At 39.1% G+C, this 71,023-nt stretch overlaps 6 protein-coding genes across 7 annotated transcripts; 4 read left to right on the top strand and 2 right to left on the bottom strand.

The window, feature by feature from the left end:
* Positions 1–26,438: 26,438 nt before the first annotated feature.
* On the top strand, positions 26,439–26,968 carry LOC109238718 (uncharacterized mitochondrial protein AtMg00810-like). Its single transcript, XM_019405194.1, has 2 exons — positions 26,439–26,608; positions 26,665–26,968. Exons 1-2 carry the CDS (start codon positions 26,439–26,441, stop codon positions 26,966–26,968), a joined length of 474 nt encoding a protein of 157 aa, XP_019260739.1.
* An 8,070-nt stretch (positions 26,969–35,038) lies between these two features.
* LOC109238733 (kinesin-like protein KIN-13B) lies at positions 35,039–41,029 on the top strand. The gene is made up of 12 exons (XM_019405207.1): positions 35,039–35,594; positions 35,722–35,940; positions 36,489–36,683; positions 36,911–37,012; positions 37,352–37,429; positions 37,521–37,602; positions 38,579–38,738; positions 38,809–39,111; positions 39,213–39,431; positions 39,520–39,871; positions 39,951–40,016; positions 40,347–41,029. The coding sequence occupies exons 1-12, from the start codon at positions 35,436–35,438 to the stop codon at positions 40,521–40,523; spliced, it is 2,112 nt and encodes a 703-aa protein (XP_019260752.1). The 5' UTR covers positions 35,039–35,435; the 3' UTR covers positions 40,524–41,029.
* A 1,097-nt stretch (positions 41,030–42,126) lies between these two features.
* Positions 42,127–44,690, top strand: LOC109238731 (putative Peroxidase 48). Its single transcript, XM_019405205.1, has 4 exons — positions 42,127–42,593; positions 43,349–43,537; positions 43,631–43,796; positions 43,903–44,690. The coding sequence occupies exons 1-4, from the start codon at positions 42,213–42,215 to the stop codon at positions 44,412–44,414; spliced, it is 1,248 nt and encodes a 415-aa protein (XP_019260750.1). The 5' UTR covers positions 42,127–42,212; the 3' UTR covers positions 44,415–44,690.
* Positions 44,691–44,726: 36 nt separating this feature from the next.
* LOC109238732 lies at positions 44,727–46,073 on the bottom strand. Its single transcript, XM_019405206.1, has 2 exons — positions 45,697–46,073; positions 44,727–45,587 (listed from the first exon to the last, which is right to left on the bottom strand). The coding sequence occupies exon 2, from the start codon at positions 45,572–45,574 to the stop codon at positions 44,903–44,905; it is 672 nt and encodes a 223-aa protein (XP_019260751.1). The 5' UTR covers positions 45,575–45,587; positions 45,697–46,073; the 3' UTR covers positions 44,727–44,902.
* A 10,882-nt stretch (positions 46,074–56,955) lies between these two features.
* On the top strand, positions 56,956–58,311 carry LOC109238730 (60S ribosomal protein L37-3-like). Its single transcript, XM_019405204.1, has 4 exons — positions 56,956–57,065; positions 57,161–57,296; positions 57,408–57,509; positions 57,920–58,311. The coding sequence occupies exons 1-4, from the start codon at positions 57,063–57,065 to the stop codon at positions 57,964–57,966; spliced, it is 288 nt and encodes a 95-aa protein (XP_019260749.1). The 5' UTR covers positions 56,956–57,062; the 3' UTR covers positions 57,967–58,311.
* A 767-nt stretch (positions 58,312–59,078) lies between these two features.
* LOC109238729 lies at positions 59,079–69,378 on the bottom strand. Of its 2 annotated transcripts, XM_019405203.1 has the most exons (15): positions 68,782–69,375; positions 64,362–64,758; positions 64,087–64,264; positions 63,808–63,947; positions 62,593–63,727; positions 62,391–62,491; positions 62,128–62,272; positions 61,605–61,673; positions 61,474–61,519; positions 61,018–61,385; positions 60,698–60,777; positions 60,480–60,615; positions 59,864–60,068; positions 59,679–59,761; positions 59,079–59,562 (listed from the first exon to the last, which is right to left on the bottom strand). In XM_019405203.1, exons 1-15 carry the CDS (start codon positions 68,888–68,890, stop codon positions 59,428–59,430), a joined length of 3,327 nt encoding a protein of 1,108 aa, XP_019260748.1. In that variant the 5' UTR covers positions 68,891–69,375; the 3' UTR covers positions 59,079–59,427. The 2 variants fall into 2 exon arrangements, 1 of the variants encoding a protein (XP_019260748.1); XR_002069808.1 differs by lacking the exons at positions 59,079–59,562; positions 59,679–59,761 and having other exon boundaries at positions 59,985–60,068; positions 60,711–60,777; positions 68,782–69,378.
* Between the last annotated feature and the right edge of the window lie 1,645 nt (positions 69,379–71,023).

The following is a 71,023-nucleotide window of genomic DNA, read 5'->3' as shown; positions in this document are numbered from 1 at the left end:
AGGATCCCAATTGGCCATTTTCAGAGCTGGGCGCTCTGGCCCAAAGGCCCAAGGCCTGCGATTTAGTTCAAATGGACTTGTGGTCCACTAGGGTCCATGATTCCTCAAGAGTTTGAGACAACTCGCATTCTATACTAACACGGATACTAACATAATAATTCCTCTCTTAATTGTAATGACAACCTTTTATTCAACTCACTTATTCAAGATATCCCAACCCCTTGTGCAAAGAATAACTCACAGTACATGGAAACATATCATCAAATACCAATTTCATCCTAGCTATTTGAATCAAATCAGGCAGACCAACTTCAGAGAGCATGACAAGCGTATGCTGATTGCAAACAAGACTCATACACTTGAAATAACAGGCATTGTGTCACCATACTCCAAACCCAAAAATTTAGTGACTACAGACCAAAAGGAGCTACAAAATTACGGATTCAAATCATATTATCATTTGCATTTTGCACACAGGCTGATGATGACCTATCTAGTATCTGAAAAAATGGACTAACATATAATTAAGCAGGCTGCTATTCAGAAGTATGGGAGAACACCTACCAACAATTCAAATGAACAAACATATTACTCGAGCTTTCAGGGAGACTTAGAAAACCAAACACCATAACGAAAGCTCAGTCACATAATACCAACAGCTACATTTAACGGCTAAACTAAGGCAGACATGATGCTCAGAACTCAGATTCAAATTACATATTAGCTTGAAGGACGGTAGCTGAAATTCTCTAAATAAAATGAAGCAAACAAATAAGCTAATCTACGACCCAAATTGTTGAAGAATATGACTCAAAAGCTCTAGATTTCCATTTTTGATTCCAAATCAAACTTACATTTAGAGTGAATGCAGAAATGTACCTGAAGATTAAGAGAAACAGGGGTTAAAGGTGAGCAGCAGCAAAAAGCAGAGATCAACAGAGATCAGTAGCAGAAATAACCAAGGACAACCAGTTTACAACCAAATTCAACCAACAGAAGGATCAAATGATACCCAATAACCAAATGCAGCCAAAACTTGAACCAAACACTTGAAAACCAACAAGTTCAATTCATTTTAAACCTCTGATTATTCAGGGACATGTTTCAGAAGTCAAAACCTTCAAGAATTTTAGAAAAATCTAATGGAACAGTAATTGTTTTGATCTTTTAGCCGTCTGAAGTTTTTTTTTGGATTTTTTAGCTCTCTTAGGTCTCTTAAGTCTACCTTCAAAGGCAAGAAAACATGCCTTTATAGGCAAGGCCAATAGGGCAGCCTTACAAATTTTCCCTTACACTTCTAGTCCCTCCTCACTTTTATTTTTTGCCAGTTAATCCCTCAGTTATTGCCTTGTTACCCAAGCTATCCTACCACAGTCCTTAAATTTAGTTAAAAGCCCTCACTAGAAGCTTCTACCTTCTGTTACTAAAGATTCTCCCAACCTAATCTACCCAAAATACCCCCAATACCCCTGTTTTTTACCTTAGCCTACCCATTGATTCAAATTGACTCATGGTCAGCCTTTGGGCTGCCTGGACCTTCGAGGCCCAAAATGTGATAAGAAACATCACAGGCCACAAAAGAGGTGAACCCAAATCATTTCAGTCATTTTAGCATCAAAAGAAAATTAATGGACCAAAGCACATAGGAACGGGCCAAAATGAAATCAAAATACTGAAGAAGAAAAAGTCAAACACCTTAAAATACTATGATTATTAATATGACTCAAATTCTAAACCTGCAGCATATATTAACTAGCATTTAACAAAAGAAAAAGAAATGAGAAGAAACAGACCAAATGCAATCGAAATGCATTCTGAGAACAGATGAGACATAACAAGGGAGGAGGACAGAAGGAGATGAGTATGAACAAAAGAGAAGGGAAAAAAATGACGAGAAACAGAGAAAATACCTAATATAATCAACATGGGACGATGACTTGAATGGATTTCCATTGTTCTCCGGTTTGAGGCGAAAATGAGTGTTAGTCATTTTGTTCTTGCGAGAACAAATGTCTAGCACTCATTTTAACCCAAAATCAACTTTGAAGCTCAAAGGGNCTTAAGGGAAGATGGAACCCACTTAGACCAAAACATTTCCTACCCTGAACCAAAAGCCTTCACAATGACTCCACAAAGGCCCTATATGATCTTGAGTTGAATGAAGCTTACATTAGTGGATACTTACATAAGGGGCAAGCATATGGTACCTAGAGCCGGACTTGTGACCTTTTCTTGAGAGAGATGAGTGAATTCCCATTAACCTCGATTTGTGTATCAATACTCTAAAAAGGTGAGGTTTGCTTAGAGAGAGTTGAGGATGTGTGAGTTTGGGTTCCGCAATGACTAAAGTAATTGAAAGAGTTCGTTGATGTGTTGAGTCAACTCTTGATGCTCTTGTGTCACAATTGATCCATGGTTTTTCAAAGGTTAAATGTTGTTAATGATGCATTCGTATTGAGGGCAATTGTTAGTCCCAAATGATGCTTGTTGAGGTTACTTTAGGATAGCTGGAAATTCTTGGATTTTACCTTAAGGGGTGGGGCTTATTTTGTTTGCTTGAGGACAAGCAAAAGCGTAAGTTTGGGGGAGTTGATAACTAGGGATTTTGACGTGTTTTATGCTCCTTCTTGCTTATGCTTTGATTATAAATTCTTACAAAATAGTCCCAAAAGGCTCATAAGTTGTGCTTGATTGTAGGTTTGATCGACAAAGTGACGAAATGTCAAAGTTCGGCTCAAAAGGAGTGAAACCTGCTCAAGTACCAAAGACAAGGCAAACTCAGGACAAACAGGCCTAGTGCGGCTGCACTACACTTTGTGCGGTCCGCACTAGGGAGATTCAGAGAGTAGATTTTAAGGCATAAAACCTAGTGCGGCCGCAGTCCATTCTGTGCGGTCCGCACTAGGGAGATTCAGAGAACTGGCAAAGCAAGCTTCAAGGTAATGCGGCAGCAGTCAATCTTGCGCGGTCCGCACTGATGGCTTCGCGGCCGCACTACCATTATGTGCGGTCGCGGTCCATTCTGCGCGGTCCGCGGAGCCTGAGTTCAGAGAGCCAAGACTTCAAGACCAAGAGCCTAGTGCGGCCGCAGTCCATTTTGTGCGGCCCGCACTGACCCCGCAGGGGCATTTTTGTCCAGTTTTTCCAGCTTAGTATAAATAGAACCTTTTTCCATTTTTAGGGCATCAGATATTTTAGCACTGCAGCGGCGCTCGTGAGAAGACCTTTCTTTGCTATTTTTGGCATCTTTACGTAGTTTTTTTCATTGAAACTTTGTATTTACTTTAGTAATTAATTAATATGTCTTTCTCTTCATCTATTTATCTGATTTTAACTTCAAGCATGAGTAGCTAAACCCATTAGCTAGGGTTGTGGCTCAACCCTAGTGTGGGTAATTGATGGGTGTTGTGATTTTTAAGGTTAGATTGATTATGGTTGTTTGTTATTTGGGTCAATTTTATGATTTAATTTATGAATTAGTGGTTGCAAACCTTGGTTTGTGCTTAGTTGACTTGGCTCTTCTTGAGAAAGAGAGCTTAAGTCTCCAAAATTGACTCAACAAGGAATTGGGATGGACTCAAGAGAATTGATAGTCCCAATTAAATGGTTAAACCTCGAGAGAGTAATTACCCGACTTGAACCCTAGTTGCTCGGGCAATATGCATACCCAATTGGTCTCGAGAGAGTCAATTGGGCAAAACCACTCTTTCTACCGAGAGGTGTAGAGTGGGTAGTATTGAGCAACGATTATAACATATTTCCCCAATCATGTCAATCGTGCCTTAGGTGCAATTACCCGTCACCTAGTGCCCTTTAAACTATTAGATACAACTTGTAGCAATTTATCTCTTAGCTTAATCTAGTTGCATTTTCAATTAGTAGTTGATAATAGTAGAATATTAAGAAAACCCCAAAAATTATGAGAAGACCAATTAAGAACACACACGCAATCCTAAGCTAGATAGATACTAGACTCCAATCCTAGCTCTCTGTGGATTCGATCCCGACCCAAAATCGGGTAAAAGCTATTGCGACCCTCTCTCGCTACTTTTTAGTGGTGCGGAGTTGGGAGCGATCAATAGCTTACCTTGTCATTGATGATGAAAACACCCCACTTGAAGCTCTCCAGAAATCGACCAAACAAGAGTTAATGGAAGAAAATGGGCCAAACTCCCGATTTAAAGAACCTCACTGCCTCCAGCATCTCCGCACCTGCGGTTACTTGACCGCTTTTGCGGTTCCGCAGGTGCGGCAACACTACCGCTCCTGCGGTTTCTCACTAGGCTGCCCTTTCCGCTTCTGTGCCTCACCTACTACAGGTGTCGTACTGCTTCTGCGGCTATATGACCGCATCTGCGGTCTCTTCACTTCTAGCCCAACACCGTATTTGCATCCCTCATAAGCGCTTCTGCGGCTCCGCACCTGCCGCCCATGCCTCGCAGATGCGGTTACCCCAGAAGGCAGCCGTTTTACTTCTTCTTCAAATTCCAAAATTGATCCGTTAACCATCCGGAATCCACCCGAGGCCCCCAGGACCCCGTCCAATCACACCATCCAGTCCCATAATATAATGCAGATCTACTCGAGGCCTCAAATCACATCAAACAATGCTAAAATCAGAAATCACACTCCATTTCAAACTTGATGAACTTTAGAACTTCGAACTCCTACATTCGATGCCGAAACCTATCAAATCACGTCCTATTGACCTCGAATTTTGCACACGAGTCATATTCGACATTACAGACCTACTCCAACTTTCGGAATTGGAATCCGACCTCGATATCAAAAAGTCCACCTCCAGTCAAACTTCTCAAAAACCTTCAAATTCCTAACTATAGCCAAATGACTCCAAAATGACCTACGGGCCTCCAAATCCACTTTCGATTGCGCTCCCAATACCAGAATGACCATACGGAGCTATTCCGAGACTCGAAATCCCAATACCATAATCACCATGCGGAGCACTTAAACCCAAACTTCTGAAATTTTTTCCAAAATGCTAACTCCCACAATAGGCGCCGAAACGCTCCCGGGTCATCCAAAACACGACTCGGACATACGCCCAAGTCCAAAATCATCATACGAACCTGTTGGAACCTTCAAACCCCGATTCCGAGGTCGTTCACTCAAAATCATCCCTTAGTCAGATTCTCTCAACTTTAAGCTTCCGAAATGAGAATTCTCTTTCCAAATCAATTTCGAACTTCCTAGAATTCAATTCCGACCTTGCGTACAAGTCCTAATACCTGAAGTGAAGCTGCTCACGGCCTCAAACTACGGAATGACGCGCTAGAGCTCAAAACGATCGATCGGGTCGTTACAATAATGACATTACTGCGAGGCTGAATTCACTATATTGGGTTTTACTATGTTTATCTTGCACGATCTGCTGACTCGTTTGTAACCTCCTATCTAGCCATAACTAGGCTCTTCCTGAATCAACTACCAACTACTCGTTGGCACATTCTCATATCAATGTTCCACGTAATCTTTCCTGGGTTATTTCCTTTGTCTTAACTTACCTTTCGCACTGGCTCTTTATTCATCAATATCATCCCGGGCAGGAACCCTTACATCCTTTCCTTGATGTCGTGTTTGCATAATGTTCTGGAATCATACCTTTCTCATTTTTATCGCATTTTTCCTTTACCATTGCATAATTACTAGAACCACTTAGTTCTGACTTAATGCCATATCACTCAATATTCCCCCCTCTAGGGGAGTACTAAGATTTAGTGCTACGATGATCTACGTATAGATGTTTTAACTGTTCATTTTTGGCATCTTTTCATATCATTGATGACCCTTACTTGCCTTGCGGTGATCTTTCTATACCAAGGATAAAGAAATTCCTTACTCGCGAGTGTGAAACTTAGTATAACTGGAACATACAGCCCCTTAAGCTTAACTTTACTCACATTGCTTGCCTTAGGAAAGTGTCCTCCTGAATGACCATTCTCTGAATTTCTCATGAATCTTCTTCTATTGTCCATTCTATTATTGCTGGAATGAAATCTGAAATTCTCATGATACCGACTATTATCAAATCACTCAGTCCCTAATTCATTTTTAGTTTTATCTTGTTCATCAGTCAATACTGATTTCTATTATTCTGGGGTCTAGCTTTTCCTTTTGGTAATCACGTTAGAGTCATGAACCTATTTTTTCAAAAAGGGGATATGACTTTATGGCCGATATTCTTTTGTTGTCTCAAGGCCTGTCACCTATCGTATTTTCATTCACTTGACTATAGACTCTGTAATACTGTCATCTTTTTGATCTACCCTTGTCATCCATGTACCGTATCTAACTCATAATGATTCACTGACTCTCTTCTTATTTCCCGCTAACATTTATGTCTATCACTTTATTCTGAAAACTTCAACAAGATATTCTTTTACTTTTAGCTCCCCTATGCTCCATCCAGTGGCTCTTCAGGTTGCTTAACGTTCTCGCTCTAGTAGGGACGCGATCCACAGTAAGGTACTATTTATCCCTTCCAGGCTTTTAGTGCCTATCTTCTGAATTTTTTTTTATCATGCTAGTATTCGCATCTAACTGTAATATTCTAGAGTGCATCATTTGGTTGTCTCACAAGGAGATCTATTAGCACCTTTGTAATATCCTTCGGAAATGTCAACTAACACAAATAATCCATTCACCATTTTGGGTTACTCTAACCCCAGCCGGATCCTGATATATGTCCTTCTCTAATACTACTTCTGTTAGCTTCCATAGGGCATAGATGAGATGGGTGTGGCCAATTGTACATACCTCTGTTATTGTTGAAGGTAACTCAAAAGGCTTATATTCATCTGCCTGAATTGTAAATACTGACAATCTTCATTCACTGGGCGTCTCGTACCCTTCTTCATCTTGCTTCTTTTACTTGTTGAAACTTGTATCTATCTTCTAAATCTCTCATCGCCTTTCACCATAGGGGTGGATAGATATTATTCCTTAAGACTCCTTATCAAGAGGCTTACATGTCTTAGTACACACATGATCTACTAAAGACCTTACATTTACTCGTCATAAGCATGATGCAAAATCGAGTTCGTCTGACTCAACTCTTCCACAGCCGCATTCAATCCCTTGTCGTTCGTCTTTCTAGATGTAGGAATCGCCGTATTATGAATAAGATAAAGTTTAGAAAATTTAGTTCTTACAACTGAGCTCTAACACATGATTTAGAGTAAGAAGAAAGAGTGACAGTCCTAAATGCCCTGTAGCCTCCTGCTTATAAGTGTGGTGCACAACACACCCATAAACAAGACTCTACTAGACACGGCTTGTAGACTCCCTGGGACAGAACTGCTCTGATACAACTTTTATCATGACCCAAACCGATGGGCGCAACGGGCACCCGGTGCCTTACTTAACCGAGTACCAACGTAACATATCTTTCTTATTACATCAACATGGGTAAATGGGCTAGAAGGACCATATGAGGTAACAAGAATAAAATATGAGGGAACACTCGACATAAAATGACCAAACCTGATATACTGACTTGTACATATGACGTACGGGCCTATAAGGCCAAAATAATCACTCGTACACTAAACATAGGCCGATAAGGCCATACAATATTTCATATACATGACATATGTCTACAAGCCTCTAAGAGTACATAAATGTCATAAGGTCAGGACAGGGCCCCGACATACATATCAATACATGTCTAAATCATACTGACCAAATAAGCAACTCCGGAGCAAATAGAGCGCACCAACATCTTTCGCTAAGCTGATAGCCTACTTGAAGGACTCTCAACTTGTCTATCGGGACCTGTGGGTAGGAAACGCAGCGTCCCCAGGCAAAAGGGACGTCAGTACAAATAATGTACTGAGTATGTAAGGAATGAAAATCAGTAAACAATAGACATGAGAGAAACATGGAGTAAAAGACTCAACATGTAAATCTGAATAACTCTATGAATCATTAATATTTATAACGCCATGCATATGCATATAAATGTCATACCATGCATAGGTATATGCGTACATAACATCATCAAGCCTCTGAGGGCATCCCATCATATCATCTTGGCGAAATCATCAACGTATACCAGCTGATCAGGTGGTGGTGCGTATATAACGCTGTAACCTTTTCCCATATCCCATATACATATAATATACATATATACGCGTATATAATGCCATCTGATCATGGGACAATGTACATGTATAAATGAATGCAATGCATGATAAGTATGTCGATAAAATCTCTCGGAACGTCATAAGACCATTATGCCTCTAATTAATATCATGAAATAGACTTTATCAAATTACGTATTTTCTAAGACCCATGAACAGATGATAGAATAATATGACACATGGAGAATTAAGAACATAAACATCTCTAGTATTTCTATGAAAAGAGTCATTTATGGAAGTTGTGCATTTGCTCGTTTCGTTTATGTCGTATAAATCATGCCAAAAGAAAGAAGTGATAGCCTTAATATACCTTAGCCGATTCTCTTGACAATCCTTCTAACACACGTCAATTGCGATAAAACACGTAACGGCGGATCGAAGTAGGGAAAAATCCATATGATATTCTTGAGAAAGATGGACCGCGTTCTCTTAAAATTACATATCCTATTGCTTTTATGCGATAGTTTCATGTGAGTTTCTTGCTGAAGCTTCACCCGTCACATAATAGTCATAAGACTTTTCATTTGTGACTTTAGAGAGGCACTGTTAATCATATCTTTCAACCAAAATGAGTTAAAGTGTGCATGGATGCCACCACCTCCTTAAACATAAGGATAGTTGGCAATTTGCTGCCACCCTCTCATAATCCCACGTGGATTATTGCCCCCCCCCCCCCCCAATAATTATCCAACTCTCACTTAAGTAATTATCCACAAAATTCAATTTACAAGTTAATCTCCCACTTAAAAAAGCCATAATTACCCAATTATCCATATTTTTTAAGAATTATCTCAAAGTACTAAAATACTACTCACTTTTAACACATTTTATAAACCTTACTATCATGGTCACGTGGTACCTTGGATGCCACAAGTCTATAAATACTTGTTATTATAGCTTAGATCGTATTTTATCCCAAAATGCCAAACTTCGACGAAATTCATTTTCTTTGATTCGCTCACCCTCTCACCTTTACGAATTTACTTATCACTTGTTTGAACTAGCATAATACTTATAACCTCAAAATAATCTCATTCCCGATCTTACGTTGATTAGCTTAACAACGAAACTTTAACGTACGAAAATGCGGGATGTAACATAGGGCTGCACCTATACACCTTCAGGATCATTCTATGCAAGAGGAGGATTTGAAAGTATGGCATGGAAAGCTTGGGAATGCTCCAGATAGAGTGGTGAAACAGAATCCAAACATGAAGTTCAAAGCTAATAGTGATGGAATAAAGGAATGCACAATATGTCCTTTGGCTAGGCAAGGTAGATTGCCTTTCCCTAAGAGTATAAACAGATCAAGTAAACCTTTTCAGTTGATTCATGTAGATGTATGTGGTCCACATAGAGTACAAGCTCATAGTGGACATAGATTTTTCCTTATTATAGTAGATGACTATAGTAAAATGACATGGATTTACTTGCTGAGACGTAAGAATGATGTGGTTGTATATTTGAGACAATTTATAGCCTTAATAAAGACTCAATTTGATGTGACTGTGAAAATTTTGAGGAGTGATAATGGATCTTATTTTTTTTAATTCTTAATCCAATGGTTTGTTTCAATCTTATGGAATGATTCACCAAAGTTCTTGTGTCCACACCCCACAGCAAAATGGGGTAGTGGAAAGAAAGCAAAAGGCACATATTGGAAGTGGCTAGAGCCATCAGATTGCAAGTTTTTTTGCCTCTCAAGCTTTGGGGGGGAATGTGTCAGGCAACTATTTATGTGATAAATAGGTTGCCTCTATCAGTGTTATTGGAAAAGTCATCCTTTGAGGTGTTGTATGGGAGAACACCATCTCTGCAATATATGAGAACCATAGGGTGTTTATGTTTTGCTAAGACAGTAGAAGAGGGAGACAAGTTTGCAGCTAGATCCATTGGAGCTGTGTTGATGGGATACTCTTCATCCCAGAAGCATTACAGGTTGTATAACATTTTAACTAACTCTTTCTTTGTCAGCAGGGATGTCAAGTTTATGGAACATATCTTCCCATTCCAGTTACTTATGGAAAGAAAGTTACAGCTCTTCACTAATGGTATGTTAGACTCTCTAGCCACTACTGATGCAATGCCACCTCACAGTGCAGATATCTTAGAACCAGCAGGATCTCCAGATGATGACACACCTTTTTCAGCAACACCACCTGTTGCACATAACCATGCAGCTGATACACAACCTTCATCACCACATTCCTTGCTCCTTGAATACACAGAGACTCAGCAATTACTTCATTTAGAACAAGGCACATCTGCTTCTGTAGAAAGTCAGCTCAGAAAATTAGCTAGGACTGCTAAAGAGCCTGTGTGGACGCAGGACTATGTCTGCAATAATTCAACAACAACATCAGCTAGCAAGTAGCTTTGCAAATATCCAATGCAAAGCTATTTAAGCCATGCAGGAGTATCACCTAAATACCAGTCTTATTTGTCCAAGATTACCAGCGTTAAGGAGCCTGTGAACTATGAGGAAGTTGTATCAGACCCCAAATGGATTGATGCTATGACTCAAAAATTCAATGCACTTAATGAAAATGGGACTTGGACCTTGGTAGGCTTACCAACAGGACAATGAGAAGATTGAAAGATACAAGGCACGGCTAATAGCCAAAGGATACAATCAAATAGAAGGGCTAGATTACCAGGAAACATTCTCTCTTGTAGTCAAGATGGTGACAGTAAGAGTGGTTCTAGCTTTGGCAGCAGCAAACAACTGGAATCTACATCAGATGGATGTTTATAATGCATTTTTACAAGGAGATCTCACTGAAGAGGTCTATATATGTTGACCTCAGGGATTTCCCAGCAAGGGAGAGAAAGTCTGCAGGCTGCATAAACCCATGTATGGTTTAAAGCAAGCTTCAAGATCATGGAACCTAAAACCAACTGAGGCACTACTCAGTTCAGGTTTTGTGCAGAGTCACTTTGATTACTCTTTGTTCACAAAGAAGCAAGGGACAAAATTAGTAATCATCTCAGTGTATGTAGATGATCTTCACATAACTGAGAATGGTTGAGGAATGATCTCTGAGGCAAAAGCCATACTGCAGGTGTGATGACCCAAAGGGTCATCTTTTGTTTTAGAATCCAAATCCGGGTTCCGAGGCCTTAAAAACCTCATTTTATTTCTTCTCGATTTGCATGCGCAGTCCGGGTGTGTTTCTAAAATGCTTTTATGTGAAATTTAAGAAAAATATTGAATTTGGCCTTTAAAATTGATTAAAGTTGATTCGGTCAACATTTTTGGTAAACGGATCCGGACCCGTAATTTGACGATCCTGTAGGGTCTGTGGTAAAATATGGGACTTGGGCGTATGCTTGGAACCGAATTCCGAGGTCCCTATCCCAAGAAAAGAATTTTTAAAGAAAATTATTTGTTGGAAAATATAAAGGTTTTTAAAAATTGAATAGTTTTGGAACTTGATGGTATCGGGCCCATATTTCGGTTCCGAAGCCCGGTGCAGGTCCATTATAATATTTAAGTCATATCTGTGAAATTTGTGAATAACGGAAGAGATTTCATGTAATTCAGACCCTTGGTTGATAAAATGGAAATTTTGAACTATCTTATGAATTCCATGAGTTTTGGTGTTAAATTCGTTGTTTAAGATGTTATTTTGGTGATTTGATCGCACGAGCAAGTCCATATGATGTTTTTAGACTTGTGTGAAAGTTTGGTTTGGAGCCCCGAGGGCTCGAGTGAGTTTGGATAGGCCACAGAGTGTTTTGGGACTTAGATAAATTTCTATTGCAGCTGGTGTTTTGTTGCAGGCTCTGATCTCGCAATTGCGAGGTCAGGCTTCGCAATTGCGAGCCTCTCATGCTTGGCAATTGAGAGTGCTCGATCGCAATTGCAAAGAAGCCTAAGCCTGCATTGTTCGCATTTGCGAATATCCCTTCGCAATTACGAAGTCAACAAGGAGGGTCAACGATCGCAATTGCGACAAATTGCTCGCAATTGGGAGATGAGCATACATGTAGCAGGTTCGCAATTGCGAAGCCTATATCGCATTTGCGAGCTTCGCAATTGCGACATCTGCAGCTGATCAAGACATCATTTGGACGGGATTTTCACTTCATTCTTCAAAATTTCAAAACCTAAACTCCAAAGGGCGATTTTCCTAGAGCAAGTTCTAACCCAAGTCATAGGTAAATGAATCTTAACTCTTTTTCTTCAATCTGTTTCATCTTTTTACATGATTTCATCTCAAAATCTAGGGTTTTTCATGGGAAATTGGGTGTTCTTGGGTAGAAATTAGGATTTTCGAATTTTGGGGATTTGGACCTCAATTGAGGTCGGATTTCAAAACCAATTGCATATTTGGGTTCATGGGTTCATGGGTAATCGGGTTTTGGTTCGAACTTCGAGTTTTGACTAAGCGGGCCCAGGGTCGGTTTTTGACTTTCTGGGGAAAACATTGGGAAATCTATACTCATGCATTAAAATTGGTTTATTTAGCGTTTATTGATGTTATTGAGTAAATTATGACTAGATTCAAGCGGATTGGAAGTGGAACCGAGAGGTAAAGTGATAATTGAGGCTTGATTTTGGTCGTGGAATCGAGTTAAGTGTTTGGTCTAACCTTAGCTTGAGGGAATAGGTGTTGTTGTCTTATTTGCTACGTGTTAGTATTGAGTTCAACGTATAGGCATGGTGACGAGTATCTATACGTTGATGTTGAGCATGCAAGTGAGTCTTATATTGTGACCGTTATGTCTCTTATCATGTACTATTCATGCTTAAAATGATGTTCCTCTATGTTGAGCAAGTTTTATGATATTGTTGAGTATTTGATCATTGTTGAGTAGTGACTCAAGTTGAGAGTTACTTTGTGAAGTTAATTGTTGAAATGAAATTGGTTATTGTCGATTCCCTTGCCGTGATGTATTGTTTCTACTGTTTGGGTGAGGATGAGAGTAAAGCACGAAGGGTGATGCCGTGCATGATATTGTGAGTGAGTGTTAATGCACGAAGGGTGATGCCGTGCCGATATTGTAAGTGTTAATGCATGAAGGGTGATACCGTGACATGATTTGAGAGTTAATGCACAAAGGGTGATGCCGTGCCATGATTATGAGAGTTAGTGCACTGAGGGTAATACCGTGCCGTTTCTGTTATTTCTTATTGTGAGGACGAGAGTAAAAGCACGAAGGGTGATACCGTGCACGTGTTACTGTTTCATTATTCCCGTTGATACAAATTTGGTGTTTATTATGCTTCTCTGTTGAACTACTGTCAAAACTTGATATTCCCCGCAGCATGTTCCCCTTCCCATCTTTATCTGTTATTCTTCTGTTATTATTGTTCTGTTCGTATATGATTTAACTGCACAGGTTTTTATGGTTATCGTGTCCTAGCCTCGTCACTACTTCGCCGAGGTTAGGCTTGACACTTACCAGTACATGGGGTCGGTTGTACTGATACTACACTCTGCACTTTTTGTGCAGATTTCGGTGCCGGACCTTGTGAGTAGATTTGAGGTTGCTGCCTTCAGTCCAAGGAGACCAAGGTAGATCTACTGGCGTTCGTAGAGCCTGAAGTTCCCTTTCCCCATATTAGTTTCTCCTGTCTCCTCTACTTCGAGAACAGTTGTACTCTTTTCAGAATTATATTAGTAGTAAATCTTAGTCGTTCGTGGATTGTGACACCAGATCATTGGGGTAGTTATGTATTAGAATTGTTGGATTGCTATATCACTTCCGTATTTCATAATTATTTTGATTTAGTTGTTATCTGTTTCCTGTTTTATTAATAGTAATGGTGGTAAAATCGTAACTGTCGGCTTGCCTAGCTTTCACGAGTAGGCACTGATAATAGGCTAGATTCATGTAGTTTGGCATCTATTTATGCCCCAACTTGACTATGCTTCACTGTTCTAGGAAGGTTAAATGACGATAAAATGGCTCTAATTGTGAATTTTATATTTTGCAGGAGCAAGTCGTGCTTATGAGGACTTAGGACAGTGTTTGGAGCTAAATTAAAGCAAGGAAAGCCCCTCGGAGTTGAGTACGTGTGAAAGAAGAAAGAAAAGAAGAGATAAATAGCTGATCCACTCTAGCGTGGGCCAAGCATGGCCACGCTAGGGCAGAAGAAACGGGACAGTGTAGAACACCATTTGCGCGGCCACTAGCGCGGTTCGAGCGCGGCCGCACTAGTAACTCCGAAACGCGGAAATTTCAGGGGTAAACTTGGAAGTTTGGGGGCAATTCCACTTAACCTATAAGAGGTCCAACTCGCCCGAAAAAGGGGATATCAAGGTTTTTATAGCTTTGTTGAAAGCAAGAAGAGGCAAGAGCCAAGGAGGATAATTCGACATCGAGTTCTACATTTCTTCCTTTTATTTCTATCATTCATGATGAATTTTTCTGTTGTTATTATGAACACAATTATGAGTAGCTAATTATTTAGTCTAAGGTTTTGATGGAATCTGTTGAGGATGAACTTCTTGTTGTGTTAATATAGTTTGCCCAGTTTAATCTCTATTTGTTCAACTACATTCTTGTTGTAGTTAATTGATAGGATCCTCAATTAGCTGTGCCTATTTAATATGTATTACTCGGGAGAGAGTGCATATTCAGGTAGTTGTTGAACAACACCACTCTCAAAGTATATGAGGAATCAATAACCGAGGGTTTAAAGGTGGAATTTGGGATAACGAAACCTTGGGTGTGATCTAAGTGAGCTGTAATAAAAGCCAGCTAGCGTAACTCGGGAGAGTGCGTCTAGTAAATTGTCGTAAGTACTCGGGAGAGATTTATGGTAGTAAGAGTGCTCATGATCGATAGAGATGATTAGGCAAATCTATACGAAACATAACAGGAAGGGATTCCATCAATAGGGGAAATCACAGCCTTAGATCCTTCTCTTATTTGTTTACAACTCAGTCATAGTTAGATTTTAGTTTACTTAATTTTATTTAGTTATAGTTAGTAGAAATATCACCAAGTGTTATTCAGAATATCTGGGAAGTTGATTACGAAGAATTCAGTGAGTCTGACAAAAGTAATTGGTAGGTTAATTCCCTGTGGGATTCGACTCTGGCTAAATACCCGGAATATATTTCCAATGACCGCTTTGTCCTTTTATAAGACATAGTTGAGCGTGATCAAATTTTGGCGCCGTTGCCGGGGAATTAACGGTGTTATCAATTACAGTTGAAAGGAATACAAAAAAAATTCTTAGTGTAGTCAGTTTTCTTCATTTTCAATCTATACATTAAAATTTTTAACGTTTGCTAACTTGGTTGTACAGGTGCATGCCTAGAAACTCATCGAGAACTGGTGAAGTGTTTGAAGCATTATCAGATCCCGAGAAAGTTTTCAAGGCCTTGAATCGGGCCAACCGGAAAAACAAACAACAACAATCAACTAAACAACCTGAACCAGACATGGCAGAACTGGTAAACAACAGAAACAACAACGGGGATAACGTGGTAGACCCAGCTGCGCAGGTAGTGGCGTCTCTTGTGCCAGAGGCTCCTCTATATGACTGGGCGCAACCCACAACAGAGAATTTGGCCACAGCGATAGTAGTCCCGCAGATACAAGCTGACTCTTTTCAAATCACAAACAACATGCTGCACTTGTTGCAAAACAAGGGACTATTTTCGGGGTCATACATTGAAGATCCTCAACAGCACTTGAAGAATTTCCTGTCAATCTGTAAAACTCAAAGGCAGCCCAACGTAACTCAGAAAGCAATAAAGCTGTTGTTTCCATTCTCAATGACAGGAGCTGCCCACACTTGGCTAAATTCACTCCCTATTAACTCCATCACGACTTGGGAGGAGTTAGTCAAGCAATTTCTGAATAAGTTTTATCCACCCAACAAGACTGCTCAGCAAATTGATGAAATTTTGAGCTTCAGACAGAAACCAATGAAAACATTGCAAGAAACTGACATGGGAACGATTCAAAGGGATGTTGGTTATATGTCCGCACCACGGTATTCCAGAGCAGATGTTGGGGCAGCGATTTTACATGGGTCTGACAGATAGCGTGAAGGCTAATGTTGATGCTTCAGCTGGTGGAGCATTCTTGAGCAAATCATGGAGAGAAAGCCAGATCCTGCTTGACAAGATGACACAGAATTTGGGGTGGACAACCAAGAATGCACCTATCACTCCAGTAGTTCACTCAGTGGCCTTAGATCCAACCAACTCTCTTGCTGAGAATATGGACACCTTAATGACACAAATGAGCATACTCACCAAAAAGGTGGAAGAGTCAGGGCAGAAGCAGCAAGTGCACATTGTAGATACAACCAATGGGGGCTTATGCACATCTTGCATTAGTCAGCCAATTGGTAGCCAGTGGAATGCGGAAAGTGATCATCATCACTACCCTGAGAACATGAATTATGTGTCTAATTATGGGGGCCAGAGATAGGGTGGTCAGAATTGGGGCAAACAGAATCAGCCATACAGGCCAGTCCAGCCGCAACACAACAATGGAAATATGGGGGCCATGCGACCTCACGATAATGTGACGCCCTACCAAAGGCCACAGGGGTACAACAACCAAAATCAGCAGCAGGGTTATCATCCTCCTCAGCAGCAACATGGTGAGAGACAAGAAGATGGGTTTGCTAGACTCGAGGCAATGATGCAACAGGTTATTGGGTCAAATGCAAAAATAAGTGAAAGAGTAGATGCACACGAGTCAGCCATAAAGAATATTGAAGTGCAAATGGGTCAGATCTCGATGTCTTTGAATAATCGTCCTCATGGGACATTGCCTGCAGACACTCAGCTAAATCCAAAGGATCAAGGCCCAAAGAAGTTGATGGCAGTGAGTCTACGTAATCGCAGAGACCTAGACTTGGAGCAAGAGAGGGATCGAGAAAGCAGACAGACTGAGACACTTGTACCAGTGCCCATTGAGCTAGATGATTAAGCAAAACTGACAGAGATTACAGTACAGCCTGCCCAGGAAGAAACCAACACACAGATTGAGGCAGAGAAAGAAGCTGAGATAGCCCAGGAATCGGTAGTTGAGGTGGTGTCTGACAAAGAGAAAACCCAAATCACTGGGAAGAAGAGACCTCCAGCACCATTTCCACAGAGGCTGGCCAAATATCAGAAAGATGCACAATACAAAAAATTCTTGGAGATGTTAAAACAAATTCAGGTAAATATTCCATTGATTGATGCTTTGAAAGAGATTCCTGGTTATGCAAAAATGATGAAGGATTTGATGTCCCGAAAATTCAACTTCCAAGACTTGGCCACAGTGACTCTAACTTAGACCTGCAGTGCTGTGGTGACTAGACCAGTTGCTCAAAAGTTGTCTGATCCAGGGAGTTTCACAATTCCCTGCACCATTGGTAACTTTGCCTTTTCCAAGGCACTCTGTTATTTGGGGGCTAGAATAAATCTTATGCCCCTGGCGATTTATAAGAGGTTGCGAATTGGAAGAGCTAGACCCACGTCTATGTTGTTGCAGCTGGCTGACAGAACTGTGAAAAGACCCTCAGGTATTTTGGATGACGTGTTGATACGGGTAGGGAAATTTGTGTTCCCTGCAGATTTTGTGATTTTGGATTGTAGAGTGGATGAAGAAATTCCCACAATTTTGGGAAGGCCGTTCTTGGCCACAGGGCGAGCCCTCATTGATTGTGAAACTAGGGAGCTCAAGATGAGGTTGAACGATGAGGAGATAACATTCAACGTGCAGAAATCTATGAGGCGACCAAGTGAATTCGCCAATTGTTCTCTTATTGATGCCGTGGATGTAATCGTGGAAGAGGATGATGAGACATTGACTATTAAGGATCCTCTTGCTGCATGTCTTATGAATTTAGATGAGGTGAATGGGGAAGAATTGGCAGAATGGGTGCCAGCTCATGAGGGCAAAGGCTTTTGGGAGAGTTCACTTGAATTTGAGCCCCTGCACTTAGAAAAAAGAGAAACTCCTCCAGCCAAGCCATCCATAGAAGAACCAGCAAAGCTGGAGTTGAAGCCACTGTCCGCCTATCTCAGGTATGTGTTCCTAGGACCTAACTCCACATTACCTGTTATTATCTCATCTAGTTTGTTAGATGTGCAGGCACAACAGCTTTTGCAGGTACTCACAGAGTGCAAGATTGCCATTGGGTGGACCATGGCAGACATTAAGGGGATCAGCCCGGCATATTGTAAATTCTGCTGGAAGAGGGGCACAAACCTTCCAGGGAGCACCAACGAAGGCTGAACCCCAACATGAAGGAAGTGGTGAAGAAGGAGATCATTAAGTGGTTAGATGCGGGAATCATTTTCCCCATCTCTGACAGCAACTGGGTTAGCCCGGTGCAATGTGTTCCTAAGAAGGGTGGTATGACGGTGGTAAAAAATGATAACAATGAGCTGATCTCTACAAGAACCTTCATAGGCTGGAGAATTTGTATGGACTATAGGAAATTGAATCTGGCCACCCGGAAAGACCACTTCCCACATCCCTTCATTGATCAGGTGCTTGACAGACTAGCAGGGAGGTCCCACTTCTGTTTACTGGATGGGTACTCAGGGTACAACCAAATCTCCATTGCACCAGAGGACAGAGAGAAGACCCCGTTCACATGTCCATATGGGATTTATGCCTTCCGGAGAATGCTTTTTGGCTTATGCAATGCACCCACCACATTCCAAAGGTGCATGACCGACATGGTTGAAGACATAATGGAGGTGTTCATGGATGATTTCTCAGTGGTAGGAAACTCATTCGATGAGTGCCTTACAAACCTGACCCGAGTGTTGAAAAGGTGTATCGAGACTAACCTTGTACTTAATTGGGAAAAGTGCCATTTCATGGTACAAGAGGGTATAGTCTTGGGACACCTGGTATCAAGCAAGGGAATCGAGGTGGATCATGCTAAAGTTGATGTGATAGCAAAGCTGCCACCTCCCACATCAGTCAAGGCAATCAGGAGCTTCCTCGGGCATGCCGGTTTCTACCAGAGATTCATCAAAGACTTCTCAAAAATTGCCAACCCTCTGTGTAAGTTGTTAGAAAAAGATCACCCTTTCGTGTTTTCTGATGATTGCAGGGTAGCATTCGAAGAGTTGAAAAAGGGGCTAGTCACAGCACCCATCATTGTTTCCCCCGACTGGGAGCAACCATTCGAACTCATGTGTGACGCTAGTGACTATGCAGTGGGGGCAGTGCTAGGACAGCAGAAAGACAAGATAATGCACCCAATTTACTATGCCAGTAGAACGTTGAGTGGAGCCCAGCTGAACTACACTGTGACTGAAAAAGAGATGATGGCTGTGGTGTTCGCATTCGACAAGTTCAGATCCTACCTGATTGGCTCTAAGGTAATTGTATATACTGATCATGCTGCTCTCAGGTACTTGATTGAAAAGAAGGAGTCCAAACCGCACCTGATTCGTTGGGTGCTACTACTGCAAGAGTTCGACCTGGAGATTCGTGACCGTAAGGGCACGGAAAACCGGGTCGCTGGTCATCTATCGCGACTTGAAGGAGCTGAAAACTCAATTGAGGCAGAGGATATCCTGGAAACCTTTCCAGGCGAGCAGATACTCGCCACAAGCCTTGAGGAAGTACCATGGTATGCAGACATTGCAAATTACCTGGCAAGCAGTATAGTTGACCTTTACTCTGTGCAAAAGAAAAAGTTTTACCGTGACTGCCGCATGTATTACTGGGATGAACCTTATCTGTTTAGAATTTGTGTTGACAATATGATCTGGAGGTGTGTCCCCGAGATAGAATAATCTTCTGTCTTGCAGGCATGTCACGCATTGGCATATGGCGGACATTTTGGAGGAGTCAGGACGGCAACAAAAGTTCTAGAAGCCGGGTTCTACTGGCCAACCGTGTTTAAGGATGCACATCAATGGGTGAAGGGTTGTGATGAATGTCAGCGAACCGGGAACATCTCCCGTCGCCATGAGATGCCCATGAACCCAATCAAGAGGTTGAAGTGTTCGACGTATGGGGGATAGACTTCATGGGCCCCTTCGTCAGCTCCTTTGGAAATAAGTACATACTTGTTGCTGTAAATTACGTGTCCAAATGGGTGGAAGCTGCAACACTCCCCACCAATGATGCAAGGGTGGTTGTGGGGTTTTTGAAGAAGAATATATTTACCCATTTCAGGATCCCAAGAGCTATTATCAGTGACGGAGGCACTCACTTCTGCAATCGAGCCTTCGAGAAATTGCTAGCAAAGTACGATGTGCGCTACAAGGTGGCAACCCCTTATCATTCTCAGACCAGTGGACAGGTCGAAGTGTCGAATAGAGAAATAAAGAGTGTGCTGACCAAGACTGTGAACGCCACAATAACTGATTGGGCGAAAAATCTAGATGATGCACTCTGGGCCTACAGAACCACTTTCAAAACACCAATTGGTATGTCACCATACAAGTTGGTGTTCGAGAAGGCCTGTCACTTGCCAGTGGAACTAGAACATAGAGCTTGGTGGGCATTGAAACATCTAAATCCGGACATTGAGGCTGCGGGAACAAATAGAGTCACAGAATTGCATGAGCTAGACGAGTTTCGATTTCTTGCTTTCGAGAGAACGAGGTTATACAAGGAGAGAATGAAAAGGTTGCACGACAAGAACATTGTTGAGCGAAATTTCAATCCCGGAGACATGGTGTTGCTTTATAACTCAAGATTAAGGCTATTTCCGGGTAAACTCAGGTCACGATGGTCTGGACCATTTCGGGTGGTCGAAGTGCTCCCCTCAGGTGCCATAGAGATTGCCTCAGAGAAAGATTCCCACACATTTAGAGTCAATGGGCAAAGATTGAAACCATATGTGGGCATGAACGAAACCAAGGAAGTGTCAGTGATCTATCTGACTGAACCTCAGAGGTCGAGCGAGCCTTAAATGCGCTCATCTGCATTATGCTGCGATGCTAAATCAGGCGCTACATGGGAGGCAACCCATTGACTTGTTGTAACTGTCGTGCCACAATATTAACTAAGGCGATGATTGGGAGGCAACCAATGAGTAGTGACTTTGGAGTAGTTAGAATTGTTCTTTTTGATTTTAGTAAGTACTAACCAGTGCAGGTGAGCTTGGGCGAGTGATAAGTCCATCAGACGCTGAAGGAAAAGGTAAAAAAGTTGAAAAATCTCAAGGCCCAGGAGCGCGCCCGCGCTTAGACCGCGCTAAGGCCGCGCATATGGCCAAGTATTCTACCTCAGCTTTCCGCCCAGGAGCACGGCCGCGCTAGTGACCGCGCAAATGGCAAATCATTCTGTTTCAGGCCGCGCTCAGACCGTGCTAGTGACCGCGCATATGGCTAAGTCTTCCGTTTTGCTAGCGCGGCCGCGCTCGGACAGCGCTTGGACCGCGCTAGTACTGCCCGCCTGCTACTTTGTATAAGTTAAGTTTTTTTTTATTTTCTTATTTTGTATTTTAATTGTCGTATTTTGTTTATCCCAACCCTATCACACCTTAAACCCACCTTCTCCCCCACGACTAAGTCCCCTCCCTCTTCCACTCAAACACGCCCCTTTCCTATTCCTAAATAATCCTATCCCTAGTCCCCCCAAAGTTCAATGACAATTCCATCCCCACCACTCTTCTTCTTCACTTCTCACAATCTACTCCCACTTCAGGTAAGGTTTTCTTTTTGCCAATTTTGTTGGGTTTTCTTTTAAATTCTTAATTATGTAGTAGTTTTTCTTCTCTTTCCTTAGAAGAAATTTGTAGTGTATACACAGTGCTTGTGGGTGGTGGTATTTGTGGAGTTGTATCTCTTACCTTAATTGGGTGAATTTGGGGCAATTGTGGTGGTTATTGGGTTACAACATGATTAATTGGGAGCTCCAGTGAATGATGCCCACAACGTGTTTGTTAAAATGCCACAGTGAGTGTCAATGGTGATTGTGACCAATTGTGCGGGTAAAGTCTGAGTAACCGCAGTTGAGTCACATCTTTTGTGTTGTGCTAATGCTATTCTTCTTTCAAGTACTATGGCACCTTCCAGGAAACATCGAACAACAGGTGCTTCATCCAGCGGCCAAGCTGGATCTTCCAGGGCGCGCGCTTTAGCTCCTGCTCGTCCTTTTGATAGTAACAGGTTCGTCTCCACCGCTGCTCAGGACCGTTTTGCTGATAAGGCTTCTTAGAAACCAATACCGGAGAGGGGCATGGATATAGGGTCGCTCCACCATGGCTGTCCCAACTTGTACAATGAGCTGGTCAGGCGTGGGCTACAAATCTTCTTTGAAGAACCAGATGATGGGAATGTGATGGGAATGTGCGAGTTCTATGCTAACGTTTTAGAACATATGAATGGTGTAGTAACAGTGCGCAAGAAGGCTGTGGATGCCTCTGTTGAGGCTATTCGGAGAATATACCAGTTGTCCGCACCTGTGGCGAAAATGGAGGATTTTTATGAAGCAGTGGCAGAAAATACACTCATTGGGAGCTATTCTTTGAAACAATTTGTGTACCTGCAAGGAAATTGTGTGGATGAAATATGGGGAGAAGTTCCATTCAGCGGCACTCACCTTTGAAGGGAAGGGCTAGCTGTATGTCATAAACAACTGCCTGCTTCCGTCCTCCAACACCACGGAAGTGAATGCCCCTCGAGCTGCATTAATTTGGTGCTTTATAAATGGTCATAACTTTGACGTAGCCAAGCTTATTCACGAGGAGATGTTTACACGTTGTCCGGTGAAGAGGTATGGCTTCTTCTTCCCTTTCTTGGTCACTAGGCTTTGCCGGGCAGCCCAGGTGCCGGAAAATTTGAGTGTGGATGGAATAGTGCCGAGAGACGCAAAGTTTCAAGCTGATAAGGTGACTACTGGAAAGGATCCTGTGGCACCTGGTGGTGATGATAGTGATGACTCAGATGCATCTGAGGAGGGAGAGGATGAGCAGGAGGAAGCGGGAGCCGTGCCACCCACCCAAGTGTCGGTTGCAGAAGCTGCAGGACCATCTAGGGTTGGTCGGGTTACCCGATTAGCAGCCTTAGAGCAGGAGATGGCAGGAATGCGTACCACTGTCGCAGACTTGGGGATGCGAGTTGATGCTTTGGCCACCCAGAACGCAAAATCGAAAAAGAAAATCATGGGCTGGTTGCGTGGTTTGGGTCGGGCATGTCACCTTGACCCTGGCACCATCTCCTATCAGGATTGATCTATCAGGTAAGTTCCCTTACCTCACAATTCTTTATTTTGTATGCCATGAGGACATGTCTTCCTTTTAAGTGTGGGGTAGGGGATACTTCGGTGTATGTGTATATATGTAAGAACTTGATTGTTTTATGTTTTCTTTTATTTTGTGGCTTTGAGTAGCAGCCGAATTAGGTAAGTCGACTTGTCCCGACGATGGATCTCATTCGGCGGGGTTCTTAAGGGTCTAAGTCGACGTAAAAAAAAACTAAAAGAAAAAACCAGAAATATGTTGGACTCTTCCTGATGACTGATCTTCTAGACATTTTTCTTGAGGGAAGTAAGTCTAAAGAAAATACCAAAAAGATTTTCTATTTTAGGTAGTGTAGTAACTCCCCTTTGGATTTTCTTTGGGCCGCGGTTCTTTTCCAAGGGTTTTGCTTGAACCGGGTGTAGTTAGTTTTTGTTTATTTTGTTTCTAGTTTTTCTTTGGTACTTATGGGCTATGAGTTGAGATAGGAAGAGAATCCCTTAGCGTTGTTACACCTGAACACAGTAGACACTAGAGTGTGACGCTTAGTATCAATTGTTGACTCTTGTTAGAGTGCCTTAAATTGTATGTTTGTAACTGACTTGAGTACTCAAACGAGAGTGTTTTGGTAAGCCAATCTGGAGTGAGTCATGTGCCATGTGTGTGTGAGTCGTATTGTATTCTATGCTCTGCATTTGATGCCTAGAACTTGCCCTGTGTGTTTGCAAAGCGAAATAATAGCTTTATTCAGTCTTAGAAGTGATATAGGCATTTCTTTGTTAAGCTAGATATATAAAGTAGACCCACCTAAATGCGATACATCGTAGTTAACCACGTTGAGCCTATAAGCTTGTTTCTTTGGCAACCACATTACAAACCTTACCCAATTGTTTGAACGGCCCATCTGTTTGAACCCCTTTACCTCCCATAAGCACTTGAATGGTTATGAAATATGCAAAAGTTAAAGTGTGGGGTGGTGGTTTGGTTTTTTGAGTGGAACCAATGAAATAGAGAAAAAAAGTGCAGTGTTTTGAGAAATGAAGAATAAGCGCCAATTAAAAAAAGAGAGAGAAAAGAAAATAAGTAAATGTGGTCCTTGATAAGTGGTAACTTGATACAATTTTACCTAAAGGAGTTTGGGGTATTATAAATAGAAGTGTGGTGGAATGTCTGGTCTGACATAAGTATGGTTCTGAATGCGAAAGTGATTGTATTAAAAGTGCTTAGGGAGGTTAGTCACTATATCCATATATATCCTACCCGTCTTGTAGCCTACATTACAATCAAATGAAGTCCTAATTGACCTGAGACTGAATGAGGTCGATTAGTAGAGTAGTACACTACGGGCAAGCCTATGGTGCATCTTTGTGGCATATGAATGTTCTCTATGAAAGTGAGTGAATTTTCTATATCTGAGTTCCTAATTGTTCTTAATGTTATTACTTGTGGAACTACTCTCTTGTGGAATGTGAGGGCATTTGATTCACGAAGGAAAGGTAAGTCTTGACCTATGTATAGATTAATTTGAGTAAGTATGAATATTGCACGGCACGTGAGAGTCGACTCTTTAGGCAAAGATGTTACATTACTAGATGCAACTTTGGTGATATGTTCTTGGTGTGATACGTTAGGGAAAAGCTTAGTGAAGGAACCTTTGTAGAGTATGGTGGATTGCTCGGGGACTAGCAATGATTTAAGTGTGGGGTGTTGATAATAGGCTAGATTCATGTAGTTTGGAGACTATTTATGCCCCAACTTGACTATGCTTCACTGTTCTAGGAAGGTTAAATGACGATAAAATGGCTCTAATTGTGAATTTTATGTTTTACAGGAGCAAGTCGTGCTTATGAGGACTTAGGACAGTGTTTGGAGCTAAATTAAAGCAAGGAAAGCCCCTCGGAGTTGAGTACGTATGAAAGAAGAAAGAAAAGAAGAGATAAATACCTGATCCACTCTAGCGTGGGTCAAGCGCGGCCTTAGTGCGGCCACGCTAGAGCAGAAGAAACGGGACAGTGTAGAAGGCCATTTGCGCGGCCACTAGCGTGGTTCGAGCGCGGCCGCGCTAGTCACTCCGAAACGCGGAAATTTCAGGGGTAAACTTGGAAGTTTGGGGGCAATTCCACTTAACCTATAAGAGGTCCGGCTCGCCCAAAAAGGGGATATCAAGGTTTTTATAGTTTTGTTGAAGGCAAGAAGAGGCAAGAGGCAAGGGGGATAATTCGACATCGAGTGTTGACCTTTCTTCCTTTTGTTTTTATCATTCATGATGAATTTTGCTGTTGTTATTATGAACAAAATTATGAGTAGCTAATTATTTAGTCTAAGGTTTTGATGGAACCTGTTGAGGGATGAACTTCTTGTTGTGTTAATATAGTTTGCCCAGTTTAATCTCTATTTGTTCAACTACGTTCTTGTTGTAGTTAATTGATATGATCCTCAATTAGCTGTGCCTATTTAATATGTATTACTCCGGAGAGAGTGCATATTCAGGTAGTTGTTGAACAACACCACTCCCAAAGTATATGAGGAATCAATAATCGAGGGTTTAAAAGTGGGATTAGGGATAACGAAACCTTGGGTGTGATCTAAGTGAGCTGTAATAAAAGCCAGCTAGCGTAACTCGAGAGAGTGCGTCTAGAAAATTGTCGTAATTACTCGGGAGAGATTTGCGGTAGTAAGAGTGCTCATGATCGATAGAGATGATTAGGCAAATCTATACGAAACATAACAGGAAGGGATTCCATCAATAGGGGAAATCACAACCTTAGATCCTTCTCTTATTTGTTTACAACTCAGTCATAGTTAGCTTTTAGTTTACTTAATTTTATTCAGTTATAGTTAGTAGAAATATCACTAAGTGTTATTCATAATATCTGGGAAGTTGATTACGGAGAATTCAGTGAGTCTGACAAAAGTAATTGGTAGGTTAATTCCCTGTAGGATTCGACTCTGGGCTAAATACTCGAAATATATTTGCAACGACCGCTTTGTCCTTTTTATAAGGCATAGTTGGGCGTGATTAGGCGCCATCACGATTTCCGGAGGTGTGAAAATCCGGGTCATGACAGCAGGGTAATTTCAAAATCAAAGACTTGGGGGAATTGAAGTTCTTCCTTGGGATTGAGATAGCAAAGTCCAAAGAAGGAATACTGATGAATCAAAGGAAGCTTGCAATGGAGTTAATTGCTGAACTTCGATTATCATGTTCAAAACCAGTGACCACACCAATGGAATGCAAACAGAGATTCACCACTGTGGAGTACGATCAACATATGAACTGGAAAGAAGATGAGAAGCTGGAAGACTCGGGACCATATAAGAGGTTAGTTGGGAAGGTACTATATCTCACCATGACTAGACCAGATATATGCTATGCAGTTCAAGTACTAAGTCAGTTCATGCATGGTCCAAAGAATCTCACATGGAAGCTGCAGTCAGGGTTGTTAGATATATTAAAAATGCTCCAAGACTGGGGTTTCTAATGAGCTCTAAACAGTCCACAAAGCTCACAGCCTTTTGTGATGCTGATTGGGCATCATGCCTAGTTTCCAGAAGGTCAGTAAAAGGATATGTGATGAAATTGGGAGATTCATTAGTGTCATGGAAATCCAAGAAGCAATGCACAATCTCGAGGAGCTCAACAGAGGCAGAATACAGGATCATGGCAGCAGGAGTTGCATAAATGTTATGGTTGACAGGACTTTGTAAAGAGTTGGGTGCAGAAGTTGAATTGCTAGTGGAGCTCCACTGTGACAGCAAAGCAGCAATTCAAATTGCTGCAAATCCCATATTTCATGAGCGTACAAAGCACATAGAGATAGACCTACACTTCATCGGAGAAAGGATTCAACAAGGGATAATTAGAACCAAGTATGTGATGTCTAAGGATCAAGAAGCAGATCTGTTCAGAAAGGCACTGGGGAGATCAGAACATGAGTACTTGATGAGCAAGCTAATAGTGCTCAATCGATTTGCACCACCTAGCTTAAGGGGGAGTATTGAAGAAAGAAGCAGCAACCCGTGACTATCACGTGAGCCAGTGGGTTAGTTAGGAAGTTAGTTATAACTAATTATGGGATTGGTTGTTAGTGAATTAGCAAAAGCAGTAAGATTGATTAGTCAGCTGTTAGTCATAGTGTATATATACTATATAGATGTCATTGTATTCAGTTAGATCAGAGAGAATAATTTTTAGCTCATTTTGCTCTCCAATGGAGCCTTTGTTCTAGAACCTTCTGGTTCATTTCTCTTCTCTCTTTTCAATCGAGCTAATATCCGATCTTCATCAGTATTCAACTCAGAAAATGACATGGACTTCGTTGTGATTAGCATATTACCATATGATCTTTTCTGAGGCGAGTCTTATAATTTTGACTCGTCAATTCAGTAGCCTAAAATTCGTATTTAAAAGTATTCGGATGAATTTTTAGTGGGCGTTTGGACATGAGAATTGTAAAATTCCAAAAAAGCGAAAAAAAAATTCAAGTTAAAATGATATTTGAACATTAGAGTTGTGTTTGGATATGAATATAATTTTAGGTTGTTTTTGAAGTTTTGTGAGTGATCTAAGTGAAAATTTTGAAAAACAACTTTTCAGAGTTTTTCAAATCTTTGAAAAATTTCAAAATTCATCTTCAAGTAAAAATTGGAAATTTTATGGCCAAACACTAATTTTGAAAAAAAAGTAAAAAAATTTCGGAAAAAAGTGAATATTTTTTATGTACAAACGGACTCTTAATTTTATATACGGTAGAAATCGGGGCTACTCGATTCGCCCTTTGGTCGAGATAGGAATGTCGCGTCAAAGAGCTGGGGCGTAGAGTCTGGAATTGAAGCCTCTTTTTGGACCGAGGTCGACATCAATCGAGGCCAGAAAGAGATAGACTCCGAGTAACAGCGGTATAGCTTGATAACTTAAAAGGCGAGATATCCGCGATTAGTCGAGGGCCGTGGCGTGAATCAAGGAACGGATCAATCTACGACGGTTAATCAGATGTTAATACGGTTTCCTACTATAATTAGGAGTGTACCTTATTTAGAACCCCTCTATTATACAAAGAGGGATCCCATTCATTTGTAATCATCATTATTCACTGAGAAGAATATATACATTCATTACTTTCTTGCTATTTTTGCTTACTGCTCATCAGAGTTGCTTTATCATTTGCTATTTATTATCACACCTCGAGGCTATCACAAGTCGAGGTCGAAATTTGGCTAAGCGTACTGGTTTGATCTAATTTACTCTCTAATTTATCTATTTAATTCCTTGTTTATCAATTGGTATTGGATTGAATCACATATCCTTAAAGTCACAATATAAGTTTAATTGTTACTCGAATTTGAGGGTAAACAGTTTGGCGGCCATCGTGGGGCTAAGAATAATAGTGATTATTCAATACTGATTTCGATAACACACACTACTTTACGCTTGTTCTTGTCAAGTATTTTTGTTTTCAGGATAAAATATGTCAAACTCACAAACAACACCCACATGTGGTAATAATGACCTCGGATTCCACGGAGAAAATGACAATGTAATCGCTCCAGGGGTCGAGGTGACACAGGCTGATCTCGAGGGCAACCCAGTCGACGTAGCTCACACATTCCTCTAAATGCGAACCTTTGCGCGGACCCCGAAGGGAGTATACGTAAAGAAGGCTGATCTGGTGGTCGAGGTTCACAGGGCGGAGGAGATGGAGGAATCAGTCTCCAAATGATATTCGAGATGCTACAGGCTCAACATGCCGCCATTGCGCAGCTACAAAATCAGCATCGAACACCGAGCGGGGTTGAACTAGAGGCCGCCCGCCGGACCGAGCCAGTGCTAGAAAGGTCGAATACCAATGAATCGGGGACTAACCCTACAATAATGAAGATGCTCGAGGAGCTCACCAGACGAATTGAATCGGGAGAGAAGAAGATTGAGGAAAATGACAAAAGGGTAGAAGCGCACAACTCCCGAGTTGATCAAATTTCGGGGGCACCACCGATATTGGAAGAACTAGATCCTAAAAAGTTCGTGCAAAGGCCCTTCCCCCTGGTGCGGCTCCGAAGCCAATCCCCAAGAAGTTCCGTATGCCCGAGATTCCCAAGTATAACGGGACGATCGATCCGAATGAACACGTCACCTCGTATATATGCGTCATCAAAGGAAATGACTTGGAGATGACGAAATTGAATCCGTACTACTGAAGAAGTTCGAGGAGAATCTATCGAAGGGTGCCTTAATATGGTATCATAACTTACCCCCTAATTTTATTGATTTGTTTGCTATGCTTTCAGATTCTTTTGTAAAGTCATACGCCGAAGCCATTAAAATTATAACGAGGAAGTCGGACCTTTTCAAGGCAAGGCAGAAAGATAACGAGATGCTCAGGGAATTCGTATCTCGGTTCCAAGCGGAGAGAATGGATTTTCCTCCGGTCACCGATGACTGGCTGTTCAAGCTTTCACTCAAGGTCTCAACACTCGGAGTTCCATAGCTTCACAATAGTTGAAGCAAAGTTTAATCGAGTACCCGGTTGTCACTTGGGCTGACATACATAATCGATATCAGTCGAAGATCAGGGTCGAGGATGACCAACTGGGACTCCTTCGGGGCCCGTTTATCCTAGCAGGCACATGGATAGGATCAAAAGGGACATCGATCGAGAGCCAAGGTCGAATAGAGATCGTATCAACCGTACAACGGAGACCATAGAGGCAGTGAGTCTGAGCAAGCTTTGCACGAAATGAGAGGAGAAATGGTCGAGGTCAAAATTCACGGGTGCTTGATGCCGTCACGTTAAATATCCAAAATTCGAATAAAGGTACGACCCCATCCTTTCTATTTTTTTCGACTAACACTTGCAGACTATCGGCAAGGATCGACACGAGGCGTTGCACTCTTTTTTCCTTTAACCGGTTTTTGTCCCAAGTGGGTTTTTCCGGCAAGGTTTTTAATGAGGCAACCATTGTTCGTGCTAACCTAGAGCAATTCAGCAGTATCTGAGGTTCCATATAATAAGCCTCGAGTACTGGGGGGCATTACCCCCGAATGTCTACTTTATTGCAAGGAAATTACTTCATGACAGCGGGGTCTCGATAGGAAAATGTTGTGAGGGTCAAACGGCCGGATGAACCGTGTCCATATAGGTTACTCGAGCCCTAACATCAAACATGCGCGCATGTATAATCATCTATTGAGAGAAGTATTTTTCCTTTCCGATATCTCATGCCTTTAGAGAAATTTCCTATTTCATACTCTTGATCTGTTGTGTAAACAGGCTTAAGGGCCGATCATGATGGAAGTTCAAACAACTAACCCCATGCTTGAGGACTGCCGTCCGAAAAACCAACAAAATCTAACTACTAAAATTTCGAGACCATAAGACCTTAAAGGCAACCCTCAATTTTACAGGCCACGACCACCCCACTCGGGGACTGACACTCCAGACAAGCTCGAAGTAAAGCAGAAATAAACCCAAAGGGCAAGTTCCGAACTAAAGAGGCTACGGCCAAATTAACGTGAATCGGAGATGTCCGAAATCCGTAACAAATACAAAGGCCTAAGGGTTATTTCTACTTCGAGTTCGAGCAAGTCCTCACTCGACTATAAAGCTCAAAGGCTATCTTAACCCAAGTTCGAGCAAACTCTCACTCACGGACTATCTATAAAGCCTAAGGGCTAACTCTATTTTTGAGTTCGAGCAAAACGTCACTCGACTATAAAGCCTAAGGGCTAACTCTATTTTGAGTTCGAGCAAAACCTCACTCGACTATAAAGCCTAAGGGCTAACTCTATTTCGAGTTCGAGCAAATCCTCACTCGACTATAAATCCCAAGGGCTATCTTAACCCAAGTTCGATCAAACTCTCACTTGGGGACTATCTATAAAGCCTAAGGGCTAACTCTATTTCGAGTTCGAGCAAATCCTCTCTCGACTATAAAGCCCAACGGCTATCTTAACCCAAATTCGAGCAAACTCTCACTCGGGGACTATATATCTATAAAGCCTAAGGGTAACTCTATTTCGAGTTTGAGCAAAACCTCACTCAACTATAAAGCCTAAGGTCTAACTATATTTAGAGTTCGAGCAAAACCTCACTCGACTATAAAACCTAAGGGCTAACTCTATTTCGAGTTCGAGCAAATCCTCACTCGACTATAAAGCCCAAGGGCTATCTTAACCCAAGTTCGAGAAAACTCTCATTCGGGGACTATATATCTATAAAGCCTAAGGGTAACTCTATTTCGAGTTTGAGAAAAACCTCACTCGACTATAAAGCCTAAGGGCTAACTCTATTTAGAGTTCGAGCAAAACCTCACTCGACTATAAAACCTAAGGGCTAAATCTATTTCGAGTTCGAGTAAATCCTCACTCGACTATAAAGCCCAAGGGCTATCTTAACCCAAGTTCGAGCAAACTCTCACTCGAGGACTATCTATAAAGCCTAAGGCTTAACTCTATTTCGAGTTCGAGCAAATCTTCACTCGACTATAAAGCCTAAGGGCTATCTTAACCCAATTTCGAGCAAACTCTCACTTGGGGACTATCTATAAAGCCTGAGGCCTAACTCTATTTCGAGTTCGAGCAAAACCTCTCTCGACTATAAAGCCTAAGGGCTAGCTATATTTAGAGTTCGAGCAAATCCTCACTCGACTATAAAGACTAAGGGATAACTCTACTTCAAGTTCGAGCAAATCCTCACTCGATCATAAAGCCTAAGGGCTATTTTCATTTCGAGTTCGAGCAAGTACTCACTCAACTACTAAGCCCAAGGGCTATCCGAGGACTATCTTTCGAGCTAGAGCTGTCAAAACCGGCTAGCCCAGCCCAACCCAGCCCAAGACTCGCGGGCTTTTAAATTTGGTGGGCTAGGGCGGGCGGCCCTTCAATTTTTTTAGAAAAAAATATTTCTCCAAATCTTTAGATATTTTTTCGTGATATAATCTCTTGATCATATGAATGACTTCTGTTTATTTAGAATGTACAAGAATCTTGATATTAGACAAGGAATCTCGTAATTGAAATGCAAATTCTCTATATATCTAGCTCTTCTTTTTTTAACGTTACATGAATATTTTTTAGTACTTTTCTTTCACTTTCCTTAAGTTCAGGAATTGCTTCAATAAGTTTATATGTTAAGGTTTTTTAATTTAGGTTTAATATTATTTGTCGATTTCATCATTATAGTCCATGAAATTTTTAAAATTCATGATATTTGCTAGTATTGTCAATTTTTTTTGGGTATTAAAACTTGACCTTTTTCTATACTGAAGAGCAATTTAATAGTTAATAATATATTAAAGTAACCAAACTGATCATTGGCCACTTAAAATAATATTTTCTTTTGAAAAAAATATTATTGGCCACTTAAAACTTTCCTAGTTCGTTGTTAATTAAGCAAAAGAAAACATTTCTTGTCATACTACATGCTCAAAAATATAAATTCTAGTTGATATGGAAGGGTAAATGAGCAATCTAAGGTTGAAAAATGGGGATTATAGTTAATATTTTTTTTTAGTTTTTACTTTTTTTAAATATTTAAATTTGAATATAATTAACTTTTGGCCAATGGGCCGGCCCAGGCCCAGCCTCGGGTTAACTTGGGCTGGGCTTATAAGCCTCAGTTTTAAATGGGCTAAAAAAAATCCCAACCCAGCCCTACCCAAGTAGTGGGCTGGGTTAGGATGGCCTCACGAGCCAAGCCCATTTTGAGGGCTATATTTCGAGCCCAAGGGCCACCTTATCTCGAGTTCGAGCATGTACTCACTCAACCATCAAGCCCAAGGGCTACCTTACCTCAAGATCGAGCAAATCGACTATTGAGCCTAAGAGCTACTTAAACTCATGTTCAAACGGTCATTCGAGGTCCATTGATCAAAAACGTTCGAGGGCAGAACTTATTGACGGTCATTACCATCCCAAACTCTGGACCTTCAAAAGTAATTTTATGCTAAGACGCTTTGACCCGCACAAAAGGGTAACAGATTCAGAAGCCATGGAAGGAAAAAAGCTTTATATATTCATCAAGGAAAAGATTCAAAAACCTTTTTATAAGGGCTATAGGTCCCGATCAAGAATTCTTTACAGGGGGCCGATCAGCCTCAAATAAAAGCAAAAAATTACGAAAAGCACGAAGCCTAAGCAACACGATCCTCATTGGTAGAAGTGTCTACACCATCAGAATCTTCTCCACCACCAGACTTGCTAGAGTTCTCGGAGTCTTCCTAGGGAAAGGCCAGCTTCCGAGCTTTTGTTTCCTCTGTCGCTTACGTCACAGTGATGATGTCATGGCAAATCGGGGTAAAGATTGAAGACTCAATTTGTTTCTTGTCGTTATACTCCAAAAAATGAGGGGACTATCTATATACGGTAGAAATTGGGCCTACCCGTTTTCGCTCTTTGGTCGAGATAGGAATGCCGCGCCAAAGAGCTTGGACGTTTGAGTCCGGAATCGAAGCTTCTTTTTGGACCGAGGTCGACATCAATCGCGGCCAGAAAGAGACAGACTCCGAGTGACACCGGTATAGCTTGATAACGGAAAAGGCGAGATATCCGCGATTGGTCGAGGATCGTGGCGTGAATCTCGGAACGGATCAATCTACGTCGGTTAATCAGATGTTAATATGGTTTTCTACTATAATTAGGAGTGTACCTTATTTAGGACCCCTCTGTTATATAAAGAGGGATCCCATTCATTTGTAATCATCGTTATTCACTCAGAAAAATATATACATTCATTACTTTCTTGCTATTTTTGCTTACTGTTCATCAGAGTTGCTTTATCATTTGCTATTCTTATTATCACAACTCGAGGCTATCACAAGTCGAGGTCGAAATTTGGCGAAGCGTACTGGTTTGATCTAATTTACTCTCTCATTTATCTATTTAATTCCTTATTTATCAATTGGCATTGGATTGAATCACATATCCTTAAAACCATAATATAAGTTTAATAGTTATTAGAATTTGAGGGTAAACAAATTTCGTGGATAAAATTTAGCTCACTAAATTAACGATGACAATCTTAAATAGGTGTCTAAAATACCCTTCTTGTAAGTAGTAGTATAGCATGAAAACGCCACTAATCCATCTTCTATTAAAAGTGCAGCTAACCGGTCCATTCACTCAAAAGTTGGACACAGTCACCGGCCAAGCCTTTCTTGCATTTAATTAATGGTATTCGCATTTCGCACGTCCATTTATTTAAAATGCACCGTCGATCGTTTACATGTGTCGGAATCTAATCACCACCCCGAACATGCACGAAATTTTGAATACAAGTCAAAGGCGGGTCGAGAGTTGGTCAAATATTAACCCATAATTAATTAAATCCATATAAAACAAATAATATAAACAAAACTCTCTGACCAATTAATGCATAAAACGACGGAACCCCACCATGTGAGCAGGTTGTGGGTGTTGCTATGATGCTATCCTCAAAATTCAAAAAAAACAGTGGGCCCCACTAAGCGGCTCATGCACCGGCACCAACCAACCCAAACCCGAGACGCTCTCGCACGTGCCTCTCCCTCTTCACACGTGCCAACTTCACTCTTCAAAATTCAAAATCTTCTTTTGAGCGTCTCTAGACTCTAATTAATCGTGTCCCTTTTGGTTGGTAAATGTGACACTTTTCTTTTAATTATTTTAAAAAAACATTATACAACAATTTAATTTTAATTTTTATAAAAACGTTATGGTATATATTTCATCACAAGTTTAAAAAAAAAAAAAAATTTTATATTCAATCAAATATGTTTACATGAAAATGGGAGGAAATATTTAACATCCTGCTCTTCCCCCTGCCCTTTGTCCCAGTGAAAAATTGAAAATGTATTCAGATTTACTTGTACTTTTGTGAAAAGATTTGAACAGTGAAATGAATCCGAACCGTTGAACTTTCATTTCATCTTCTAACTTTAAACCCTCTCTTTAATCAGCCCTCTTATTTGTCTGATACCACTCAGACACACATTCTATTCTTAAATCCGAAACTAATCCGTTTATCACATCATTGATTTCTATAAAAAAAAGAAGAGAAAAGATCGAGGCTTTCTGCTGATTGATATTTTCTGGAGGTGTGAAGAAAAAGAGAGCGGCTTTGTGATTGAGTTACGATTTCTGTTCGATAATCGGTAAATAGAGAGTGAAAACAAAAATGAATGCAGTAGGACGGCAAAGATCTGGAACGTCAACGGCGCACCACCAGCGCCAATACTCCGATAACTTCCTGGAAAACTCATCCAATGGTAGATGGCTTCAATCAGCTGGTCTTCAACATCTTCAAACTTCAAATAACTCTATTCCTCCTCCACAGGTTTCCGATACTTCCGACATTTTTTATTTTTCCTATTTTTTTCTGTTTTTCAAGCTCACTGTTGCCCTAGGCTCATAGATCTGATAATCCATTGTTTTTCTTCATTTGATTTTGTTATCGGTTATAGGATTATGGATACTATGGTGGAGCTCAAGGCTCGAGAATGTACAGAGGTGCACAGAGGACTTACAGCGGAGGAAGCGATCTCTTTGCGGAGCCTTTAACGCCGCCGGGTAATCCTCGACAGTCAAGCCAGCGAAGGAACGGCGATGAAGAAATATCTCCCAATGAGTTCAGTCCTGGACTCTTAGATCTACACTCATTGGATACTGAGCTTCTACCTGAGGTTTGGCTTACAGATTCTGCATTCGTATTTTAAGGGGATTGGATGAACTAATTTTTCTAATAATGCTATTGGATATCGCCATTGTTATGTCACTGCAAGATGTGCAATTATTTTGCTGCTTTAGTAAGTTTCATATGATATGCGTTTGATTTGAGCTTCTCATTTTACAGTGTCACAAAATTCTTGTTCACTTTTATTAAGTTTTACATGATTAGAGGTTCTTATTTTACAACGCCAGCGATGTTGTTGCCATTTTTGCCTGTTGATTTTTGGTTACTACAGTGGCAATTGAGCGTTAGAAACTCCAAGTTGACACACTTTGGCTCTTTGAGCTACATTTTATTTCATTTTGGTCAAACCCTAAACCACATATATATGGATTTCAGCAGTTTGATGTATGTCAAAAACGTATGTCATTTTGGTCCTTGTTCCTGCCATTAGATCAGTTGCATAATGTCAGACTAGTTTTGATTGAAATTTGTAGTTTTAACTTTGTATTTCCTTTAGTTTGGATTTCAAGTTCTCATATGTTGACTTCCCATATATAGATGCCTGTTGCTGGCTTGTATGATGCCCCTTCCATGCATCATTTTGCTCGAGCAAAAAGCTTTGATGACTCGGAGCAATTCCTTGCAAACAACAAGCAAACTGGTCGAGTTCGGGGCTTACCAGAGAGTAATGTTTCTAAGAGTTTTGCTGTTGATAAAGAGAAGGCCAGCAATGTTGCAAAGATCAAAGTGGTGGTATGTTTTACTCAACTCCGTTACTTCTGGTTCTGGAGTCTAAACATTTTATTCTCAGTTTAGAGAGTGCAGAATACTTATTTTCTTAATGAATACAGCATATACACAATCCTTATTATGTAGTTTCATTATCTTTTCTTTGGCACAGGAGTCAACCTTGTACTACACATGAAAGAAGTCGTTAGTGCTTGTTCTTGTTGTTGTTTCTAATGATTATCTACTTCCAGGTGCGTAAGCGACCACTAAACAAAAAGGAATTGGCAAAGACTGAGGAAGACATTGTTGAAACACGTTTCAACTCTCTAGTAGTCCATGAAACTAAACTCAAGGTTTGTGGAAATGCAAATGATTTATCCTGTACTAGCAGTTAAAAATGTCTATCCCTTCACCTACAGTCTGGTGACAAGAACGAATACTTTCGTAACCAGCAATCTGAAAATCACTATTATCAAACCGTTAGCCATGGTTGCCGGATGGAATTCATTTTTCTTGAATGCCAAAAACTTATGCAGTAAGATTAAGAATGTTGAGATCTGATTGTTTGCCATGATGATTGTTCCCTTTGTGTTTTGTAAATCTCCCTCCTATGTCATGTTGCTTCACTTTGCCCAAATTTTCCCTAAAACCCTTTTATGAATTAAGAGTTCTTACATCTGACTCATGTACAGGTTGATTTGACTCAGTATGTTGAGAAGCATGAGTTTGTCTTTGATGCTGTGCTAAATGAGGAGGTTTCAAATGATGAGGTGATTATATTATACAGGATTCTATATCAGACCCAAACTCTTAAGTGCATTCAGATCCTTGTTAACTTTGGTCTGCCACATGTCTCCTTAGGTATACCATGAAACAGTAGAGCCCATTGTCCCGATAATTTTCCAACGCACAAAAGCTACTTGCTTTGCATATGGGCAAACAGGTAAGCAACCTGCACTTGATCCGTAGTTTTCATCATCTTTCACCGTTATTACTCTTGGCACAAGTATTGTTGATATCATCTAGTTCCTTTTCCTGTTGATTGTCCTAACTGTGAAAAATAGTTGTTTGAATGAATTTGGATCTTGTAACAATTTGCTCAATTATCAGTGGTTTCCAATCTCTAGATGCGCTTTTCATGCGGGGTGAGTTTCTTATGAACACTTTCGATAATGTTGACCCTCTGTACTGATTGATGCTAGTGATAATATTTTACACCTGTAATCATTTGTGGCTTTTCTTTGTTATTTTGATGATCAAACTCCTTTATCAATTAGTTGAAAATCACATGATTAAATGTGAGTTTAACATGGACACTTTCGTTTAGGTATAACATAAATGTGAGTTTAACATGATTAGAGGCTTCAAACCTCACAGCCCTGCAGAATGTGCAAAATCTAACTTAGAAATGAGAAAGGGCCATCCTACATGCAATGGTAGATGCTAATTCTCCAGGGATCTAGGTCATAGCTAGTCTTCTAGTGTGTTTCATTCATACAAATTCAGACTTTTCTTCAGAACCATAAGAAAATATTAATCATCTGATGATGCAATTGCTGATAATAATAGCCTAAAGTTTTCAAATGTCTGCTTGCATTAGCTTCAAAATTTGTCTTCCAGTCATTTGACATGAATTTCAGTATGGTTAGTGGCTGGCTGTTTTGGGTCATGTAAGCTATATCAGTTCACTATCTCAAGTGCAAGGTATAAGAAACAACCGATGCCTAGTCAATTTTTATTTTGTCATGTGCAGATTTTGCAGCCTCTTCTAGAGGTCTTTGAGTGTGCTTCCAAGTTTTTTTTTTCATAATAAATCTGGTGTCAACTTTCTGCATTTATCGTACAAAGAAGCTTGGTTTTCTTGCCATTTTCTAAACACGAACTTCTCCTAAATTTCTTTTCATCTTTGGCTTATTTAGGAAGTGGCAAGACATATACCATGAAACCACTACCTCTGAGGGCATCTAGGGATCTTTTGAGGCTCATTCATCATACTTACCGGAACCAGGGCTTTCAATTGTTTTTCAGCTTTTTTGAGATATATGGTGGAAAGCTCTTTGATCTCCTTAATGATCGGAAGTAAGTGAATCTTCCAACATTTAAGTGTTGTAGCTTTGGACTGAGGATAACTGAAACAAATTCTGTGCAGGAAACTTTGCATGAGAGAGGATGGTAAACAGCAAGTTTGTATAGTTGGATTGCAAGAATACAGAGTCTCAGATGTGGAGATGATTAAGGAGCTCATTGACAGAGGAAATGCAACTAGAAGTACTGGCACCACTGGTGCCAATGAGGAATCTTCCAGGTCACATGCTATTCTCCAGCTTTCTGTTAAGAGGTCAGCTGATGGCAGTGAATCGAAACCTCCTCGTGTTATTGGAAAGCTCTCCTTCATAGACCTTGCAGGAAGTGAACGTGGTGCAGACACTACTGATAATGATAAGCAAACCAGGTGTGTATCTACTAAATTCCTGCCTCTTTTTTGTCGTTTAAGAAAATTTTGCTGTTAAATTCTTTTCGTTCTACCCTATTAACTTGTCCTCTGTTATGCAGAATCGAAGGAGCAGAGATTAATAAAAGTTTGCTGGCACTGAAGGAATGCATTAGAGCGCTGGACAATGATCAAAACCACATTCCTTTTAGAGGCAGTAAATTAACTGAAGTGCTGAGGGACTCTTTTGTTGGAAATAGTCGTACTGTTATGATATCTTGCATTTCCCCTAATGCAGGATCTTGTGAGCATACTTTAAATACATTAAGATATGCCGACAGGTAATTATTTGTTGAATTAGATATTTCTCCCAGCTACTACTTTCTGCATTCATATAGTCTTACCTTTGCAATTTGCTTTAAATTTCAGGGTGAAGAGTCTCTCAAAAGGGAACAACTCAAAGAAGGACGTCTCATCCTCAACACTGAATCTGAAGGAGTCAACAAATTTATCTTTTTCTGCAGTTGTACCTTCTACATCAACATTTGAAGATGATACAGGTGATTCATGGCCTGAACAAACTGATAAAGATGAATATGATGAAGATTTCTATGAACAAGAGAAGTCTATGTGGAAGAAGAATGAGAAGCTCGACAGTTACAGCATCTCCAATTCAGAAGATAAAATGAAGAGAACAAATGTTCAGACAAAGTGGAAGGAGCCACCTAGAACAGAGGCAAAGTATTCAAACTCGGACGATGATCTGAATGCTCTCTTAAAGGTGGATCTATTTTGTGGAAATTTGAGAACTTTCACTTAGCCTGAATGGGCCTCTGATTGCTTGATGTTTAATTTTTCAGGAAGAGGAAGATCTTGTGAATGCCCATCGGAAACAAGTGGAGGAAACAATGGACATTGTTAAAGAGGTATGTGATGAACGTAAATTTGGTGGCTTCTTGCATACGTGTTGAAGGGGTGTTTTTTGGTAATATCAATAGCTTTAGGTCTTCACTATGGGAGTTGAAGTGGATGTATATTCTGATGGTTTCATGGTGATGATACTGATTAAACCTGAAGTCCGTAGTTGGAAAAGTGTTTCTATAATTACTTTATGTCAATCTTGGAGTCCCATAAGGGTGCTGGCAAGTACCTTTTTCCGTGGTTGTGTGTTTGCTTGTCACCTTGTAGACGAGATAATTTTGCTTGGTAGCTGGTTATTCGTGGGGATTGAGAATTCTGTGGTTTCACAATTTCAGGAGATGAATCTATTAGTTGAGGCAGATCTACCAGGGAACCAGCTGGATGATTATATTTCTCGATTAAATGCAATCCTTTCCCAAAAGGCTGCTGGCATCCTGCAGTTGCAGAACCAGTTAGCTCATTTTCAAAAACGTCTTAAGGAGCACAATGTTCTTGTATCTTCTGGCCACTGAAAGCTCTAATTCAGTATGCATAGAAAGTTCAGATGCTATGCATATTTGCTTTGGACTGAGGTGCTGTTGTGGATCCATTAATGTGTTCAGTAATATGCACCCTTAGGTGTTAATGTGGAAAGCAGGTGGCTTGCAGAAGTTTGGAGTAGCAACATTCACATGATGATTTTCTTCAGAAGAGTTTTTGTAGCCTTCTGTTAATCTTGTCATTGTTTATTCATTTTCCATTTGAAAAGAAATATGCAATAGATGCTTTTGCAAGGCTATAAGGCTTTGTGTTGTAAGATTATTGATTGTTGATTGATCTGCTGAGCCGAAGAGGCATTTGCTATGTTTTGGGGGCTGAATTTGTTTAATCTGGTCCCGCCTACAAAGCCTATCATAGACGATTGGTGAAGGCTCTGGCCAACTCTGGTGTAATTGATTGCAAGGAGTTATACAACAGCTAATATTAGTTCATTTTGGCTGAGTTCCATAAGCCAGATGGGCACTTGGAATCTACTCAATTACTTGAGAATTGTGACTTTTGTATGTTGCTATTTAACGTGGAGCTTCCGAACTTAAGCCAAATCGCCGGTATTCCAATTATTCAACATTGTCATAAGTCCCAACTAGACCACTTAGACTTACAGTCTAATGGAACTATTTGGTCTCGTACACGATAGATGTGAGTTCAAATTTCACTGTTTCTCACTTAACTCTTTTGCTGATCTCATAATGTAACAGAAAATGTTAAAAACGTCATGCTTATATAAACCCTTTTCCCACCACCTATGGATTTGGGTTTCAGAATAACAAATAAATGAGGAAGATAATTATCAATTCCATTGTCGAGTTCAATAAGAGGACGAGAAAATGATAATGAAAATCAGTTAGATCATTAAGCTAGCGTTTGGCCATAGACTACCAAATTTGTTTTGAAAAATCTAATTTGGGTGAAGTTTGGTTTGAAGATGAAATTGTGTTTGGACATACGTTTTCAAAATATATTTCCCAATTTTATTTTGGAAAAACATGTATATAATTCCCAAGTTTTGGGATTTTGGCCCAAAATCAGCAATTGGAGTGATTTTGGGATTTGGGATTTTAAGTTTATGGCCAAACATGAGTTTTGAAAATAAATCCCAAATTTATTTTGGCAAAACTCATGGCCAAAAGGGTCCTAAGTAAATATAAGCTCCTATTCCCGAAAAGTCCCCCAACCCACCCACCCACCTACCTACACACACGAAAAAAATTAGAGTTATGGTTAATGAATTTATTACTGTAATTTAGACAGTGAGAATGGAACTTTTTGATATATTTACATACTTAGAGACTGTAGAAACCAGTACTTTCAATCACAATTTCATTGTTAAAGTATTCTGGCAAATTGTAATGAAAATCTGATTGGCTCCCTAAATAACACTCCTACTTGGTACTAATTTCATTCTTTTCGAGACCGAAGGTATTAGCCACCTCCTCAGGTGAAGTACCGTGATGGCAGAAATGTAAATAGAGGAAAGATAAAGGGCATTCTTATTAAGGCAGTGAGAGTTAGTTACGGTACGCAGCTGCTCAGCTTCACTGACAAGTAACAAACTACATTTCTATTACCAATTATTCCCGCTCTTCGTTTCATGCTCAAAACCGCCTCCTCCTTCTTCTTCTCAAAGCTATCAAAAAATCCTCTGCAAGTTTCATTTTGCCATGGATTTTACACGGAAATTGAGCTTTCTAGTGTTTCTCTTGTGTATTCTCATCTCTTTGCAGAACCAAGATGACATTGATACCAATAACAAGTTTTCTTCTCATGATGACAAGTATTGCTCCTTATCTGATGATGAATCTCAGTATATCTTCGATATTAACTCGTTTCCGCCTCTTCCTATGTTTGCTACTACTTCTCCTGTGGAGAGGAAGCTCCAGCAACAAACAGGGGTTCGGGAATCCCTGAAATACGATTACTACCATCAAACTTGTCCTCAAGCTGAGCGAATCATCCGATCAAGTGTTCGAGATCTTTTCAAAAAGCGACCACAGATTGCTCCTGCTTTATTGAGACTTGCTTTCCACGACTGCTTTGTTGAGGTCATTTTCCTTCAGTTTCCTAGAACTATTTGTATAATACTATCTTGTTCTGCTTGTGTTGGTATACATCAGTGCATTTTTTCGTTTTTGATTAATTATGCTATTTCAACTTAACGGCGTTTGAAGTATTTTGATTGTTGAGGTCAATTTCCTAAACTACTTCTCTTCTATAATCTCTTGTTTCTGCTTTTTTTATTACGTCAGTGCATTTTTTCATTTTTTGTTATGCAATTTAATTTAACTTAAAGTTAGGGTTAATGGTCAATGGCGAAGCGTGAGTTTGAAGTATTTTTAATTAGTTCCTGTAATTCTGTTTGATTTTTATCGAGGAAGTTTATTAAATTGAGCTTTGATAATTCTCTTATTATGATTTGGAATGCTTTCCGAGTTCCGATCAATGATAAAACAGAGGCGTTATGAGAGGTTTCTACCTTCTTTTTTTTGTGTGATGTGACTCAATTCTTTGGTTTTGTGGTTAACGTGACATACTAATTCTGCGCAACTAATTTTTAAGTTCTCAGCGTGAACTCTTCTTCTCGCATGCTTATTTGTTACTGATTGTGCTTACAAATGAGCTCTTTATCGTGAGAAATCAATTTGTTTTCTCTTTTCCAACTCAAATAGTATAGTGAATTCTCAAGGGTGAAGCATGAACTTGGAGGATGTTATCTTGGGAAAAATTCTTATTGTGCTTGTGAAGTCAAACTCGGTTGTGGTGACTCGTTGTTTTCTAATCAATCAATGTGAAATAACAGGGGTGTGATGCGTCAGTTTTACTGGACCCTGCTGAAGGATTTCATAGCGAGAAAGAATCTCCTCCCAACGAATCATTGAAGGGCTTCGACGTAATAGATATCATTAAATCAGAGCTTGAAGAAACTTGTCCAGGAGTTGTTTCTTGCGCTGATACTGTTGTTTTGGCTGCTAGAGAAAGTGTTATTTTGGTAATCGCTCTATCTTTCTTTTTTTTCCTTTTTTTTTTTTGTGAGTGTGTGTGTAACACAACTCACAAATGAAGAAACTTCCATTAATTTCAGACTGGTGGCCCTTTCTACCCGCTGAAAACAGGAAGGAGAGACAGTGTGGCTTCCTTCGGAGAAATTGCAACTTTTGAGCTTCCTAGTCCTCAGGATGATCTTTCCAAGATGATTGAGTCATTCTCTTCCAAAGGTTTCGACGAAAGGGAGGCAGTAAGCCTCTTAGGTATTGTTTTTTTACTACTAGTAGGAATCTTAAGTTCTGTGTACTTACACACAGATGAAATCTGGTGTTTATTTAGGTAGTGTTTGATTAGAGTTATTTGCAACAGGTGCTCACAGCACTGGAGTGATCCACTGCAAATTCTTCATCAACAGGCTCTACAACTTCAGCGGGACTAATAGCTCCGACCCTACTATGAACTCGGAGTTTGTCAGTCTCTTGAGGTCCAAATGCAACACAAATCAAGCCTCTTTGATGTCGCCCGCATCAAAAGCACAATCGCCATCCCAACTAGTTTCATCATCGCCTTCACCATCATCTATTATCGATGAATTAGCATCTGCACTGGTTGAGGAACCAGCAATGAAGATGGACTATGAAGGACCAGGAGCAAATTTTGGTACACTATATTACCGCAGTCTTCTACAAGGCAGGGGAATACTCTATGTGGATCAGCAGCTGACCGCAGGGGAAGAAACTAAAACTTGGGTCCAAGCTTATGCCTCAGATGTGTCTTTGTTCCACAAAGATTTCGGGCTGGTAATGATGAAGCTTTCCAACTTGGGAGTCCTCACTGCACCAATGGGACAGGTGCGCAAAGATTGCCGGAAAGTTTCCTGAAAAAGATCAATGGTTTGATCACTTGTTTAGCCTATTGCAATTTTGGTTTTTGGTCCCTCTATCATTGAACTGCCTCTTCTCAGTTCCACTTACTCGTTTCTTGAAATTTCTGTCATATCATAGTGCATAGTAGTTGTAAGTGTACTGGTTTTGTTTGTACGAATTGGACGGGCTTACAAGACACAAATCTGTCAGTATTAGCTTGGTCACTTCTCTTAATGGCATATTCGAGATCTCATTATGGTCAATCAGTAGGTCAGATTGTCTCTTAAGAAAGCACATTCCAGTAAAAATGTCTATTGACCAGAGTTATACTTTGAATACTGTATCATATTACACCAACAAAATAGTAAAGAAACACACATTCCTGGATCTTTTAATTGATATGAAGTGAATAACAATTAGCAAACAGGAAGACAAGTAAACGATAGGAAATTGCATCACCACTCACAATCTCAGAGGCACACACAAAGGTATACTTGTTTGTTTTAGAGCTTGAGAGGACCAAGTCTTCGCATTGAATTGTTGAGACTGCCTGATGGTTTTGGAATTGAGAACTCGGTGTACATGTCCAAGAAAAATCTGTCAACAATGTCAACGTAAACTGGGCTGTTTAGCAAAGAGTAGTAGTGGAGCACTTCTTCTATATCTAGCTCATGATCCACGTCTTCCCTATCCATCATTTCTAATTCCTCCATCTTCTGCAGCATCCTAAGACTCCCTTTACTTGTGCTTCGTGTCAAGATCTCTCTCCCTTTCTTCTCCTCTTCCTTTCTCTTTTCTCTTTCTATGTCTTTCATACCAAACCGCACTGCAATTTTCCTCTGGCTTTCGCTACGTTCTCCTTCAGTAATCCCTTGAGATTTCTTTGTACTTTTGCCCGCATTCTTTCTATCAAGAATGTCATTATGATCAAGCCTATGCCTTTGTTGATAGTAGTTCCGGTATAAATCATCCAACTGTGGAATGCTAGACTTTGAGATTCGTTTGCTACCGGAGAAAAATGGATTGAAGTGACGAGCAGCTTTAGGTAGCTTGTGGTGACCTCCAAAGAGAAAAGACTTCAGATTACGGGGAGTTTTGTGGAGGAAATTCTTGGTCTTCTGAATGGTTTTCTTAAGCAGCATTTGTGGCTCTATCTTATTGTACAACTCTTCCATCTGATTTTTCTATCTGCGCAGCAAGAGATACTGCAACTTGTTTGGCTTCTTTGAAGAAGTTAAACTATAACGTAGTTTGTATTTGTAACACGTACAATGAAATATATAGGGGACAGACAGACCTGATTTGTTCCTTGTTAGCTGAAGACAAAAGGCTAAATGGCTATGAAACACATAGAGACATTCCTCACTTTTTTCGTTTGACTTCCATGGCCCATGCTTTAGTTGTTTTTTTAGATATGTTTTTCTGTTTCTATTATCTTGATTATTCTGACCCTATCCTCTGCACAGAAAATTTGCAAGGAGGAGGGGAGGTAGAATGAGGAGAAAAGCTGAAAGCTTATTTTCAAGGAGGTAGAATGAGAAGGTTTTCTGGAATTAGAATTGCTTGTTCTATCCACCCATAAGAGGGAAGGAATTTAAGCTTAGGCTGAATTCCTAGGGACAGAAGTTAGGTTCAGTTTCATTAAAAACTTGAACTGCATTCTGAGGAATAATTAAATAGCGGAATTAGGGAATGAAATGAACATTATTCGACTGTCTGCTCCGAAAAGACTCATTATAAATAAAAGGTTGAACAGTGAGTTGGGTGAATGTGCTTGATGTGATTAATACATGAGTATAACTAAACACTACACCTAAACTTTTTGTGACGTTTCCGACCAGTGGGACCTCAAGTAATAATGAGGGAGGCCAAAATTAACCTCTAATGTAGCAGATTTGGTACTCTTTATAGGGAAGAGCTGTTTTGGACCCCAATCTTTAAAAGATTGGTGCACTGTTGGTTGAAGAGGATAAGGGGCAAACAGCTGAGATGATTGAAATGGGCGAGGAGATGATGCTCAATCTCAATGGTTCAGTCCCTTTCCTACAGTTAACACTTCAACATGCTACCACTAGTATTGTCGATTTCAGTAATAAATTCCTATAATCTGCTCTTACTTTATACATTAAACAGAAACATCTCAATAAGCAGTTTTAATGGGCGTTTGGACATAAGAATCATAAAATTTCAAAAAAAAAAGTGAAAAAAAAGTTTCAAATGAAAATGCTATTTGAAAATTAGAGTTTGTTTGGACATGAGTATAATTTTGGGTTGTTTTTTAAGTTTTGTGAGTGATCTAAATTTTGAAAAACAGCTTTTTGGAGTTTTTCAAATTTTTGAAAAATTCCAAAATGCAAGTGAAAATTAAAATTTTTACGAACAAACACTGATTTCGAAGAAAAGAAATTTTTTTCTTATGTCCAAACGGGCTCTTAGATCAGACCAAAGCCTAGCAGATGCAAACTCACGATATGTAGCTAGGCTTAATGACATCTCTATCCGTACTACACCTAACAAGATGAATCACAAAGTCGACGGCATGTACTATAGCGCAACTGACTAAAAAAGGCAATAAACAGCAGGAGATATTAATGCATAGATACTAGGGGCAATTTTTTTCAGAAATTTTAGAAGACCATTAATAGAAGTTTAGGTCGTTTTTGTTGGGCACATGCCCATGTTGTCCAGCCAAAGGTCCAATGGCCTAATCCTATTCTCTTTTGGTTTCCATTCTTATTCGTAATTGGATTCGATTTTTGTTCCTATTTAGAGTTGGTTTTGGCTTTAAGGGAAAGCACCACTCATGATCTATAAATAGGACAACCTTGAAGAATTATTCTATGCTCATTGATACAAGTCTTTGAAAGACTTAAGAACATAAGAGTGGTTTTTGAGGGAGCTTTCATCAAGAGAGAAGAAAAAAGAAAAGTATTTATTTTGCTGTAGATTTTTATTCCGACCAGCCAAATTCAGATCACGTTTTCCGATTTGTTAACCATTGGATCGGGCTGAAATTTTAACTGAGTGTTCATAACATCTTAATCTTGGATTTGAACGGTGGAGATCGGATTTGGAGGCTCTTAGCATCTGATTTCGAGCCTCAAACAGCAGCTTCATTTTTGTGAATTCTCCTCTTTCTTCAATTGATTTGTTGTTGCTCTTGTTACTATTGTTGCTCCGTGTTTGGAACTTGTTGTGTAGCCAATTTGAAGAACTTTTGTAACCCTCTTATTGTTATAGTGGAGCTTTTTGGATCTTTGTGATCTCGTGGTTTTTACCTTCGATCTGAAGGGTTTTCCACGTTAAAATTTGGTGTTCTTTACTTTCTTTATTTCCGGGTTTGCCTCTTTCTCGACATAACAGTGGTATCAGAGCCTTGGTTATTTATCCGGGTTGTTACGGAATGGAGGCGAAATGAGCAAGATGGTATGTTTAAATGGGAGAAATTATAATGTTTGGAGAAGCAAGATGAAAGACTTGTTGTTCGTGAAGAAGATGCATCTACCCGTTTTTCCAACTCATAAACCCAGAGTATATCCGATGAAGACTGGGATTTCGAGCACCAACAAGTATGTGGATATATACGACAATGGGTTGAAGACAATGTTCGCGATCATATTGTGAACGAGATACATGCGAGATCATTGTGGGAAAAGCTAGAGACTCTTTATGCTTCAAAAATCGGGAACAACAAAATGTTCCTGCTAAAGCAATTGATGACCTTCAATACAAGAAATTCAGCCCTATCCTTGATCACATAAATGATTTTCAGGGCGTCCTTGATCAACTGTCTGAAATGGGAGTTAATTTGATGATGAGATACAAGGACTTTGGCTTCATAATACTTTACCAGACTCTTGGTAAACTCTTCGTGTTTCTTTGACAAATTCAGCTCCCGGAGGTAAGGTGACCATGGAATATGCCAAGAGTGGTGTATTGAACGAGGAAGTAAGGAGAAAATCTCAGGGTTCGTCCTCACAAGCAGATATCTTGGTTATAGAAGACAGGGGAAGAGATAGAACAAGAGGCTCAAGAAATAGAGGTAAAAGTTGAAGTAAGTCAAGGTCCAAATACCATAATATTACATGCAACCAATGTGGCAAGAAAGGACATATCAAAAGATTTTGCTGCAAGCTGTTGCAAGACATTAGAGAAGGAAAGAAAGTTGAAAATAATGAGAACAATGTTGCTGCTAGTTCGAGATGACCTTCTTTTTGCTTATGATGAAAACTTCATCAATTTGGTATCCCATGAGACGAGATAGATAGTAGATTCTGGAGCTACCTCACATGTCACACCAAGAAAAGATTTTTTCTCATCTTATACTCCTGTTGATTCTGGAATGTTAAAGATGGGCAATGCCAGTGAAGTTAAGGTGTTTGGTGTTGGCGCAGTTTGTTTGAAAACTAATAATGATTCAACGTTAGTTCTTTAAGATGTCAAGCATGCTCCAGACTTTCCTTTCAATTTGATCTCCGCGGGAAGATTAAACAATGAAGATTACAATAATGCCCTCTTTAACGGCCAATGGAAGCTCACTAAGGGCTCGTTAGTAGTGGCTCGATGAGTCAAGTCTGGTCATTTATATGTGACACGTGGCTCTACTCTTAATGACTCAATAAATCTGGTGGAAAGTGATACTTTATCGGAATTGTGGCACAGAAGATTGAGCCATATGAGCGAGAGGGAGATTACTTGTTTGGCTAAGAAAAGTTTGCTTTGTGGAGTGAAACAAGCAAAGCTAAAAAGGTGTATCCATTGTTTAGTTGGCAAACAGAAAAGGGTTTCCTTTCATAGCCATCCTCCCTCAAGAAAGCCCGATTTATTGGAGCTAGTACACTTTGATTTATGTGGTCCTTTTAAAGTAAAGTCAAAAGGTGGTGCACTTTACTTTGTGACCTTCATTGATGATCATTCTCGTAAGCTCTGGGTGTATCCTTTAAAATCTAAAGATCAAGCACTTGGTGTGTTTAAGGAATTTCAGGCCTTAGCTGAGAGACAAATGGGGAAGAAATTAAAATGTACTCGCACTGACAATGGTGGTGAATATTGTGGTCCCTTTGATAACTATTGCAAGGAACAAGGAATTCGTCATCAGAAAACTCCGCCCAAGACGCCTAAATTGAATGGTTTGGCAGAGAGGATGAATAGAACTCTAGTTGAGAGAGTCAGATGCTTATTTCAGAGGCTAAACTTCCAAATACATTTTGGGCGGAAGCACTTAACACTGTTGCCTATGTTATCAATTTGTCTCCTGCTGTTGCTTTGGATGGTGATGTCCCAGACAGAGTTTGGTTTGCCAAAGATGTTTCTTATGATCACCTGAGAGTTTTTGGGTGTAAAGCTTGTGTGCATGTTCCTAAAGATGAGAGATCGAAACTGGATGTCAAAACCAAGCAGTGCATCTTTATCGGTTATGGTCAAGATGAGTTTGGATATCGTTTTTATGATCCAGGTGACAATAAACTTATTAGAAGTCGTGATGCAATATTCTTTGAAGACCAAAATATTGAAGATATTGACAAAGCTGAGAAGATAGATTCTCAGAGTAATAGAGCTTAGTTGATATTGATCTAGTTTCAATTGCTAAGGCACCTATTGCACATGAAGAAACTCAAGACAATGATGGAGATAGTGATCAAGATCAAAATGATATCATGGAGTAGATGTTATGGATGCTTCAGTTGATGAAGTTGTGGTTGATCAGCAACCAATTCCTGCACAGGTAACTACTTCGAATGCTCCTGAAACCTCTCTTAGAAGATCTACAAGGGAGAAGCAAAAATCCATGCGCTATCCTCCTGATGAGTATGTACTTTTGACTGACATGGGAGAACCTGAGAATTATGATGAAGCCATGCAAGATACTCACAAAGACCAGTTGATCGAAGCCATGGAAGATGAGATGAAGTCACTCCATGAGAATGGCACATATGAGTTTAGTGAAATTGCCGAAAGGTAAGAGAGCTTTATCTAACAAATGGATATTCAGTATAAAGCAAGATAACCATATCTCTGCGCCTAGATACAAGGCGAGGTTAGTTGTTAAAGATTTTGGCCAGAAGAAGGGAGTGGACTTTGATGAAATTTTCTCCCCTGTTGTGAAGATGTCTTCTATTCGTGTGGTTCTAGGCTTAGCTGCAAGTCTAGATTTAGAGGTTGAGCGGATGGATGTCAAGACTGCTTTTCTTCATGGTGATTAAGATGAGGAGATTTATATGGAGCAACCTAAGGGTTTTGTAACTAAGGGAAAACAAAATTATGTCTGCAAATTGAAAAAGAGCCTGTATGGATTGAAACAAGCTCCAAGGCAATGGTATTTGCAGTTTGAATCTGTCATAGAAGAACAAGGGTACAAGAAAACTTCTTCAGACCACTGTGTATTCTTCCAGAAGTTCTCCGATGATGATTTTATTATTTTATTGCTTTATGTGGATGACATGCTTATTGTTGGCAAGAATAAAGGCAGAATAGTTAAAGACCCCCTTGAACTTGTCGTTTTTTGGCGAGTTTACACCTTAACTATTCGACGTCCTAAGTACCCCTTCAACTTGGTGTTTTGAAAGTTATTAACTCCTTAGCTTGTTGGACCTTAGCATTGTCCATCCACGCGCAGTCCATATGAAATTTTCATCTGATGTGGCTGTAAACAGTGGCAAAATAAATTATTTTTTATTTAATTAAAAATTTAAAACCATGATAAAAGATGAGGGCTTTTACACCATTTCAATGGCAATACATCTGAAATCCGACGGAGAATTCGGTGGAAGAATCAAATGTCATTTCAATTGCACTCAATCTAGTGGAAGAATCGGTGAAAAATCGAATATAACACAAATAAGTTTTAAATATAACTCCGGCGGAAGTATCCGGCAAAGACTCCGCTGGAAGAATCTATCAGTTTTAAGTATAACTCCGGTGGAAGAAACTGGCAAACCCAACCAAAATGGGTCTCAATCACTGTCCAAATGTGTCCCACATGCCAGGGTTAATACCATTACCGCGGGTAATGTTCTCCAAAAGTACACCCAATATTTGAGGTATTTACAAGGCCTCTTAAGCGTAATCTATATTGCAAGTTTAGGGAGAAATTTGTTATTTTGCTAAAGCAAGAAGAAGAAGATGTTATACCACAAAACGAATATGAGAATATGATGAGAATAAGGAAGATGAATGGAATTAGGAATGATAGTGATATAGGGATTGGAATTATAAATAAAAAAGTCATTTCATCATTTTTATAGTTGGAGATAGAATAAAAGTTAAGAAAAATGTTAATTTTAGACTGATGTGGAAATTAAATGGCACCTTCACGCGCCCAAACTCATTTGAAGTTACTTTCTTTTCCATGTAGCGTGTTAAGGAGTTAATAACTTTCAAAAAACCAAGTTGAAGGGGTTATTTAGGACCTCGAATAGTTAAGGTACACTCGCCAAAAAGCGTCAAGTTCAGGGGGTCTTTTAACTATTCTGCCAAGAATAAATCCAGAATTGCAGTCCTTAAGAAGCAGTTGAGCAAATCGTTTGCGATGAAGGACTTGGGGCCAGCAAAGAAAATCTTGGGCATTCAAATCCACTGACATAGAGATAGAAATGAGTTATTTCTGTCCCAAAAGCAATACATTGAGAAGGTACTCAAGAGGTTCAATATGACAGATACAAAGTGGTTAGTACTCCTCTTGCTAAACACTTCAAATTGAGTATTAGTTAGAGTCCATCTACCAATGAAGAGAAAAAGGAGATGGCTCGTATCCCTTACTTTTCTGCCGTTGGTAGCTTGATGTATGCTATGGCTTACACTAGACCAGATATTGCACATGCCGTTGGTACTGTTAGTAGATTCCTTTCTAATCCTGGAAAAGAACATTGGGATGCAGTAAAATGGATATTAAGGTATCTGAAAGGTACTGCAGATTTGAAGTTGTGCTTTGGCAATGGCAAGCCTGAACTTATTTGTTACACAGACTCTGATTTAGGAGGCAATCTTGATAATTCAAGATCGACTTCCGGTTATTTGATCACTTTTGCAGGGGGAGCTGTTTCTTGGCAATCTAGACTACAGAAGTGCATAGCTCTATCCACCACAGAAGCCGAATATATTGCTGTCACAGAAGGTGCCAAAGAACTATTATGGATGAAGGAGTTTATTAATGATCTTGACTTTGAGCAGCCAAGGTACATCTTATTTTGTGATAATCAGAGTGCTATCTGTCTCACCGAGCACTCCACTTTTCATTCTAAGGCCAAACATATAAATAGAAAGTATCATTGGATAAGAATGGCCGTGGAAGAGAAATTATTTGAGGTTGAGAAGATACACACTGATGAAAATCCTTCGGATATGCTGACAAAGGCGGTAGTTACAGATAAAGATGAATTTTGTAGAAAATTGGCAGGCATGAAGCCTGTCAATAGTTCCTCTACTTGAAGACACATTTGGCCCCTTGGCTTGAGGGGGAGTTTGTTGGGCACATGCCCATGTTGTCCAGCCAAAGGCCCAATGGCCTAATCCTATTCTCTTTTGGTTTCCATTCCTATTCGGGATTGGATTCGATTTTTGTTCCTATTTAGAGTTGGTTTTGGCTTTAAGGGAAAGCACCACTCATGATTTATAAATAGGACAACCTTGAAGAATTATTCTATGCTCATTGAAACAAGTCTTTGAAAGACTTAAGAACATAAGAGTGGTTTTTGAGGGAGCTTTCATCAAGAGAGAAGAGAGAAGAAAAGTATTTATTTTGTTGCAGATTTTTATTCCGACCAGCCAACTTCAAATCACGTTTTCCGATTCGTTAACTGTTGGATCGGGTTGAAATTTTGACTAAGTGTTCGTAACATCTTGGTCTTGAATTTGAACTTATTGTGTAGTCAATTTGGAGAACTTTTGTAACCCTCTTATTGTTATAGTGGAGCTTTTTGGATGTTTGTGATCCCGTGATTTTTACCTTCGATTTGAAGGGTTTTCCACGTTAAAATTTGGCGTTCTTTACTTTCTTTATTTTCGGGTTTGCCTCTTTCTCGACATAACAATTTTTAGGTTTTCTTTCATTCCATTGAATATATATAACAACTTTTAGTTTTTGTAAAATTATACTGGGTATGTTGTTGTTGTAGTTCTTTTGGAAGGATCGAAGGATCTTCATCATTGTGTTTGAATTCTCATACTCATCTGGTCACTAGTAAAACTAACTAAAACTTTCACATTATTCACGAGTTAGGTAATTGACATGTGATACAACAAGAAGCAAAAGAAGAAGAGAAAAAGAGTTGTGTGCCTCTGGTAGAGAGTGTTTATAACAGAATCTGGTTTAGTCGGGCCTTAAAGAAATACTAAACACTGCTTGGGGAAAAAATAGAAAAATTACTATAAAATCTATTAATATAGAAAAGGAGAGGCAAATCAATGATAATATGCCAAGTGTCAAAACGAAATATCAACACATATCAAATTTTATGACAAAACTCCAATAACTTTGGAGATTCAAAAAATTTTGAAAATAGAAAAAAACTTACAAATTCAGTTATTCACAGCTTTGCTCCCACGTTTTTGGGCAAATCTTTTTCAAAACTGATGGAAGATATTAGAATTCCACCTGGAATGCCCTAGGTATAAGCTCCTAATGTGAGGTGTACTTCTAAATTGGTATTGCAAATTGACTTGGTAATTTTTTTGTTCTACTTTATAATTATTTTGCCTTTTTTTTTGTCTAATGAACTACTTGATGTTAATATAAAATTCATGGCGGATCACTGAAGAACATAGCTTAGATTTACATAAACTGTAATTTCAAAATCATATAGTTTTTTTGTATTACGTTACGAATTTCTCCTAATTATATAGCATACCATCCTTTAAGTAATATTATTGTGGAGGGTAGGCTGTGAGAATAATGTTATTTATGTTTTTCCTATAATTTCATGTGAAGATAAAATGCTTGTCTGAATCACTAATCAACCACTACTATAATACGATTATTGACGTTTTTGTTCTTCATCAAATTCTTACCTATATTTTTTTTGTGGTTCCATGTCTAAGTTTTAAACTTTTCGTCAATATCTTCAAAGTAATAATCCGGTAAGTTCTCTTCTTTATAAATCTTCATTTCAATGTGGGTCATATTATGCGAAAAAGATTACAGCATGCCCATAATATAATTTTTTATAGGCTACAAATTTATGAAACTTATTAGTTCCTATCTCCCAACAGAATTCTCTATATGTAAGAATGTAAGAATTTGACAACTTTGTACTATTTTCCCCTTTAGTTTCTGCAAAAAAAAAAAAAAAAAAATTCAATATGTATTTTTTATGTCATATATCCATAGTTTAAGAAAAAGGTATTTCAATGATCAAATAGAATATAATAAAGTATCAGTGAGCAAGGTATAAAAAAAAAATATAAGACTCGCCTGGACGGAATACTGGAGCCGGGACAGTAAGCAACAAAGAGCTGAACCAATACTAAATATTCTGTAAGCTTACTGTAAAAGTTCTTAAAAAGGTTCACCTTTAGTTGACATCTAGCGACAGAGACAGAATTTAATGACGTTTCTATTCCTTTCATCACTACTTTGGGTTTTACCATCCTAACAATTTTAGGATTGAGAGAATTCAGATGAATATTACAAAACATATATAATAATATATGATCCCCAAGGACTTAGGGTATTTTTTTTTGTTCATTCGTCTTCTTCAAATTTTCTTAGGTTTTCTTTGTTGCGCTTCTCAGTTCTTTTTTTTTGGCATTTTACTTCTAAATTTCAAGTAAGATTAAGAACTTATAATTATGTGTTTGTTGTTTTTGATTTTTGGATATTTTTTGTAATTTTTGCATTAGCTCAATTGGATGTATATGTATCGTTCCCTGCCTCTCAATGGCCTTACTTGACATTCTGAGGAAGCTATGATAGACCATTGAAAATCTAGATTGAAAATGAGGTTAAACTTGTGGTTGCAACTCATGAATAAGCTCCAATTATCCCTTAATCATGGTTACATTCTTTTTTGTTTTGGCATAAGCCTCAATATTCAATTTCTATGAGAGCCGTACTGACAGAAGAAATGTGATGGTTATAGTTACTTCAGTAACATTACTTATTCCGTAACAACTGTAGTTAGTTTATTTCACTGTGCTAGCGATCACATTTGAAGATGGGATAAAATGGGTGGTTTCCAAGTTGATGGAAGATAGGACTTGAGTTAGTGAAGATTCATATAGTCAGACCCAACTTGCAGCGTAATTCTTTTTATTTCTTGAATAACTAATCTCCAGGGTAAGCTAAACTTTACTTGCTAGCTACGCCTTTCTAAACTATAAGTGTGATTTCATTTATCAACAAAGGGGGTTGGCAGTTGACTTGGTATGTTATTGGTGAAGCTATATATAGTTTTCATGCTGAACTCACATGGAAGAATAGAGCAAATAAATATAATTTTGTTTAATTTTGCTTTCGGCTCTTTCTCATGCTCGGAGTTCTAAAAATTGAAATTAAGCCAAGGAAGATTGTAGTATGTAGTGGAAATCAGGTTCGTACAGTTTATGATTCTTATCCCGAGAAGATTGTGGTTTCTAGAAGAACGCCTCTAAGGAAGTCCACTGTATCCAAGTCATTCCCCTATTTTTCCCCCTCAAAGAGCTTGATTTATATATTGAATTATAGTAAAGGAAAGATGTGCAATCTTAATAAAAACTGCTAAAAAAAGCTAGGAGACTAAGTTATCTACGGAGGGATTTGTGTTTTGAGGGATATGATGGGCTTCATCAAAGTGTATCGCAAGGTAAGAGAGAACCATTTCATTGAAGTGTTGCGATGAACATCTTGCCTGGCTTCCTTTGAAGGATTTAATGCATGCTTTCTTGGGAGGCAGAAACAAGGAGGAATTAAAGTAGCACTTAATTTTATTAATATTTTGCACTCTATGTATATTAGGGTAAAAACTTATTAGCATCAAATACTCATAAAAAATTATTAAATACATATGAAATTACATATGCACTTCTGTTACTTAATCATTATTATAAATGCATGCTTTTACTTAATAAATCTCTTAATCGTAGTAAGTTAAATTATATTTGAATGTCATTGCACATAATACAAGATGTTACGGCAATTCAGGGTGTATAAAATTATTTTTCCTACATTAGTTGCCTTATCATCAACGATCGTGGATCAAATGGTTTAAATTTTACAATTTATCAAATTATAAAAGCATGAGGTAGTCAAGTAAGTACGATAATAATTTATTATAATTTTTTCTCTAATATTTTCCGCGCATACAATAATGATTATGATAAAATGTAAAATTTATGATAAAACTACCAAGAATAAATTGAAACAAAAAAATATTACTAATTTGTGTAAACTAATGATTAATGAATACATATCGCATTAGTTAAACGTGTTTGTCATTAATCCTAAATAAATTTCATTTGAAAAAAATGGATATCATAATGATTACGTGTTACTAAGTTTCCCGGGCTCAATAATAGAAGAAGCCCAATGGGCTCCATAAGATTAGTTTTAGCCCAAAACCTTTTCGGCTCACTTGAAGAACCCTAAAGCCCTATCTCAACCACCAAGTATAAACACTGCAATTATCGCCGCACTTCATCTTTCTTAGTCGATCAGGAGGAGGACGCTAGGGTTTCTGCAACTGCACTGCAATGGTAAGTGAAAATCCATTACTTTTTCTTCCTTTCTATTACATATTATGCGTGCAAATGATGACGATAAATTGAATGTGGATTTTGTATTATAATAGGGGAAGGGAACAGGAAGTTTCGGTAAGAGGAGGAACAAGACTCACACACTATGTGTGAGGTGCGGTCGCCGCAGTTTTCATCTCCAGAAGAGTCGTTGTTCTGCTTGTGCTTATCCTGCTGCCCGTTTGAGGAAATGTAATTGCTCTTTTTCTCCTGTTTCCTCATCATTTGTATTGCATAAAACGCCATGAAATCCTTATACTAGGTTTGATATATTTACTGTTTTCGTGAATGAATGGTTTTCAGATAACTGGAGTGAGAAGGCACTCCGCAGAAAGACAACTGGTACTGGCCGCATGAGGTACCTTCGCAATGTTCCTCGCAGATTCAAGACCGGTTTCAGAGAAGGTACACGTTGTCTTATGGCTTGCCGTTATTTCTGATCTGAGTTTCTGCATATTCTGTGATCGACGAATCAATTATAGTTTTGGGGCTTTTTTTTTTTGTTATATAGTTTTAGTTTTAGGGCTTTTAGGTTAGACTTTCCTTGTTCCTGAGCTGAGGGTCTATCGGAAACATCTACCTCATAAGGTAGGTAGGGATAAGGTTTGCGTACACACTATCCTTCCCAGACCCCATTTATGTGATTTCACTGGGTTTGTTGTTGAAGGTTAGAGTTTGCTAATTGAGCTAGAAATATTATGTTATCTACGCCCAACTTGTTTAGTTGAAAGTAAAATATAGTAACTAATAGCTTGTGCTGTTAAGGACTCTGAATCACCTGTATCAATAAATTATAATATGCAATGTTTGTCCAGGGACTGAAGCAGCACCAAGGAAGAAGGCGGCAGCAGCTTCTACTTGAGGTCCTTTGAGAGGGTTATTGAGGAGGGTACTTTTTATAACGTTAGCATCATTTTGGTATTCAAGTATTAGAGAGCAAGGAAATTTTGGGAAGCTTATTGCCAGTCAAAGTTAGAAGTGCTTAAATTTTGGAAATGTGTTGTTGAAATTGGCATTTTGAGACTAATGGATTTTATAGGCTGTTTTCTACTTTTGGTTGCTCTGAACATTCTGTCCATTTGCTTATGTTTCCTTGAATTTGAGAATTGAGGGTCTTTTGAGCTCTTAATTTTCCAATATTTTACTAGATTCGTATCTTTTATTGCTTGTTGCTTTTAAACCAAATGCAATGATAATCTTTCTGGGTTGTGCATGTAGTCCAACTGACCTGCGTTTGCTATTAGGACAGTTTTATGATGGATTATCCATCCTTTGGTTTGGCGGATGCATATGCGATGTGCATTTTCATATAGTATGTCGATGCCGTTTCTAATGAAAGTAAAAGTTGGCAAAGCCTTGAATTTAATGGTCTACTAAGGTAATAAAATGCTTTCTTGTTGACTTCAGATAGTGGTCAATGAAGTGATTACTAATGAAGTTAGTGAAGTCATGCGGGTAGAATTCAAATCACATCGGAGAAAAAAATTAGTAGGTGATTGTTTAATTGCTTAACAGGTATTCGGTAATTGTTGTGCTAACTGGTGTAGATTTCACCGTATCCAACAGAAAGCTTTTGTATTCTGGCAAATCAATGAATTGATATGTGTCCTATAGGTTTTCTGAAAGTTTTATTTGGGGCTTGCTTGCCGATTTACTAGTAGGAACGCTCAAAGTCTGTTTGGGGTTGCTTGCCGATTTACTAGTAGGAATATTCATAGCTTAGGAGCTTTGTCATTTAAGACAGTCGTTTATCCACTCACAGTGGTGTTCAATTGCTGGTTACCGTGCTTCTGCTCTGATTGATAACCTTGGAGTATAGGAATGAGCGCTATGAGTTAATGGCCAGTCGTTTAAATTCTGCATATTTGAAACCATTGATCTTCTTTAGGAGAAATTTGCAATGAACTTGGATACTGATTGTAAGGCAGAACATACAATCAGAAAAATACTGTGTTGCTGGAGAATTCTTACAACTTTACTGATATGAATCTTGTATATTTATACCCACCTCAAACATTTACAACGGTATCTCCAATGTTGGTCAGAATGTAGCTTACACGAGTCTTCCCAAAAAAAGTATTCCAAAAAAAAAAAAAAACTAATTTACATGTTCTCCGGGAAGTTGATTCTAGCTTTTAACAGTTTTGTTGTCTAAGAAAATTTATCCAGAAAACAAAATTTTCCGCACCGTTTACAACTCAAGTGCGAGATGTGTAAGCAAAGACCGATTTTCTCAGGAGGGCAAAAGGTAAAGAAAATACTAAAACGGAAGTTCATATAATTTCCTCTAAAAGATGGACAAATTGTCTGAAAAACAGACGCCCTAATCCATTTTGAGCTCTCCAAACCTCGACTTCTCCTTATGCAATGTGCTGAACACGCAATCCAACTCCGGAAAAGCGGACAATAGTATCAGCTCAACAAGATCAAGGACTAACTGCTTTAGACACACAGATGACTGTAAAAGGAACAACGCCTCAGCTAGTAATACTTCAGGAAAGGTGTCTAGAACAAGATGAAGATATGAAATATTATCATATTTAAAGCAGGTTCTAAAGACCCTGACTATATTACCTGGATGAAGTAATAAAGATCCTTCGCACATTGTTCATATTCCTTGTGACCAACAAGTCCCACAACAGCAGCAGGCGCTTTTTCTGTAAAAAGTTACCAGAGTAAATTATGGCAAACAAGGAAAAAGCATTATGGATCTTCGAAATGGTCAATAGCCAGGGGCACATGTTTCTCAGATGCCCTACCAATCATTAGCTCATATACAAGGTTTGCACGTTGTTCTGCTTCCTTCTGCTGCATCTCATCCAGTTTCTGGATATCCTCTACTGTTGGTGATGATGATGGAGTTGGGGGTTGGTTGTGAGGAGAATTAAGAGATGGACTGGTAGATGGGGTAGGGCGTTGTCGCCTTGGATGCTTTGTTATGAATATTCCGTCAGGCCATAGAATCTACATGGAGCACAAAGAATGAGAACACTTGATCCAATATCAATAAAATGTTAATCACAGAATCTTGGATACCATCAGTCATCTGAAGCTACATTTCAGCCTTTTAAGAAAAAACATACAATCATCTAAATGCACATATATAAGACACAGCAATACTTACTACTATAACTTTTTCTCTTAAAGCAAGCTAATGAGGGTTTTAGTTTTTACTGAATTCCCACTCCCAAAAAAGGAAAACATACATAAAAACCAAAAAATAACTAGAGGACAGAGCGTTGTTTGAACTAGCAGATCTTCGAAAACAGTACTATAATTTAGGACGTATTAACAGTTAAATCACAATAATTAGGAATGCAAATTGAATTGTTGTTATACTGTGATAAGAAAAAACAACTAAATTGCGACACTTGCCTGCTCAACACGTCTTATGCCTGCAGCAACTACTGAACCCCTGCGCAGACGCTGGATTTTCTCAATTAGCCAGTCATCAAATGCATCACCCATTCCCAGTTGCAAAACCTGTTTTGCCACCCAGAATGCCTTTCTCCTGGAAGGCACCCAAAGAAGTTTATAACATAAATGAGTAATCAATCAGGTCCAAGAGCAAAACAGTTGGACAATAATGATACCTGATCCACCCACCATCTTGGAGCTGAAAAATGACGTCAACCAGGTCTAGAACAGGTGCACTTACATTCGGAGGCACCCACTACAGTGAAACCAATAAAATAAAATAAATAAGGTTCATAACCATCTTAGTTCATTGAAAAGCTACATGTAATTTCTTAAGAGGAAACCAAATGAAAGCATCATAAGAAAAAAAGGTAACTTGAATATCTTTCAACCTCACTAACTCAATCTGATCATTGCAAATCTATTTCTTCCCAAGTGTTTCCAACGGCAAAAGAGCCTATTAGCCTAAAACATAAAAAAAGTTGGTAGCAGCTACCTCTACGGGAAGGGAGGAATCAACAGGAGCATCAATAAAGGATTCAGATGATGCATGTGAGACACATGCATTAGTTTCAACTGATTTTAGCGTCGTTTCCATGGTTGGGATAGAAACTTTATTTGTTTGTACCACATTGTCGGAGTCACTACTTGAATCCTCAAAAGTTTCTTTGATGGGTCTTTTTGGAGGGGACAGTGCGACATATTTTTTCCCAAATCTTGATTTATCCACCACAGGTTGATGCATCATGATTCGCTCCTTTCTTTCAGCATAATGCTCTCCCGTGGAGGATATGCTATCAGTTCTTTGGCCAATCCTGGGCAGAGGTTCTTTTCTTACGCGGCATACGCTATCATCCAGGTCAACTGAAAGAGTAACAAGAATCATTTACGATTAACATAACAATCGAAACCCAACCTTCTGCCCCTTAGCCAAGCCAAGTAAGTTACTCACCTGGTAATGTTTCGATTATGGACAAGGAGTTTGAAAAGCTGTATGTCTGCAAAAACAATGTACAAGATCAACGCTCTTTGTTCAAAAGATGCATCTAAGCACAAAAAATAGAAAATCAGCAATCTTTCAACCTGTGAATCAATACTGAGGAAGTCCCAAACCTCAATGGAGTTGGAAACGGTTGGGAGCTGCAGCAGTTTCTATGACAAAACAAGAAAAAGAGTCAAATAAAGATTAAAGGTGACACAGAAAAAAAATAAATAAATAAATTGAACTGCAGAGAAAAAGTGAACAAGATAGTTTTGAGGAATATATAAAAATCCAGTTTCATGAAATGTTTTCTTTTCGAAGCTGCCCATGAAATCCATATATCACCAGAACTAGTTATACTTCATCAACTTCAGAAAGCGAGAAGAAACTTCGCAGCAAATCACGGAGTCAATAACAATATAGGATTAAGACTAAGATAAACTGCTGTGATTTTTTTTAAAGAAGATAAAATATACGATAATGAGAAGGAAAACAGTATAAGGTAAGAACTTAAGCACATTTTTGTGACAACAAAGCAAACTCTTATAACATGAAATTACTCTGGTATAGATCACAAAGTACTAGTTGAAAAACACTTCTAGATTCTATCTGTTAGAGCACCACCTTCATATATGTGTTAAGAAATTTGCATCGTTCTCGAATGACTGGAACATCCAGACCTGTGGAGAGGAAATGCTTGGGTGGCAAATGAAGATTGTAGTCATGATACTCCTTAAGGCGTCTGTGGAGCTCCTCAAAATGACGAAACCTGTCACAAGCAGCAAACAGAACAAATTAAGACACTGGATACTGTTGAGATATATTCTGGATAAAGAGATGTTTGACATTCACAATAATGATAAAAGCAGAAAGTTACATCAAGAGACCTTCTTTTGATAGACCAACTATGATTGTTTACGTCTGTAACAGATAAGGAATAAACAGCAAAAGTTTTTGAGCCACATTTTACGATATTGGCACTCAAGACCTGCAACAGAAGAAAGGATAACATATGTGGATGTCCAACTCTGTGAAAGTAATTCATAAAGTGAAGTAATATGTAAAAAAGGATGGCAATCACTGCCGTACCTCGCATGTTAACTTCAAAAAGGAATCAGCAATTATAGAACCTTTCACAGTATTAGCACCCATTTTGTGGTTTTCGAGAATGCTGGTTGACAAAGATGATGATGATGCATTCGTGCCATTTGAAATTCTACCAGATATCTCTGTATCAGAGTCATCACTCGGACCTTCTGGTTTCTCGTTATCTATAGAGTTTAATATATCATTTCCATCCCCTAGTAAGAAGCTGGATCTTTGTATCTCTTGCCATACATGCTCTGTTTGGCTATTCACTCTAGATTTTTTCCTCGCAGATGGTACTTTATTTAAGTGCTTAGAGCGAACATGCCCTTTGCTAGATTTTCCCTTTCTTGTCTTATGACCAGCATTACTTTCAAGTGGATGATGAATGTGATTGACGTTCCTCCTATTTTTTGCATCCCACACTAAAATACCAGGAGAGTGAAGACCTGTCACACTGCTAGGTTCCTCATCTTCAGTAGTGTAAGAACTAGTGCTCTCTGATTCGACCTCATCCAAGTTTTGCTCATCTTCCTCTTGATATTGAAAAGGTTGAGTATTAGCCTTCAAAAATAGGCTCACATTAATCTTGTTTTCTCTCTCAATCTCTTTCTGTGATTTAGGTGCCCCTACAAAGGAACTCTGTTGGAGTGAATCTGATGCTAGATTGGCCTCTTCTTTCCTTTTATAGTTTCTTCCTTTGGTCCACATGTTGTCTAAGTTTTCTGGGGCCAGGGTTTCAGTCTTTCGACGGGACACCAAATCTAGCATTTCACCCCACTCTCCTCCAGAGCGGTGTCTCTGGATACCTCCACCATCATCTGCGTTGGTTTGTGATGGCAAAGAACTCCAAGAACGAGTAGACCGTGTATCAATCGAGAGCAAAGGATCCTTTGACAAATCTGTTCCATTCCCGGTGTCCATCGCATGATTATCCTTGGTATCGTTAGTTTGATCCCTTTTTAACTGAACAAGTTCAACACCTTTCGCAGAAGGATCCAACACCCGAGAAAAATGATCTGCGGATACCTTTGCAGATGCACTCGGACTTGATTGGTGTTCTGTTTCCGCTGCCGTAGGTCCTTTATCAGCCTTTTTTGATGAAATAACTAGAGATTCAATCCTCTCATTAATGAACCTGAGAAAATTTGGGTGATGAAATAAAGAACAGAAACAAGAGTCATATGGTACAGGAAGCAAGACCCAAGGAATAGTTACCTAGGGTTAGCTAAATTTAGTACTGGCCGTATCACAACACAAGCAAGAAGCTCCCTCACAATGTAGCGGAATAAAGAGCATTGCAAGTCCTCGGTCTTAAACGTGACTGAAATGAGACCATCCATGAGATGTTGGAGAACCTGCAGATAGAGAAGAAAATGGTGTAAGTGAAATAAAACCATCCTAAATTAATAGTTCTCCAATGGAACAATAGATTATTTGTTTTTATAAGGAAAAAGAATGATACTATTACCTTATAAGAACGAAGAATCAGATTACCTTGTGTTCAGCTTCTGGAGAAAACAAAGCCGGATGTAACTTGTCATCTGCAGCCAGCACCAGTTTCAGTTCCAGATCTCGCTCTTCTATAGTCAATGATCTTGAATGTTTTTTCTCAATCCTAATTTTGCTTGTACGGAACAGCTCCAAATGAGTGCATATCAGATTGACAACGTCCCTGCATGATCCAAATGAATGACTTACTTGAAAAAATAGAATAACATAAGCTAAAGAGGAAATATGTCAGTAGCATCCTGTAAGTACAATTTTGAAACCTTGTTAAAAGATCTATAAGATTAATAGATCTCATCCGATATGAAATTTCCCCTAGGACGCCATTAATGATCTGCACAAGTTCCTCTGGAGCCTGTCTATCAGAAGTTATCCGGGAGTACCAGAGATCTGTCACCCACTCAGAGACTATATGTCTGGTGAAATGGTCTATTGCATCTTCCACCATAGGTGAATCTACTTTCTTCCTCCAATCAGAAGTCTCATTAACTGCTTTTGGACCCTCTAACTGTTTCTTCTGAATACTACCATTTGATGAGGATGACTTGCTTTTGTATGTAACAGCTTTTATTCGTGCATCAAAGTCCAGAGATAGATAGCGAAGGATAACAATTAGGAGAGCAGCAGCAGGCAAGTTGACAAAAACTGAAGAGCTTGTTACTGCAAGTGGAAAGTACATTGAAAAATGTCAAAGGTGAGAAAGGAAACAGAAAATGGCATATAGACATCGGCCAAGATATATAGTAAATCGAAGCGGAAATGTCAAAGACAAATAAAGTTAACATGTAATTAATGAGAAAATGACACTCAACAGAAACTACAAAAACCAGGCTCCTGGTCAAGCTGAGAACTCTTGTAATAATAAATTCTGAACAGAGAATCTCCATCAAGATACATGCAAGACTCACTAATAAGATGTTCTTTTTTTATCAGGGACTCATCAACAAAGATTTGTGCAAAACCAAAAAGTTTTGTGCTTTCTAAAAATAAAAATAAAATAAGCTTTGTCATGATAGGCATGCAAAAGGAAGGCTGTAAGACTTAACTCTTAGATAAAGCTTGAAGCTTCTAAGAAAGCAAACAATGACGTAACTAATAAGAATTGCTAAACTTAATGATGGGACTTTGCTATGCATAATATGAACCTTTATATTTCGTAGGGAATCTTGGACGTTTATATACAGTTCTTGCATTAGCCCGACTAGAATCAGGTCTAGCAATATTACAAGCTCATGCTATACTGGTGCTTGGACAACTTGCATGCATTTCAATTATTCTACCAGGTATTGGTATTCTCACCACTATAGGTCTGGTAACATTGTCCAGCAAGACTTAGGCACATGATGTGAAAAAATGGACTTTGGGCCTTACTCAAACCCAAAGCTAGCTGATGAGGAGAGTACTGTCCAAGACCATGTAAGGAGACCAATTACCCATCCCACAACCGATGTGGGACTCCAAATAAAGCGAAATCAATTAGGTAACTTTTTAGTAGTTGTGGATTCGAACCTTGATATCTCAAGATCTTCATTACAACTTTATCGACGGCTACAACCTTATGTGAAACTCAAGCATATACTTATGGAAGTTGTATTAATAACCATTCAACAGCACCAAAGAAGTAGAAGATCATCGCCAAGGTCCTCCTATCCCCTCTAACATGTCAACTGAAATGCTTGGGCAACAGTAAAAGATTATAGTTTCTCTGGTTGCATTTAAAAGGATCATTCCATTTATAAACCTCCCATAATAGCCTTTGATTAAATTTCCATTGAAATAGATTGCTTCCAAATGGGGCACACGTTTCATGAGGACAAGGAAATCCATATCGGTGACACATATGTAAGTCACATGGTGTAGAAAGAGATGTTCACAATCTTAATCAAGTATTTATTGTAACTCACAAATCGATGAAGAAAATTGCACTTTCGTTTCATCTCTTTTAGTTCCATCCACATAATTCTCAACTTGGATCTCTTTAAGAAATGTCTCTCAAAACGCCACAAAGATAATTTTTTATGTAGTCTCAGCAAACGTCTGATTTCTCTACTGGTTCCGTTTGTAACTAAATTGTAAGATTTCAAATCCATTGGATAAACCTTCCGGGTCTTAAACTGGTAACCAACCATGCAAACTATAAGGAAAAAGAAGAACAAAAAGTACGTATGCATCATAGGACGAATAACATCACTCATGCAATTAACTTCCAGTCATCAGGAATTTGTTCCTGATAGTGTAATTGTCTCCACTTCTTTTGTTTGCCTATGTCGATTTTTGTCGAGCTACGGAAGCTATTTTCATTGTGGTCCGACTTCGTGAACTTTCACCCCCTCTATCTCCAGCCTCTTATGCTGATGGATGATCTCTTCTGGAGAGCTTCATCATAAAGTGGCATAATGAATAATGTGAAAAATGCAAGGAGAGTTCATTTTCCCTCAAACTAATTAATCTTGATTATACATGGAGAGGAAACAACAGTCCAACATTAAGTTTTTAAATTCTTGCACAGGTCTCCTGTAGTTTAAAGCTTCTTGCGCATTGTTTGAGAGCGGTTTCAGTAACTGAATGAGCTTTTAAAGTTTGCAACAGTAGCTTACAACACACTTTCAAATGCGATCAGAACTTGCATAGTTAGTCTTCCTTGCTAAATCTTTTTTGCAATTCTCTAGAATAATTATCCACTTCATTCTGGATTCTCAAGTCAAATCCTGACTGGACAACTTTGCTTCATCTCTATTTTCTTTTTTTGATAAGTAATGACTGGACAACATTGCTTTAAGTTATTCCAAGGGTTTGCAAACTAACATTTGGCAATCCAATTGTGTTGTGTCTAAATTTTCTACATGGACTTAAGAACTCAAAGTTACCAGCCATACAGATAGAAAGTACTGACAAAACCCAACTGGTTACCTATTATCTTTGTTCAGTCTTCAATTATTTTGCTACTTTATCAAGTGACAAGTCAATATCTAGCATCTCCAAGATTTAAAGGAAATATCAAATATGGTTCATATTATTCATAATCATTTGGCATAGTCTCGACAAAAGTACTCCCCTGTCCTACTGAATCCTTTTCCCCCTGAATCTCTGCTTTCTCACCAAAGAGGAAATAAATTTCATGGTAGGAATACTGGACAAAGAAGATACAATGATAACCACGGCACCTGTGTGATTCTAGCACAAGACAAGAAAGAAACACGTATGAGAGAGAGAGAGAGAAGCAAATTTCCTCTATACGAACAACCTATATTCTAAGTGAATGTTTTGTTCAATGAATACACATATTCCCCAAATGACCTCAAATATTATCAGTAGAGATACACAGCACAAGAGGGAGAGAAGCAGAGAAATGAAGTCAAAACTTGCTGCCATTCATGTAGATACTAAGATACCTCCTTGCATCATAAACGCATAACTATTCAAGCTCCGACATTATAACTAATTTATAAGGGAATTACATATGGGACCTAACCTTCTGCTCAAGTACTTTAATCCTCTGGCAGAACAACACTTCTATGGAAAGAAGAACCCTAACTTTCTTCCGTTAAACACATGGAACCTCTTACATTTATTTGGCGCTTTTCTAGTATTAACAGATATGGAAAGATGAATAAATATCTATGATATGTGGGCAGCAAATTCCACTCACACTCAACTTGTACATACTTACATACACTTAGTGATTTTCAATGAGTAACCTAGCAAACAACCAAATTCCTAAACACTGTCAAATGGAGAAAAAAATATTTTGGGAATCTAGTATGTTGAGAAACCTCATAGCGGCAGATGACTTCAACTATGCACACGCGTAACATGCTTCTTTAAAAGTAGAGAGGTACTACTTAAGGAACTCAGATTGAGCATCTTATATGACCCCCCCCCCACCACCACCACCACCAGTTCACCACCCTTGACAGGCAGAAGCGAATTCAAAGTCCTGCAGCACCTTTGGTGGTTTGAATCAGAGGAATTGGTTGAATGCAAAGGAAAGAAATTGTGAGCAACACATGAGCCATGGTTCAACATACAGAGATTAAGCAGTAACATACTCGACGCCTATTACCATCCCGGCAAACATTCACCAATGTCGCAACCAGTGGCAGAGCCATGTTTATCGAGATATAGGTGAATAACCTTTTTATGCGCATATATATATATATATATATATATATATATATATATAGAGAGAGAGAGAGAGAGAGAGAGAGAGAGAGAGTAGTTTTTTGAATACAACAACAATCCTAGAGAGAGTCGTTTTTTGAATACTACAACAACAACAACAAAAAACCCAGTGTAATCCCATAAGTGAGGTCTGGGAAGGGTAATGTGTAGGCATACGTTACCCCTACCTTATAAAGACCGAGAGTAGGTTTTTGAATCCCCGTGATGAAATTCCTACCTCTACCATTGGTCACGACAAGTCAATGTGATAAAGCACGGGGAAGCCTTGTGCTCCTCTTGGATTTATTCCTGAACCATATCTATTTAAAATCCTAAATTCGTGAACTAGGGATGGTTTAGCCATTAAATCCAATCAACGTCTCAATAAAAATACATTCCGTGCAGCAAAATGCACATCACAAAGCTTTAATTTAGAGCTAATCCAAACAAGTAGGAATGGAATTAAATTCATCATCATCATCAGAGAAAACTGAAACAAACAAAAAAAAAGTGGACACTCACGAGACATCATATAGGACAGTCCAATGACACATAGGAGCAAGATTACAATCCGCTTTTTAGCTTCTTCGATGAGGTCCCGAACCGTCACCGCCTGCCGTTGGGTGCTCATGTCGTGACCTCCTCCAAATCAAATGCTTCACGCTAATTCACCAGAAACACAACTCGAGCAAATTAAAGTCCTGAATTTCTCAATTCTCATCAATCAAATCAGCGGACATTCACATTCGCATAAGATCACGCCGTAAAATCTCAGGTATCAACTAAACAAAATCGTCAATGTGATCGAAAAAGAAGAAATGATTGAAATCAAAGCGAAGACTGATAGGTTTTTGGTGAGAGCGTGGTGCCGCTCTCTCTCTCTCTCTAGAGAAAACTTTCTCGCTCTAACTGTGAAATGTTCAACAGAGGAACAGTACTGGTAAAAGAGTAGAGTTTTGGGTTGACGGCTTGGAGAAGAGGAGGGAACGCCGCGTGGGGAGTGAGGAGTGGGGGGACTGTGACGGAGTCCGGTTGATTGATTCGACTAATTTTTTTGTTGAAAGAAAGAATAAAATGGGTCATGTGTCTATTTTCGTCATTTTGCACCTTGAATTTCCGTTGCGCAATTAATTTGCTGATTTGTTAGGAAATCCCAGGGAGTAACTCCTCTAGTGGGACCATAATATATGATTTCCCTCTCTTTACAACTTCGCATCATTGCTTACCTGTCTCCCTCTGCATGTAATCCATATCTACTTTTTTAGTGCCAAAATTCCTGAAATAGCCTGTTTGGCAAAGATCAAAATGCTTATTTTTCAAAAAAAAAAAAAAACACTTATTTTAGGATTTAACTAACCTAGAAATGCCACCAAGCTCCGATAAAAATATACTCGTATCGTACTCGATGGTTATTGAATTAGGAAACATTACGCTGTAAAATCGCTCTTAAAGTATAAACGATATATATAAAATCAGTGTCTATTTTTCGAATATTAACTAACTGATATAATTACTTTTGATCGGCCGGCAAATTGTAACTTGCCCTTATTGAATATTCATGAATGTAAAATATATGTTTAGGGATCTATATCCTTGCTGTATAATTTTAACTATTAAGATCAAAGTAATGATTTAGCACAAATTTCGAGTGCGAATATATTTATTCTAACTTTACAATCCCTCTTTACAACTTTGCATCCTAACTCTGCTCTTATCTGTCCTCCTGTGCATGTAATACATTCCTACATTTTTAGTGCCAATTTTGTGCAATTGGACTCATTCTAAGAGCCCGTTTGGACATAAAAAGAAAAATCCTTTTTTTCCAAAATAATTTCACTTTTTTTCAAAATTATCGTTTGTTCATAAAAATTTTATTTTCACTTGAAGATGCATTTTGGAAATTTTTGAAAATTTTAAAAACTCCAAAAAGCTATTTTTCAAAATTTTCACTCAAATCACTCACAAAAATTCAAAACAACCCAAAATTATAATCATATCCAAACACAACTCTAAAACTTTCAAATACCATTTTCACTTGAAAATATCTTTTTTTAAATTTTACAATTCTTATGTCCGAACGCCTACTAAGTTTTGGACCTTCTCCCTCTAATTTTTGCGGGCCCGGGTATAGGAGCAACAACTGAATGGCTCGTAACTTGAGAGTTCAGATGAATTATGTAAAATTTTACTACTACTGATTATGTAGCTCAATTTAAACTTATTTTAAATTAATATTATCTAAAATAAAATTAAAAAATATATAAAGCTATCAAATTTCTACTAACATGTAAATCTTTGGCAAGATTTAAATACTCATACGACCTAATATGAACATACTAATATGGAAAAAACAATCAACTATAAGGTTGTATGTCTTTTAATAATTTTAGGCATACTTCATCCAGTTCTAACAGACTAACATCTTTACCCACAATGATTTCACATGTACATACCGATAATTTGAAAGCTGATGCAGGACATGTCCAAATTAGTCGAGCGATTTTTCTTATTTTATTCTCGATAGGTGCTACTTGTGTTAGGTGTTTGCCATAATTTCTTATCATATTTGGTTTTTCTATTTGTTGAAGGAAATGAAAACATGTTTACCTTAATTGGGTTTTCCTTTTTGTAGAAGGAAATTACAAATCTCTCATATTTTGCTAGTTTTTTTCTTGCAGGAAAATGTTTGGACTTCTATAAATTAAGGATCCTTCCTTCTCATTCAGTAGCATCCACAATGTAGCCACATGGGGTTTGAGAGTCG

This window comes from Nicotiana attenuata, unplaced genomic scaffold (assembly GCF_001879085.1).
Source record: "Nicotiana attenuata strain UT unplaced genomic scaffold, NIATTr2, whole genome shotgun sequence".
NCBI classification, from domain to species: domain Eukaryota; kingdom Viridiplantae; phylum Streptophyta; class Magnoliopsida; order Solanales; family Solanaceae; genus Nicotiana; species Nicotiana attenuata.
Note: the sequence above shows the minus strand (reverse complement) of the source record. Positions and strands in the feature narration are given on the sequence as shown.

Coding starts and splice junctions, on each gene's coding strand:
- LOC109238733 (XM_019405207.1), top strand. CDS start 35,436: ATGAATGCAGTAGGACGGCAAAGATCTGGAACGTCAACGGCGCACCAC. Junction 37,013..37,351: donor TCCATGAAACTAAACTCAAG/GTTTGTGGAAAT, acceptor ACTCATGTACAG/GTTGATTTGACTCAGTATGT. Junction 38,739..38,808: donor GATCTCCTTAATGATCGGAA/GTAAGTGAATCT, acceptor AATTCTGTGCAG/GAAACTTTGCATGAGAGAGG.
- LOC109238730 (XM_019405204.1), top strand. Junction 57,297..57,407: donor TGCTGCCCGTTTGAGGAAAT/GTAATTGCTCTT, acceptor AATGGTTTTCAG/ATAACTGGAGTGAGAAGGCA. Junction 57,510..57,919: donor CAAGACCGGTTTCAGAGAAG/GTACACGTTGTC, acceptor ATGTTTGTCCAG/GGACTGAAGCAGCACCAAGG.
- LOC109238732 (XM_019405206.1), bottom strand. CDS start 45,574: ATGGAAGAGTTGTACAATAAGATAGAGCCACAAATGCTGCTTAAGAAA.
- LOC109238729 (XM_019405203.1), bottom strand. CDS start 68,890: ATGAGCACCCAACGGCAGGCGGTGACGGTTCGGGACCTCATCGAAGAA. Junction 64,265..64,361: donor CTTATAGATCTTTTAACAAG/GTTTCAAAATTG, acceptor TGGATCATGCAG/GGACGTTGTCAATCTGATAT. Junction 60,616..60,697: donor CAAGATGGTGGGTGGATCAG/GTATCATTATTG, acceptor GGTGCCTTCCAG/GAGAAAGGCATTCTGGGTGG.
- LOC109238731 (XM_019405205.1), top strand. CDS start 42,213: ATGGATTTTACACGGAAATTGAGCTTTCTAGTGTTTCTCTTGTGTATT. Junction 42,594..43,348: donor TCCACGACTGCTTTGTTGAG/GTCATTTTCCTT, acceptor GTGAAATAACAG/GGGTGTGATGCGTCAGTTTT. Junction 43,797..43,902: donor GGAGGCAGTAAGCCTCTTAG/GTATTGTTTTTT, acceptor TATTTGCAACAG/GTGCTCACAGCACTGGAGTG.
- LOC109238718 (XM_019405194.1), top strand. CDS start 26,439: ATGAATCAAAGGAAGCTTGCAATGGAGTTAATTGCTGAACTTCGATTA. Junction 26,609..26,664: donor GACTCGGGACCATATAAGAG/GTTAGTTGGGAA, acceptor TATGCTATGCAG/TTCAAGTACTAAGTCAGTTC.